At 47.1% G+C, this 51,576-nt stretch overlaps 2 protein-coding genes across 4 annotated transcripts; both read left to right on the top strand.

The window, feature by feature from the left end:
• The first annotated feature begins 21,858 nt into the window (after positions 1–21,858).
• LOC310757127 (serine/threonine-protein kinase pim-3-like) lies at positions 21,859–39,905 on the top strand. Of its 2 annotated transcripts, none has more exons than XM_083602323.1 (6): positions 21,859–22,186; positions 27,363–27,463; positions 30,677–30,727; positions 30,850–31,216; positions 33,532–33,708; positions 36,825–39,905. In XM_083602323.1, exons 1-6 carry the CDS (start codon positions 22,096–22,098, stop codon positions 36,980–36,982), a joined length of 945 nt encoding a protein of 314 aa, XP_083458449.1. In that variant the 5' UTR covers positions 21,859–22,095; the 3' UTR covers positions 36,983–39,905. The 2 variants fall into 2 exon arrangements, with proteins under 2 accessions (XP_083458449.1, XP_083458450.1); XM_083602324.1 differs by lacking the exon at positions 21,859–22,186 and adding an exon at positions 27,093–27,190.
• Positions 39,906–41,024: 1,119 nt separating this feature from the next.
• LOC310757044 (epidermal differentiation-specific protein-like) lies at positions 41,025–50,999 on the top strand. 2 transcript variants are annotated; one of them, XM_083602152.1, is made up of 2 exons: positions 41,025–41,290; positions 49,410–50,999. In XM_083602152.1, exon 2 carries the CDS (start codon positions 49,449–49,451, stop codon positions 50,583–50,585), a length of 1,137 nt encoding a protein of 378 aa, XP_083458278.1. In that variant the 5' UTR covers positions 41,025–41,290; positions 49,410–49,448; the 3' UTR covers positions 50,586–50,999. The 2 variants fall into 2 exon arrangements, with proteins under 2 accessions (XP_083458278.1, XP_083458277.1); XM_083602151.1 differs by having other exon boundaries at positions 41,026–41,290; positions 49,407–50,999.
• Positions 51,000–51,576: the final 577 nt, after the last annotated feature.

Raw genomic sequence — 51,576 nt, forward strand, 5'->3', positions numbered from 1 at the left:
CCCGCTCGAGAGGCACGGGACTTTTGCCGGCCAGCCAGCTCTGTCCTCGGGTACCTCAGGAAGGTTTCGAGAGATGGCTTCGTTTTCTCCCCAGCCTGGCAGAAAACACGAGGCTGGCCAAGGAGAACCTAAAAGCGGCGACTTCCTCTTGCGAGGGGAATGAGGCCCTGAATTCCCCCAGCAAATGCCATTGTTTATCTTAGACTCAGATAAGGTCCCTTCAGTGTTGTTGTTCTGGGTGAGTGAGTCACACACTGCGTTAAGTAAGCCCCGTGCCAGGCTAGAGCCCCCTCTCTATAAATAGTTGACCTTTCCTCCTCTCAAACCCTTCACTGGGCCAAAATCCAGGAAGGAGCGTGCTTCACAGCAAAGGCGCCACTCGGTTGCCCGTCCTCTCATTAGTGAGGAGCTTAATTTGAACCAGAGTTCACCAGGCCCGGCCCCCAACCTTTGTTTTCGGTGCCAGGCAGGGCACAGCTCTTGCCAAATAATATAAAGCAGCGGCGATGCATACCCTCCCAACTTTTCTCCGATAAAAATAGGGACGTCCGATTCCAGCATCATCACAATGATTTTATTATTTACACCCCACACATCTCACTGGGTTGCCCCAGCCACTCTGGGCAGCTTCCAACATGTAGAAAAATGTAATAAAACATTAAACATTAAAAAAACAAACAAACTTCCCTATGCAGGGCTGCCTTTTAAAGGTTGTACAGTGGAACCTCTGAATATGAACGACATCCGTTCCGGAGCCCCGTTCGTATCCTGAAGTAAACACAACATCTGAAGTAAACACTGCGCATGCGCGGGTCGCAATTTGCCGCTTCCACAAGTGGTGAAACCCGTAAGTAACACGTTCTGTTATTTCCGGGTCGCCACGGAGCGCAACCCGAAAGTGCTCAACCTGAAGCAACTTCAACCCGAGGTATGACTGTATAGTTACTTATCTCCTTGGCTTGGCGGGGTCGCATAACTCTATACCCTTCAACGTTTCTCCGATGAAAACGGGGATATCCTCAGGAAAAGCAGGACATTCTGGGATCAAATCAGAAATCGGGACGGCTTCTGTAAATCTGGGACTGTTCCTGGAAAATAGGGTCTGGTGATGGTGGCAGATATTTCTGACAACTGTGCCACACACCATATCCTTGATATTAAAAAAAAAAACATGTCTTGCTCTGTGCTGGTGTTCAGGGCTGTCCTGGAAACTGAACAGAGAAGCAAGATCTGTTGAGGTGTTAATGCTGCGAGCCCCGCCATTCTGCTCAGGTTGTATGCATGTGTAAATAAAAACATTTATCCTAAAGATACAATGGTCTCTGCTTACCTTTATTCCAAGGAAACTGAACCCTGGGCAAGGGCTCGGAACTCCTGGAGACTCTCATCACTCTAAGGCTAGGGTGATGTGTAACAGCAGAGGAATGGTTTGGGGAAATGGTGTACAGGTCTAGGGTAGAGACAAGCTGTCAGTAAGAGCCGTGGAACCGTCTCCCTTGGGAGGTTGTGGACAATCCTTCCTTGGAGGTTTTCAAGCAGAGGTTTGATGGCCATCTGTCATGGATCCTTTAGCTGAGATTTAAGCATTGCAGAGGGTTGAACTAGATGACCCTTGGTTTTATGATTCATGATTTTAGGATTCTAACTCATTTGTGGCACAAAAAATCAAATTTTCTCGCTCTTGAATTGTTCGTGCTCATCCTCAACATGTTGCTTGCAACCTAAACTGATTCCAGATCCTGCCATCCACAAGGGAGGGTGTGGTTATTTTATACACATTTGAAAACCCACCCCTTGGTTATATTATCCACACTTTTTCTTCCCTACATTCTTCCTCACCTGTCATTGGGCAGGTGTGTATACATTGCTGGGACTGCCTATATCTTGACACACTGTGGGATGATGTAGAATTAATATGCAGTGAGCTTTTCGTTTTGGAATGAACACAGTCTTTTGAGAAGCGCTTTTTCAAAAGAAAAAGAAAAATTGCAGGAGGTCTAGATTGTGTGTGCACTATGTAGGAAAAAAACAAAGTACTCAAGTCTCCATTGAGTCTAGAATAAAATGTCATGTGTACACAGCCATACTCTGTGTTCTCTGACTTTATTGCACACCTGCCTCTTCTGCTGTGCTGCTTCTGCTGGTCACGGCCCTTGCCAAAATGTTTGCTGAGCAAAAAACCACCAGCATATGTTTCAGTGGTGCAAACTAGATAAATGTGCACATAATAAGCATGATGCATTTTTTGTGGTTTTGGCACAGCATTCTCAACCTGGAGAGGGCATTTTGTGAGCAGAATGTGGAGTCCTTTCTGGGGCCCTGTCCATGTCCCCACCCGAATCCAGCAGCCCAAGCCAGCCCCCTCAGAGAAAGAGCAGCAAAATCATCGTCAGTTTTTGGCGAAGGCCGGGCAGCCCCTAAGCATAAGTTTGGCCCGCTAGCCACGCAGCCATGCAGAGGCTGGAATGTCTCCAGGCAGATTCTTTCCAATCTGGAGTGCAGAAAAGCAGCTGTCAGCACAGCAGTGTCTGCTCAAGCTGTCGTGTAAACACTGGCAGACTCATCTTTTCCATCAAGTGGCCGACTACCTGTGCACAGCTGCACAGAGGCTAATTTTAGCCTGCTCTTTCCAGCAGCGAGGAATGAGATGAAAGCATCACCAGAACAATCCACACCACCGCCGGCCCTCCCTATTAAACAACAGCCTCCACTCCAGTGAATCCTGGGGCTTGTAAGTGGATCATAGCTGTCAACTAACAGATTTGAAAATAAGGGACCAGCAGCCTCGAAAATAAGGGATCAACAGCCAAAATAAGGGATTTTGCTTAGCTTATACAGAAATCCGGCACTGATGGAGCCATGCTGCTTTTGCTGCGACTGTGTTTTGCAGGGGGTTGGACTAGATGATCCTAAGGGTCTACAACTCCGACCAAAGAAGAGTGCCAGACAAAACTGATGAACGACGTTGAGATGGCAAAGCTTACAGGCAGAATTAGAAACCAGGAAGAGGACCTCTTTAATAAAGAATGGGGAAAGTTTATCATTTAGTTGAAAAGCTATTGTAAAGAGTTACATACATTGGTAGGATTGACAGAAAACTTGTAGTAAAAATTTGAACTATGGATGGACAAATGATTTATAAAAATAGAGTTATGAAAGGGATGCAGAGGCAGAAATCACTACGTTAAGATGCTGCACTGGTTGGAGGGTATGCTAAGCAGCACGTCGGGGCTGCCGTCGTCTTGGCGCGAGGAGTTCCATCAGCCCTTCCCTGCCCGAGAGAGGGAGGGAGAGAGACTCTGGCCCACGCCACCCGCGAGCCTGGCATGAGGCGGTTGCGGCACTGGCGTGGCCGCTGAAGTGCCGCCCTTCTGCGTCCCTCCCCATCCCCTCCTCTTCCTCCTCCCTCAGGCCGCCTCCTCAGCCGCTGCCACCACTGCCGCCTCCGGCTTCCCCTGGCAGCGCAGCGGAAGTCTCGCAGGAGAGGGGTTGCCTGCCCGCCCGCCGCCACCCGTCTCTTCACAACACGCCCCTGAGGGGGAAAAGGGAGAGACGGAGACACGGCAGCTCGTATGCACGCTCTCTCTCGCGGCGGAGGACCCCAAGCCACTGCTTCCCTCCCAAGCCAGCCGAGCATGAAACCCTGGAAATTTAAGGGACATCATCAATAAGGGACAGCAGCAGGACACAGCACTGGGATACGGGAGTTTCCCGCCAAATAAGGGACGGTTGACAGCTATGAAGTGGATGGCCTTCGCCAAGCTGGTGCCCTCCAGCTTATTTTGGACTACAACTTCCATAAACCCAAGCCCTCAAAGGTTGAGGTGGGGCTGATGGGAGTTGTAGGTCAAAACCTCTGCAGGACACCAGGTTAGCAAAGGCTGCTCTAGGGGGCTTGGAACTTAATGGCACTGGCCTACCCTCCAACACTTTGAAGCCCAAATCCAGGATGCCATCTTCCTGCATGCCAAGATCTTCATGTTTTTTATCGCGGCCATTTAAAAAAAAATTTATTTTTATTAAAGATTTTCTTGATTTACAAAAGTGTTTGCAATGTCTCTCTCTCGTATCCCCCCCCCCCATGTAACATTTTTACAAATCAGTTTCATTTGTTGAGACATTAGGGAGAAAAGGGGGAAAGAGGTGGAGGGGGGGGAAAGATGGGTGGGGGTGAAATCGGGTGGCGATGTTTCTATTTTACTTACTATATGTAGGGCTTGGTGTCAGTGTTGCTTGTGCAGGTTCTTTGCTGTTCACTTGTGTTCCTTTGGTGGTGAGAGAGGTTGGGGTTGGCCTAGGGTGTGGGTGTTCATTTGTGGTTGGCTGTGGTGAACTTTGATTTCATGTGTGAGTGGGGTGGGTGGGTGTTTTGGATCAGGTTAGCCATATTGATTTGTATGCTGTTGGTGGATTCTTGTTGTCTTGTTGGGCTCTGTATGTGATAAAGGGGAGCCATACTGGGGTGAAGGTGTCTTCTTCTATTTGTCCCCGTGTCAGTTTCAGTTTATTGGTTAATTTTTCTAGTAGGGCTGTTTCCCATGCTATTTGGTACCATTGGTCCATGCTTACTCCTGATATTGCGGCCATTTTTGTTGCCGTGATCTTGCGCAATTTTGTGCCGTTTCCCCAGCAAAAAACGACCTGTCGTGTGGAAGAGGGAATAAGCTTGTTTTTCTCCTGCACTGGAGGGCAGGACTCAAACAATGGCTTCAAGTTACAAGGAAGGAGATTCTAACTAAAAGTCACAAGGAACTTTCTGACAGGAAGAGCTGTTTGGCAGTGGAACGGTCTCCCTCAGGAGGTTGTGGACTCTCCTTCCTTGGAGGTTTATGAGGAGAGGCTGGGTGGCTATTTGTCTTGGATGCTTTAGCTGAGCTGCCTGCATTCCAGGGGGTTGGACTAGATGACCCTTGGCTCCCTTCCAACGCTACAGTTCTATGATTCTAAATTGAAAGCTTACTCCCTGCAGCCACGTGAAAAGTTGCAGACAATAACCACCACCCACACACCTGTCTTCCAAGAGCGTGCCAAATGCCAAGGCTGAATATTCCCACGCAATACATTTCCTACCAACTGGGGGAATAAGCACATTATTTCCATCAAGCGTTGCTGAATACAGTGGTACCTCGGGTTACAGACGCTTCAGGTTACAGACTCCACTAACCCAGAAATAGTACCTCGGGTTAAGAATTTTACCTCAGGATGAGAACAGAAATTGTGCTGCGGCGGCGTGGCAGCAGCGGGAGGCCCCATTAGCTAAAGTGGTACCTCAGGTTAAGAACAGTTTCAGGTTAAGAACGGACCTCCGGAATGAATTAAGTTCTTAACCTGAGGTACCACTGAATAGCATTTGACCTGAATTTGCAGAAGGAAATGTTTCAGTGCTGCTCAAATGGCCTTTGGACTTGAACGTCTTATAAGGCATTTTAATGAGCCATGGCCAGGCTCCAGGATGGCAAAAGAGAAGCAAAGCCGGGATAGCAGAGGCATCCCAAAAGCTCCTCATCATCCGAATGGGTGGCAACATGTCAGCTCCAGAGATTTAAGCCAGGACACCTTTCTCTCCCAACAGCCAACTCTGGTAATCTTCCTTTCTTCCTAAGAAACATTCTTTCCGACGCGACTTATTTCTCCACAGAAGCTTGCCTGATGGCACATTTTATGTGGCCGTTATTGAATTTGCCCTATTTGTGCCTGTCTAAGCACACTGTGACATCAGCCTGTTGAGCTGTTAGAAATCTAACCGCTCTCCATATGCAGGACTTGAGTCAGAGATAAAACGCAGACCCACAGAATGGGGTGGGGTGTTTTCTTTTGCCCCACTGCCTCATGAGGCAAGAGGGGACTAAAACAGGATTTTTGTTGCTTTTGCTGATCTTCTTGCTCCAAAGCATGACTCTATGTCTAGAAGATCTAGAGGTCAGCAAATAATAATAATAATAAACAACTTTTATTTGTATCCCACCCTCCCCGGCCGAAATCGAACTCAGGGCGCCTAACATCAAATATATAACACTAGTATAAAATCAAACGATAATTGAATTACCTCCTAAAAACAAGTCAGGATCAAATTAAAACCTAATTAGATGGCTTTCCGCAGGGTTTTGACACATGCCATGTGGCTTTCTAAGACCAGAACCAGGTGGGTTTGCTGGAATCCTCCAAACCTTAGCTTTACAAAGAGAAAGATGCACGATTCTAGTCCTCATGATCTGAGGTTATTTACTTAATTTTTTTCAAAGCAATGCATACAGACCAACATAACTAAAACCTGCCATTCGATGTAAAAAATAACTATGCCTGTGTTGTATTCTGGCACAGTGAATTAACTGTGCACTGTCCCCTTAAATATAATCTAACCCAGGAGCGGACTTTGGTAATATGGCACCCTGAGCAAGGACGAGGGGTTTTTTTTGGGGGGGGGAACCCCAAATATTTCTTATTTTCACAATAATTCCTTTTGGTACAGTTGGTTTTTAAATACAGTGGTACCTTGGTTTGCATACGTCTTGGTTTGCTTACGTTTTGGATTACAAACACATCAAACCCGGAAGTGCATGTCCCGGTTTGCAACCTTTTTTTGGATTACAGTGGTACCTCGGGTTAAGTACTTAATTCGTTCCGGAGGTCCGTTCTTAACCTGAAACTGTTCTTAACCTGAAGCACCACTTTAGCTAATGGGGCCTCCTGCTGCTGCCGCGCCACCGGAGCACGATTTCTGTTCTCATCCTGAAGCAAAGTTCTTAACCTGAAGCACTATTTCTGGGTTAGCGGAGTCTGTAACCTGAAGCGTATGTAACCCAAGGTACCACTGTACAACCCATTTTTTTGGATTACAAACAAATTTTTTTGGGAGGCTGCATTGGCGAAAGGACACCTTGGGTTACAACCTGTTTTGGTTTACAAACAGACCTCCGGAACGGATTATGTTTGTAAACCAAGGTACCACTGTTGATCTTTGCAATATCTTCATTATTTTGTGTCCCTTTTGCTCAGCGTCCTGTGTGGGTTAACCACCCTAAATCCAGTGCTGCCTAACTTGGCCTATAGAAAAATGTTAATAAATCCGAATTCAGCTATAAAGATGTAGGTCAGCCTAAGCGAGCTTGGTCCAAAGTTCTTGCCACACTTCCCCCAAAGGCTAAAGCTTTGATGTGACTCCTCAAGAGAGTTCTGTTGCTGCTGAGCTCTGTTCCTCCTTTATATCCGCAGTTGGGCCGATGCACCTGACCTTGGTATTGAATAAACTGAAGCTGAATCCAGACAAGACGGAGGCACTGTTAGTGGGTAGTTCCCTTGGCTGGGTGGGGGGTGGCCTGCTCAGGATGGGATCACAGTCGCTCTGGAGGAGCAGGTGCATTTCTGGACCCACTTCTGCCTCTAGAGCAGGCATAGGCAAACTCGGCCCGCCAGGTGTTTTTGAACTACAACTCCCATCATCCCTGACCACTGGTCCTGCTAGCTAGGGATGATGGGAGTTGTAGTCCCAAAACATCTAGAGGGCCGAGTTTGCCTATGCCTGCTCTAGAGGCTCAGGTAATTTCGGTGGTGGGAAGTGCCTTCCATCAACTTCAGCTGGTGGATCAGTCAAGCCTCTTTCTGGATAGAGACGGCCTTACTTCTGTTGCTCTAGTATGCTCTAGTAACCTCTAGGTTAGATTGCCGCAAAGTGTTATACGTGGTGCTGCCTTTAAAGATGGTTCGGAAACTGCAGCCACTGCAGAATTCAGCAGCAAAAGTAAGACAGTCTGAACATATAACACCAATTCAAAGTAAGTGTGTGTGTGTGTGTGTGTGTGTGTGTGTGTGTTATCAAAGCCTTATGTGACTCAGGATCCCAACATTTTCAAGGACCACCTCTCAAAACGGTAACTGGACTATATGTTCCTCATTTGAGGCCTTTCTCTGTGTGTCCCATCTGAGGGAGGTATAGAAGTTGGTGACATAAGAAAGGGCCTTCTCGGTGGTGGCTCCCTGATTGCTGAAAATATATCTGACACCTTCACTATCTGTTTTTAGGCACCAGGTAAAAACATTATTGAGGGACGCGGGTGGTGCTGTGGGTTAAACCACAGAGCCTAGGACTTGGTGATCAGAAGGTTGGCGGTTCGAATCCCCACGAGGGGGTGAGCTCCCGTTGCTCGGTCCCTGCTCCTGCCAACCTAGCAGTTCGAAAGCACGTCAAAGTGCAAGTAGATAAATAGGTACCGCTCCAGCAGGAAGGTAAACAATGTTTCCATGCGCTGCTCTGGTTCTCCAGAAGCGGCTTAGTCATGCTGGCCACATGACCCGGAAGCTGTACGTCGGCTCCCTCAGCCAATAAAGCGAGATGAGCGCCACAACCCCAGAGTCGGCCATGACTGGACCTAATGGTCAGGGGTCCCATTACCTTTAGAAACATTCTTATTCACCCAGATCTTTGCAGTTTCATTCTCTGCAATCAAAGCTTGAGCTTCGGTTTGCTCTTTTATGCATATTATTGTGAGTGTTTCAGGTTGTTTTTATTCTTGCTTTATATCTATTTTAAATAACGTTGGGGATGTTCTTTAAATAAAAGAAGTGACAGATTGATTGATTGATTGATTGATTGATTGATAGAACAATGTGTCCCGTCCCCCCACCCAAAAATGTTTCATTCTGTACCCTTGGTAGCCAAACTGAACTCACAGGCTGCATAACCAAGAGGGCATTTCTTAACAGATATGGACAAATCAGGATGGAGGTGATCTCTAGCTATGCAGATAGATAAATTAGCTGCAGGGAAGCAGCCAGAGGTTCTCATTCATCTTCTGTCAATGGAAGGAGGCTGACTAAATATAGGGAGAAAAGACACAAATAAAATTTTCCATAGCAGATAAATTAAACTGCAAAAAAAATACTACGTCTTGCATAAAGTAACTGGCAAGTATTTCAGATACAAATGCTCACCCCATAAGTATCACCCTCTCCGTCTGCCTTTCTTAACCGGTTATCATTATCTACATCTGGGGTGCTTTTTTCCAGACAGGGGCCTTCGATCTCAGACAGGTTGTTCAGACCCTATGTGTGCGTTTAGTCTGCTAGCGCCGCACATTCCTGCTTGGTACATTAGCGCAACGCATTCCTGTCTTTTCCGTCATAGATATTCATTACTATTTCATCACTTGCTGTCCACACCAGTGGGTGGAGCTTGATGGTATGTATCCAGGGATGTTTATGGGTGGTTGCTGCTGCTGTGGTCCTTCTGCTCGGTCACTCTTCCCCCAGCCCTCCATGATATCCATTTGTTTGGTTTTTTTGGTTTTTAAAAAATTAATACAGAGGTCTCGTGCAAGAGTAATAAAGAGGCTTTCCAAGAGATGTCTGCAGGATGATTACGACGATGATTACAGTGATTTTAAGTGAGGTGTATGTGCTGTGATTGCAGTCCTCAGGGCAATCTCCCACACATACTTTGCGGAGATCCTAAAAATACAGCTGCTCCTAACAGGTTTTCTGAAATTCAAACATGCCTTCAGTATACAGTGGTACCTCGGGTTACATACACTTCATGTTACATATGCTTCAGGTTACAGACTCTGCTAACCCAGAAATAGTGCTTCAGGTTAAGAACTTTGCTTCAGGATGAGAACAGAAATCAGGCTCCGGCGGCACGGCAGCAGCAGGAGGCCTCATTAGCTGAAGTGGTGCTTCAGGTTAAGAACAGTTTCAGGTTAAGAACGGACCTCCGGAACAAATTAAGTACTTAACCTGAGGTACCACTGTACAGTGGTACCTTGGTTCGCAAACAGCTTAGCTGTCGAACAAATCGGCTCCCAAACGCCGCAAACCCAGAAGTGAGTGTTCTGGTTTCCGAACGTTTTTCGGAAGCTGAACGTCCGACGCGGCTTCCGCTTGAGTGCAGGAAGCTCCTGCAGCCAATCGGAAGCTGCGCCTTGGTTTTCGAATGGTTTTGGAATTCGAACGGACAGCCGGAATGGATTAAGTTTGAGAACCAAGGGACCACTGTACAGCAATTTGTGTACTGTTTAGGCCACTCAAAACAAAATGGCTAGGTTGTGCTTAGATGAGAAGCAAATGGAAATAGGACTGTGGCGACAGAGACGACCCACAGAAACATCCCCAAAAGAGATGGAAGGATATTTTTGGTTAAAAATATGAAAGATGAGAGTAAAAATAAATTACAAGATATGTCTGTATTAAAGATTGAAGGGAAGGTTAAGTATTTAGGTGTATGGTTAACAGCAAATAATATAAATCTGTATAAGGATAATTATTTTAAAACTTGGGAAGATATTAAAAGAAATTTGCAGATTTGGAACAGAATGAATCTTTCACTGTTCGGCAGGGTGTCAACTATAAAAATGAATGTATTACCAAGAATGTTATTTTTGTTTCAATTGATTTCGGTGATCGGCAAAGCAGATTGTTTAAACGTACGGCAAAAATATATTTCTAAGAGTCCACACAATGTTGTTGGCATCAAAATATAAGCCTGGATTTCCCCCCAATTAAAATCCGGATTTACTCTCTACTGGGAAAAAATCAAGCGAGTTTTATTAAAACTCTTACCGGTGACCCATTTGTGATATGTGAATGGCCTGTTTGCCACATTAAATCCCTGTCTGGAGGAAGTTTACTTGTGTCTTGACTATTTGCAGGCTATGATCACTGCAGAGATATGTTTTATGTCCCTGCAGATCTTTTTACATGTAGTGCATACCTGTTGATCACAAACATGGCTTACCTCACCCATGGGTCAAGAGATCCACCGCTCAGTCTTAAACAAAGTGTGAACACAGCTGCTCAAGGCCGGGTGACATTTAATCCTTCGCTGCTCCTGTGGTGCGAAGATGCAAGAGGGAACTATGAAGGTTTCTTGGCCCTAAGAAAAAGGCCAGTCTTCAAAGTTCAGAGGGTGATACAAATTTAATGGGAGAGCACAAAAAAATGGTTATTTGGGGGCAGCCACAAGCGTTTAATGTGGTATGATACAGCTGTATAGTTCTATTGGGACTGCCAATGTATGTGATGACTCTGCATTATGGGAGCATCAATCTGTTTGGAAAATAATATAAACAGAAGACATTGCCTTGTGGAAACATCATCTAGCCCACCTCTCCTTCTGTTTTCCAGAGTTGCCCAGCAAGTATTTGTCTTCAGAATCTGGTGCTCAGGGGTATCTCCTTTTACAACAGTTTCTCAAAGAGAATACACTAAAACAAGTCAGCATTCCTCTGAAGAGCTACTATAACTTTAAGTGCACCTGTTAGGGCACATTGGACAGTTTCGCATTGTACTGAGTTGAATAGGATCCAAAATGCAGCAGTCTGATTGGTCCTAGAACAATAGGATTTAGAATGCAGCAGTCTGATTGGTCCTAGAACAATGCAGCAGTCTGATTGGTCCGCAGGAGCCACCCAATCCAGCTCCAGGTGGAAGTGAATCTGCAACCTGATTGGCCTACAGGAGAATCCCAGAATTAGCCAATCCAGCGGCATAGCATGGGTTGTCAGCACCCGGGGCAAGGCAAGTAATTTGCGCCCCCTAACCCCTAACCTGCCGCCGCTGCCAGCTTCTTCTTGCTGCTGCCTGGGCTGGTCTGGTGTGGTTCTCTCCCGCGCTCAGCGCTGCGCTGGGCGGCCGCTGCACTGTCCCTCCCCCAGATAGTCCCTCGCTCTCTCTCCGCACCGCACGCCTGGCACCCACCCCCTCCACAGTGGGCGGCGACCCGGCGGCTCGGATCGGATTCGCACAGCCAGCACTGCAGTGAGAGAGAGTGAGTTAGCCAGGTAGGGGCAGAGAGCTGCGAGTGCGAGCGCGCCCCCCCCCCAATGTTGCGCCCGGTGCGGCCGGCCCCCCCTGCACCCCCACGCTACGCCACTGAGCCAATCACATGTGGCCCATTGTGTAAATAATGTATATAAAGCAGATATTTGGGGGGAACTTCCATTCCTCCTCACTACTATGAGCTAAATAAAGAGCATGAAATCCACACTCGACTCCGAGTATATTTCAAGCTTCATCAAGCTTCAGTGGGCTTGATGAGGCTTATTCCCGGGTTACCAGACATAGCTGGGCTGAGGAACCTGAAGATCCACCAGATGTTCTTGTCTTCAAGCGCCCATCAACCTCAGCCAACATGGCCAATGGAGCAACATCTGGAGGACCTCAGTTTCCCCAGGCATTGCTGCCACCACGGCAGCAGCACTGGCCGATGTACTCCTTGGAGGACAGATCTGTGGATCTTTCCACCCGAGGCAGTTGCCTCACATTGCCTCATAGGTGGGCCGGCCCTGCTCAGGAAAGGCCCAGCTACAATATCAATCAAGCCTGAAGTCACAGAAAGTGTTGAGAACTGGTTTCTAGTTCTGCATTCCAATTCTCTTTTTAAGGAACCAAGGGTAGAGGTTAAAACAGGGGTAGGGAACCCATAGCCCTAACCCTCCCCCCCCCAATGCTGCTGGAGCGCTGCTCCCATCATCTCTGACCATTGGCCATGCTGGCTGAGGTTGATGGGCATTGGAATCCAGAAACATCTGGTTCCCCACCTTTGAAGAATGCAGTGGTTGTATATAGAGCTGACACCCCACTTGCGTAACTGAAGGGGGCCAGGAGTGAGTGGATTGACACACTCAGTGAGTTAGGTCAGATATAAAGGTTTTACTGTGCTTACGGTTAAGCTGCATATATTGCTGTTCTGCTGTGAGGGGCAGTAGACTGAAATCCATCCTGGATTCCCAAACATGGGTCTCTAGCTTCTTCTCTTTTTTTGGACTGCAGTTCCCATCATCCCTGACCACTGGTCCTTTTAGCTAGGGATGATGGGAGTTGTAGTCCAACAACACCAGGAGACCCAAGTTTGGGAAGCCCTTTTCTAAAGGGTTTGAACACATTTCCCTCCTTAGCGTAGGTTTTCCAGATCACTAGATGCCATTCCCTGACCTGAAAAGCAGGAGGCCAGTTCTATTTCTGGCTTTGCTACCGATATGCCGAGGGATCTTGGAAAGGTCACCTTTAAAATGATCAGAGGAAAAATCATGTGTGAGAGAGACTTTTTTGGCATGAGTAAAAAAAAGTGATAAAAGGGCTAATGCGGATGAGGGTTCTAGTATAAAAGGATGGGGGCTTTAGCTTAAAGGGCGTACAGCTTTGTGGGTTTCTTCTTAGGTTGTGGATTCAAGCCCACACTTGCTTTGTTTTAATGTGGGGAAGGGAAGGATTAACAGAAGGATCAACCCAAAAGGCCAGAGATCGTGACAGATCAGCAGCACAGCATGGAAAGTACAAAACTGTAGGACCAGAAATCTGATTGCCAGGATGGAGTTGTGCACGATACTTACCTATTACTAAGCGACAGTTGTGATGAGGGTTGCTTGGTCAGGATCACCTCAGGCCCTGACATAGGTAAAATGTAAAGGGATCCCTGACCATTAGGTCCAGTTGTGGCCGACTCTGGGGTTGCAGTGCTCATCTCGCTTTATTGGCTGAGGGAGCCGACGTACAGCTTCCGGGTCATGTGGCCAGCATGACTAAGCCACTTCTGGCAAACCAGAGCAGCGCACGGAAACGCCGTTTACCTTCCTACCGGAACGGTACCTATTTATCTACTTGCACTTTGACGTGCTTTCGAACTGCTAGGTTGGCAGGAGCAGGGACCGAGCAACGGGAGCTCACCCTGTCACGGGGATTCAAACTGCCAACCTTCTGATCAGCAAGTCCTAGGCTCTGTAGTTTAACCCATAGCACCACCCGCGTCCCTTCAGACCCTGACATATCAGGGCCCAAACCTGAGATATAGGGGTGGTCCCTGGAGATGTCAAGGGAGGGACGGGTGGAGCCTCTTGGGCTTGCCGATCAGAAGGTCATCAGTTTGAATCCCTGTGACGGGGTGAGCTCCCATTACTCTGTCACAGCTCCTGCCATCCTAGCGGCTCGAAAGCACGCCAGTGCAAGTAGATAAATAGATACCACTGTGGCGGGAAGGTAAACGGCGTTTCCATGCGCTCTGGTTTCCGTCACAGTGTCCCGTTGTGCCAGAAGTGGTTTAGTTCTGCTGGCCACATGACACAGAAAGCTGTCTGTGGACAAACGCTGGCTCCCTTGGCCTGAAAGCAGGATGAGCGCTGCAACCCCATAGTCGCCTTTGACTGGAATTTACTGTCCAGGGGTCCTTTACCTTTAGCACCTGGAGACAGAGCTTAATTGGGAGAGGAGAGCGGAGAAGGCAGGCACACCCACCCACCCCCAGAAAGTGTATGCTATAACTTGTAGCCAGCTCCTGCCAGGCTTAAACTTGCACGCTGCATGCACAGTCTTCTCCTCCTCCTATAAAATTAAAGGCTCTCTTGGAAGATGCAGACTGGCATAAACGTTCTGGTGGACATGAAAAGAGCTCAAAAACAGCTTGCATTGTACAAAAGCCTTGTGCCTACAATGACTTGCACAAATGGGAGCTTTTTTGTGTGGATTTGGGATAGCTTTCCGCACACAATGTTTGTCTGCTAAGCTGGAAGCAGCTTTCTATGAGCGAGAGAGGGGTGCGTTTGGATCCAAGCCAGTGTCATTAAAGGCACCTAATTGGTATTAAATTATCTTGAGTATGCACGGGGCTTAATCTGAGCCCTTCCTGTTCCTTGGAAACCAATTAATTGCCTTGCCAATGTTTAGGTCTGGGAGCATATGGAGTAATGAGAAAATAATGTCTCTGAGGTTAACTAATACCCACATACCTGGGATTAGAGGCAAGGTATTCAGGTAGTAGTGCACAGCACCTGCCTTTTGAGAAAGCAAAAAGTGAGTACTCTGATACGAATCCTGTCTGCATTACGGGAGCCTTTTTAGGGCTCGTCTACAGGATGAAAGTTGGGGTTTTTTGCTTAAATTTTTGCTCATCTATTAACACAGGGAGATGTTTTTCTCCCTCTCCCACCAGAACTAGGGGTAGGGGTGGAGGTTATCGCATGCAGGGTGGGAGATTCACAACAAGCTAAAGGAAGGACGTCTTTGCTCTGCGCCTGGAGAGGCAGTGTTGTGTAGTGGCTAGGGCTTCACATCCCCACTCAGCCAGGAAGCTCACTGACCTTGGGGGCAGTCACATTCTCTCAGCTTTCACCTACCTCACAAGGTTGTTGCAAGGATATGATGTAGGTGGTGGGTGCAGAGCCATATACGCCCCCTTGAGCTCCTTAAAAGAAACGTAATATAGCATACATCCCTCCAAATTTTTTTTGGGGGGGGCCAGCATGTGTGTGTGACGTTACATAGTGGGAGGAGGCCAGACAAGGTCTGTCATAGATGTGGGAAGGCCTGGCAGGGCCCAGCATGGCTCCAGGAGGCCATGCGAGCCCCTGTGTGGCTTTGAGTAGGGGTTTGGCGTGGCAACATGTAGGTCCGGTGGGGCCGCAGAAATGCCTGACAGGGCCTGCTGCAGGCTGTGGGATATTGAGAGGTCGTGGCATCCTCCCTGAATTTTTTTTGAGGGGCTCAGCTCCCCCAGATGACGCCCCTGTAGGATAGATAGATAGATAGATAGATAGATAGATAGATAGATTAGATATAGATAGATGATAGATAGATAGATAGATAGATAGATAGATAGATAGATATAGAGAAAGATGATAGATATAGATAGATAGATGATGATAGATGATAGATAGATATAGATAGATAGATAGATAGATAGATAGATAGATAGATAGATAGATGATAGATAGATAGATATAGAGAAAGATGATATAGATAGATAGATGATGATAGATGATAGATAGATAGATAGATAGATAGATAGATAGATAGATAGATAGATGATAGATAGATGATAGATAGATAGATAATAGATAGATAGATAGATAGATAGATAGATAGATAGATAGATGATAGATAGATAGATGATAGATACTGTAGACAGACAGATAGATAGATAGATGATAGATAGATAGATGATTGATAGATAGATAGATAGATAGATAGATGATAGATGATAGATGATAGATGATAGATGATAGATAGATGATAGATAGATAGATGATAGATACTGTAGACAGACAGATAGATAGATAGATGATAGATAGATAGATAGATAGATAGATAGATAGATGATAGATATAGATATAGACAGTGAAATATACTCAGAGTCCTGTAGTGATTTCATGCTCTTTATTGCAGCTTGTAAAACAGTGATTGAATTGCCCCCCAAACCTCAGGCTTTTATATACATTATGTACACAATGAGTCCTGTCTGACTGGCTGGTTCTGCTTCCCTCCTGGAGCCTAATTGGTCTTTTCCTGCAGGCCAATCAGTTGTTGCATTCTACGATCCTACCAGCCTCATAGGCTGATTAACTTCCTCCTGGAGCCTGATTGGTCTTTTCCTGCAAGCCAATCAGCTATTGCGTTCTAGGATCCTACTTGCCTATTGTTATAGGATCCAAGCTTAGTACATAACGGACAGATAGATAGATAGATAAGGGTCACTTTAAAAAGTGATAATTTGTTTTTTGGGGGGTTTTTTGCCAAAGTTGTTGAGCTTTTATGACAGAATTGCAAAAGAAATAATGAGCTGTTTTAAAGGAAACTCAGCAAAAAACTGAAACTGCTGACATGGATTGCCATACGTCTGAATTTTCCCGGGCATTTTTCCCAATTTCTGCCCGGATGCTGCTTCCGACTGCTGCATTCCAGGAAATTCCGGATGTATGGCAGCCCTAACAGTTAACCAGTTGACTCCAAGCACTGAATGGCCAGCCCCCCTGAACGGAAGCTATCTTAGTTAGCCTCCGTTTCCCCGGGGTCAAAGGGCAAGCATGTCATGAAGGACACATCCCAGCAGAGTCCAGGTTCCCCCTCAGAAATATTTAGGAATTGTTGACTCTGCCGTGTCAGCGAACTCCGTTGACTAAGTTAATGTCACAACAAACTGTCACCGGGCCCTTTGGAAAGGGACAGAGATCAACATGGCTGATAGTGGAACTACAAAACAGAGAGGCTTTGAGAGAGTTCTCTTGTAACCTCCAATTTGGATTACTTGAAGGAGTTATTCGTGGGGCTGCCCTTGGAAGACGAATCGGAAGCTTCAATGAGTTGCCACAATGCCATCTGGACCAGCCAGGGCAGATCATATTGCACCAATCCTTAAAGAATTGCATTGGCTACCTGTCTGCTTCTGAGCCCAATTTAAGGTGCTTCCCTTTCAAACCTAAATGACTTAGGACCTGAATATTTGGAACAATACTTCTTCCAAGTCAGTCTGCTTCTTCTTTAACATTGATTAGGGGATGGGGAGCAGGGGTGCCAACTTGAATAAAATTTTGTGGGGGCCCAGGTAAGTTCGGCCCTGCATCATCGATCACATGACGCAGTGCGCACACCCCATTTGAATGGGAATGCACCTCAAATATATTATTGTTGGGGCCGAAGCCTCCACGGTCCCTAGGAGTTGGCTCCTAAGGTGGGGAGCCAACATTTCTTTCCCACCATTAGAAAAGGCTTGTTTGGTGGCAGCGCAGGATTTAGGGATGGGATAGACATTCAATTCAGTTTGCAATTACAGTGGTACCTCGGGTTACAGATGCTTCAGGTTACAGACTCCGCTAACCCAGAAATAGTATCTCGGGTTAAGAACTTTACCTCAGAATGAGAACAAAAATCGTGCGGCGGGAGCAGGAAGCCCCATTAGCTAAAGTGGTACCTCAGGTTAAGAACAGTTTCAGGTTAAGAACGGACCTCCAGAACGAATTAAGTTCTTAACCCGAGGTACCACTGTAAAGCCGAACCCTTGCTCATTTGCAAGTCCCAAAACCATACGAGAACTGAAACAGGGCTGCATTTCAAAATTTACAATGAAATTCTGCGGGGGTGTAATGTGTACAGCGCAGCATACCATAGCAAAGTACACATGAAAATGCATTTGCTAGTGAATATAACATACAAAAATGCAGTATATTAGGGGAAACTGTTTTCTAAAAATGTGTATATATTAATCAAAATAGCATACAAATGTGAATATCAGAAGAAAATTGTATTAAAATGCACGGCGGCTTTTTAATAAATATATAAATCACAAAGTGAGGTCGAAATGTGGGGAACTTAACATAAGGTTAGAAAAATGAGGAATTGAGAGAAAACACAATTGACAGATTCACCTCTCCCAAGACAGGATAAATCCTTCTCCATGACAATATCCCTTCTAGGGAAGGTTCCAGCACTGTTGCTGATTGCTTTCAGTAGCTGAGCTTCCAAATGAGTAGAAAAAAACTGAGAGGCGAATGCCACACACACACACACACCGCAACCCCATCTAAGGACGCTGGCATCTAGGTGTCTGTATCTGAAAAGAAACTGCCATTTTTGAGACTCAGAAAGATCCAATGAGCTGAATTTGGCCTCTCCAGACTGGCTTGGGTTTTGTTTTGTTTTTCTGGAGATGTATTCTGCAGCAGGTGATTGATGCAATATTATTGATGCAATAACAGTGGTGGAATTATACTGGGTGGTCCACATACCGCTATTACTTGTTCTGTGGTGTTTCCCTGTTACTGCTATTACTTGTTCTGTGGTGTTTCCCTGTTACTGCCATCTGGAGAGAGCCTCTTGCACTAGAGTAGGGTTGCCATACGTCTGGAATTTCCCGGACATAGCCCCTGTAAACAGCATGCAGAGTAAATTGCAAAAATGTACAGGAAAATGTTGATTTTGTAAAAAATAGCTTTAAAAACTCACTTTTTGTGATTTAAAAAAAAAGAGCTCAACAACTATTGTGTCCAGATTTTCACTTTTTGAAATATGGCAAGTCTAACTATTGAGCAAAATAGCAGGAACCACGCACACACAAAAATACTCAGAACATTTCACAGAATCGTAAAATTATAGAGATGGAAGGGACCTTGAGGATCATCTAGTCCAACCCCCTGCAGTGCAGGAATATGAAGCCATTCTATAAAGGGATCAAACCTGCGACCTCAGTGTTTGTGGTACAAAAGGTTACAGGACTTCAGCAGAAAGGTTTGGAACATGCACAGTGCTTGGAATGAGCTAGTTTGGCTGAATTAAGTTCACTGAACTAGTCAAAAAATCTGTAAATTACACCTGAAAGTGGTAATCATAATTGCCAAGTGAGCAAATTATGAATTAAATTCATACTGGTGTAGAAGTTTGAATGACTTCTAGTTCATTTTCACGCTCATGCTCTCTCTCCCCCCCCCACCCCCCAGTTGGGGCTGGACTCTTAGCTTTCGAAAGCAAACCAATTGGACAGCTATAAAGAAAGTTAGAAAGCAAACTGCGGAGGCAATGTTTATAAGGCTTATAAGACAGACATGGAGGTCCTGCTTTTGTTAAGGACTCATAGCCAGTTGCTAAGCAATATAAACTGTGCCTCCATCTATGCTCAACCCGTATCTCTGTAAATTAATGCAAATATAGCAAAATGCCAATCAGCCTCCTGCAACCTCCTTCTGTAGGAAACCAAGCCCAGGTAAGTGCTGAGAACCTGGAACTTCTCAACACTTGGAGAAGAGGGGTAGGCGTAATCGTACAGATATTACAGCCTTCTCTCTAACTACAGTTAGTGCAGTAGGCAAGATCCTGGAAAAAGCAAATTATTGTGGAAAATAATGCAATTTGCTTTATCCAAAGTCAATTGCTGGCCCAGGGGCAGCTGAGTTCTAGTTAAAGAACATCACATGCTGCCATAAGGAAAGAGAATGGACAGTTTGCTCCGGCCCAGCAGCTTGGACACACTGAGAGCCCTTCGCGGTTGCCATGTGATAGTAAGTAGCTCTGGTTATAGCTCAGTAAACAGGGCCTTAGCTGCTGCTTCAGCTCTGCTAGCATGACATCAGGGAGCTGCTTCATAACGCGTAATGATTAACCATATTGTATTAACCGTCTATTATGAGGGCTTGTGGGGTACCTGTACAATTTATAATGTGGTCCTGTGTGTGCGTGTGTGTTTGATTTGTAGTCCAGTCCACTTTGGAAGCTCATGTTGGGAAAGCTAATTATATAAACTATAATTTCCCTCTAATAATATAATATACCGAACTTTATATATGTAATTGTTGTTGTTTTAATTGTTTTAGATGTGCTCATTGTTGCTTTTAAATAAATAATACAAATAAGAAAATTATTATTATTAAACAGAAACATAGAACATAGAATAATGTTAGATACACAATTGTTTTCACTGTTTTTATATAGCCAGCTGTTTTTCATATGTTTCTGTTGTATTGTAAATTGCTTTGAGGTGCCTCATGGGAAGCAATTCATAAATATTGTTGTTGTTGTTAAATAATCAATATAAAAAATGCCTAATGCACAATGAACAGTTTATTCCTACTCATCAGGATCCAGTTATGATAGGAAAGATTTACAATGTCTCTAGCTAGTCTCTAGCTGCTAAATTTGCCTGTTTGCCTGTTGTTATTCTGTCTCTCACAGCTACAATAAACCTACCATTAAAATTATGGACTGGTCATTTCTTCGTCAGAGGGCAAACGGGCAAATTTAGCAAGGGATCAAATACTCCCCCGCCCTTCACTGTAGATGATCAGGCTTTAACTGTGGGGCCGCCACCAATAAGTTCTGTCTGCTGGGTAGCCATGGGCAAGCCATCATGTCACTCCCTTTCCTACTTCACAAACCTGCTGTGATGGCAAACAGCCCAATAAGGTGAACAAAGTGCTTTGCACTCTGATTCACTGCTATCAGCATTTTTAGCTCACTCTTTAGCCGCCGCCCCACCCCAGCAAGGTCAGTGATAACACAAAAGGAAAAGGGATTGGGAGTGAGGAGGAAAAAGAAGGCAGTGCTTCTTGGTTATAGGTTTCTTGTAATGACCAGCCGGAACAGAAGCATACTTATAATTTTCCTAAGGATGACACAGCTAATTGGCAATACTTGCAGTATTAGAACTGAGTCCTAGTACTGGTTAAATATGGTCACTCACCACCCCAATTCCAAAGTGGTGTGAAATTCCAGGGGTCCAGGGTTTGTGTTTCCTTTGGAAATGCGGCACACTGGAGACAGTGGTGTTATTATGATATATGGTTTATTTGCACATACATATACAACCTGAGTCTCTGATGGAGGGGCTTATAGTATTACAAGGTTCTTGCTTCACCCATGGCCAGTCTTGGATGCCAGCAGAAACTAGCCATGGTTTCTTATTTTCACAGTATTATTTTTTTAAATATTTTTAATGAGGTGGTTAAGCTGAGAGAGCAAGACTGGCCCAAGTCCACCCAACGATCTTTGCCTCTGAAAAGGGATTCAAGCCCTGGTCTCCCAGTTCCTAGCCTGACACTCTAACCCAGGGGTAGGCAACCTAAGGCCTGGGGACTGGATGTGGCCCAATTGCCTTCTCAGTCCAGCCCACGGACGGTCCAGGAATCAGCGTGTTTTTACATGAGTAGAAGGTGTCCTTTTATTTAAAATGCATCTCTGGGTTATTTGTGGGGCATAGGAATTCGTTCTTTTTTTTTTCTTTTCAAAGTATAGTCTGGCCCACCACATAGTATGCGGGACGGTGGACCAATCCCCTGCTGAAAAAGTTTGCTGACCCCTGCTCTAACCACTACACCTCGCTGCCTCTCAGGAGTCATTCGTCCGGGATTTTATTTCACGCAACTGATGAAGTCTATCCGGGTCGGCTTAACCCATCATAAAGTTAAGTTTCTTAAGTGCCACAAGGGTCTTATTTTTAACTCGTGTTTGGCGAACTCTGGCAGGCGAGATATTCTTTTGCGCCGTTTCCACGTGCGATCGAGGCTGCTGCTACTTTTTGAAGAATCCGCTTCCACCAGCGCAGACGCCTCTGACAGTGCTTGCAAGCGAAGCGCGCGGCCTGCCCGTCTCACGTTGCTGACAGCCAGAGCGACCAATAGCCTGGCCAAGCCCGCCCAGTAGGGCGGAGCTCGGGAGTGGGAGGAGAATGGGGCGGGGCTGCATCAGAGGGGAGGGGCGTGGCTTGGCCGCGGTGGGCGTGGCTCTCCGCCCGTCTCCAACTCCGAGAGGCTTCCCCGGGGATTCAGGTTGCGGCTCCGGTGTCGTCGGAGCTGCGCTTCTGCTGCAACTTCTTCGCAACTTTCCCCTGGCTTGGCCCGAGTCGCGGCCGCGATGTCCTCGGTGCAGGTGCTTTACCCTCCCAACGTGCACCGCTGCAGCATGCTCAGCTCGGCGGCGTTCCCCAAAGACGAGCCGGCGCAGGGTGAGTTGCTCCGCTGCGGAGGCGCAGTTGGGGGGAGACTGGGGCGGACGCGCGAGGGCTGCGAGAGGGCGCCTCCGAGGTCTGCAAGGACCCGCCGTGGCTTGATAAGAGTCGGGGTCAGAGCGGATCCCTCTGCTTGCAATGGGGTCTGGCTCGTCTTTGCCCTCTGGGGATCCTCACGCTGCGCATCGGGGGGCAACGGGCTTCCTGCTGCCCGGTGTCAAAACTTCTGAGAGCCCACCAAAATACAAAAAGGGGGGATACTTCTTGGCTGCATCACAAGCTTCTATTGGCTTTGCATTATCGGTTTAATGCTCGCAGCTTTGTGCAAACTTAATTTGCTGAGAGTTTTCTACGAGAGGTTCCCTAACTCCTTGCGCTCCTCCGAATGAGCGACAGGGAGAATCGAATGAATAGCCGTCCCGCGGAAGGTGACATCCCCTCTCTGATCGGAGGCTGCAGTGGGTGGCCGGGTCGTTGACACGAGTCTGCGATCGGATTGCTTTTAGTCAGCGCTGGGGATCCGTGGAGCGACGACGCGTCCCCGCGCCAAATGCCTTAAAGCCGCTCGCAGGGCTGTGAAACTCCGCTTCTCCTCCGCTCCTTTCCTTTGATCCGCTTGCTAAGAATGCGAATTAACGATGGAAACCCAATCTTGGGCTAAAAGATCCCCGCATTCCAGGGGGTTGGGATGGATGACCCCGGTGGCCCCTTCCAGCTCCACGGTTCTATGATTCCGTCAGTGTGTCGTACATTTGCAGAAGTTGGAGCGGTTATTTCCTTGGCTTGTAGGAGGGGGCGCGCGGCTCTTGAGAAACTCCGGGAGATTTCCATTCGGTTGCCTGTTGCCAAGTGAGACGAGGGGAGCAGCCGAGTTGCCGCTCAGTGCTGACCTCTGCAGGCGGCGGCTGGTTTTCTGCGTTCCTTTGCTGCTGCGTTTAAATCTTCATATTTTTCCCCCCAACCTGTTGCTCACCGTTGGACTCGCAACTCCCACCGTCCACAAAACCCTTAGCTATACTGGTTAGGACTGGCAGTAGTTGAACAGCATCCAAAACGCAACAGGTTCCCCACCCCTGGCAAACCAGTTTGGCGTGACACTCACTGGGTGACTGTGGACCAGTCACCTTTGCTCCGCCTAACTTACTTTTTACACGACTGATGTTGCTAAGAGGGCAAAATGGGGGCGAGGGAGTAAGCCATGCAAGGTGGCCTTTGAGCATCTCTGCAGGAAATGTGGGAGATAAAGGTGTACACAAATTAAACACCCATTGGTGTCCACTGAGTTGAATGGGGGGGGGGGAGAAGAAACTTGCCTTGTTTTCTGCACATGCCCTTGAAACCATCCCAGTGTGGACTCCTTTCTGTCACAACAGCTGTGAAAAAAAAGAATAAGCAGTCTCCTGGCTGGGTCGGCAGGCTTTGCTGACCAGAAAGAGTGTCACCCTTGAAAATAATTGACCTCTTCTCCTTTGCCGCTCTTTCAACGTATTTCACATAATGGCCTCCTTTATTGTTACAACGACCCTGTAAGATAGGCCAGTAATGTTATCTGCATCGGTGAGTTCGTAGCAGAGGCAAGGTTTAAAGGAGGCCTTTCTCAGCTCTCTGCCTTTTCCATCACTCAGCTGCACATGCAATAACAGGGCCGGCCCAAGACACTTTGCTGCCTGAGGCAAGCGACACGGCACACCTCCACACACACACACACACACACACACAGAGAGAGAGAGAGAGAGAGAGAGAGAGAGAGAGAGAGAGAGAAGCTGGTCAAACTGGACAAGACCATCCCCTTCCCTGAGGCTTGCTTAGGGGGACACTCCCCCTACAAGACTTTCTGCTGCCTGAGAGAGTTATCTCACTCTGCCTAATGGTAGGGCCAGGCCTGTGTAACACCCCCAGCACCTGTACCTATAGTAAATGGCGTTCTCCTTTGTTTTATTGACACAGGGAGATGACTGAAAATCAGAGCTACCTTTAGCGTAACTGAGAGTGGGGTGGGGTGGGGGAAATACGTTGGCATGATCCTTTCCTCCTCTGCTCAATGACTGCTTGCCCATGAGGAAGAAACACACTAGTGTGTCATCGTATTTTGCATCCCTCTGGGCCATTCCCAGTTGTTTATTTTTGGAATGATGCTTTATGACTTTGGCCTCGCAGCTTTATCCCACGTGGCTGTGCTTGTGTTGTCTCCCACAAAGGTACACAAACAACAAAGGTGCCTGTTTCTCTGTCCAGCAGGCGGGAAACGGCATGTTTCCTGGGAATCTGGTGCGGCAAACTCCTGTCCCGTCTAGGCGCCCCCTCCCATCACCAAACCCACAGACTAGCCCTCTCTCGGGGATGTCAAACATCGCCTCTGCCTTGCTGCTGTGCTCTGTGAGGTGGGCAGTCCCGTATCAAAGCGTTTGTGGCTATTCCTCCCTGTCTCCAGGGACATTTCTGGCATTCCAAGGGAGCTTAGATAGATACAACAAGGCTTGGCTTATCGTTTGGAAGCTTATCATTTGGAAGCCCGCCTTTGCGGGAAAGTGAAACTTGCTTTGCTGCGATGGAAAAGGTGATGTGGTCATCTGGTGTGTCGCTGGATGATTTACACTGATTTGGGGGTATCTGCTCGGCTGCAACGTACTCCTCCTCGCTTTATTGAGTCAATGGGGTTGTTGTTGTTAGTCACTTCCGTAGCTGGCTCACGCCCTGCTTTAAAGAGGAAAGGATTTATGGCTGAGAATACGCAACGTGTGCTCGGAATGATCAGTCCCAAGTCCGTGCACTGGTGGCAGATATGCATTGAGGCCGATCCTATAATATTAGTAAAATGCAGCCTTGTGAAAGGAAGATGTGGCGAACCCCTGCTATGCAATGATATATGTAGCTAAATACAAAGCCTGGGTTTCTTTATTATGGCATTGGATGCTGACCGCTGGTGATATGTTTCGGCTAACTTTTGACCTAGGCAGCCAAGAGTGTGTTACACACACGCCAGGCCATTTCCACTTCCATTTTCAGAATCCAAAATGCGGTGTCATAGAAGGGGATGCATTTGCTGGTGCCGTGGGTTTGCAAAACAGCAGTTTTTGTCTTTGTTGACATATGTTCTGAATGGCTGAGCGGCTGGTCTGACTTTGTGGCAGGAAATAACTTTGGGTCAGCTAAGGTAGTTGGGCCCAGACCTTGAGAGAGCGCTGCTGTGCTCCTTATTAGGGAGAACTGTGCAGAACAGGAAAGGTCCCATGAACTGCAACAAGACTGCAATACCCCCAGGGCCGCCTTTCCCAGTCCTTGAGGTGTGAACTGATCCTGTGCTTATCATTTGAGGCTCTTCTTCATGCACCCCCTTTATGAGAGGCCTGGAGGGAGGCAACACGAGACTGGGCCTTTTCTGCGGTGGCTCCCCACTTATAGAATGCTCTCCCCTGGGAGGCTCACTGGATGCCTTCATTACAGGCAAAAACGTTTCTCTATAACCAGGCCTGGGGCTATCAATCCATTGTCTTTTAAACTGTGTGGGTGGGTGGGTTATTGATTTTGTTTACCACTATGGTATTTATAGGGACGAGGGTGGTGCTGTGATCTAAACCACTGAGCCTAGGGCTTGCCGATCAGAAGGTCGGCGGTTCGAATCCCTGCGACAGGGTGAGCTCCCGTTGCTCGGTCCCTGCTCCTGCCAACCTAGCAGTTTGAAAGCATGTCAAAGTGCAAGTAGATAAATAGGTAACACTCCAGTGGGAAGGTAAACGGCATTTCCGTGCGCTGCTCTGGTTTATCCAGAAGTGGCTTAGTCATGCTGGCCACATGACCCAGAAGCTGTACGCTGGCTCCCTTGGCCAGTAAAGCGAGATGAGCGCCGCAACCCCAGAGTGGTTCGCGACTGGACCTAATGGTCAGGGGTCCCTTTACCCTTTACCTTTATGGTATTTATATTTGTGTTTTTATATTGTAAACTGTCTTGTGGTCCTCAAATGAACAGCAGTATAGCAATATAATAAACAAACCTGTACCACCATGGCAAGGAAGGGGGCGCCGGGAGAAACTCTATGCCTTCTGTTGGACACTCAGGGTCTCTGGTCAAGCAAATCTAGTGGGGGGGGGAGCAAATCTGGATTTTAAGACTGCAGGTATTTTTTTTCAGTGGGTGAGTGGGACGCTGGAAGCAATAGGGGCACTTGCTATTTAATTAAAGAGGTGGAAGGCGAGCAGAGTGTCACTCTCGCCCCGTGAATCAGTGGAGGCGGAGGGCGAGGAAAGGTTTCCCCACCCCTTCCTCCTACTTCACAGCCGTTGCTGGTTGCAACTCAGCCCACACTTCGGAAAGACGAAAGAGGGCTGATTGAGCGATGGCTTTTGATGTCCAGGGCAGGAGATCTCCCAAAGCTACCAAGAGCTGGACTCAGACAGCAAAAATGCGGGGTGGGTCCGGGGAGCGCGTCGATGCGGAGCATTTGCTAGCGGACTTTGCAAGCGCCAACTTTAAAATAGTATATCGCACGTGGGTCAACAAGCGGCGGTGGCGAGGAGAAGCGTAAAGGGTCCTCGCGCGGCTCTCCTCGATTGGCTGCCGTTGCCTTTCCAATTCGTTTAAAGGACTCCTGCCTGCTGCGCACCCCGCCTCGTTTTGATTGCCGTGCGCGCTTCTCCCTCGACGGTTTCAAAGCCTCGCCCTGTCGGCGGCCGAATAGAACTCCTCCTTTTACCCCCCCCACCCCACACACGCCTCTTCTGATTGGCTCGGCTTTTTCGCGGCTTCCTCCAGCTCGCCCCGCCATTGGCTAAGTTCGGCGTGGAGTTGGAACGTTCGTAAAAGCGAAGGAATTCCGAGGCGCACGCGGTGGGGGAGGGAGGAGCGGCCACACACATACACACAAACAAGCACACGCGAGGCAATCTTGGCCGGAGAGTGACCGACTGACCAGGCCATGCTCTTGGCTCAAGGCCCCATTTGCCACCAGGGTCCCGAAGGGCCGCCGGCCGCCGATGCCGCCGAAGAGGAGCCTCGCTCCGCGGGTAACAACAAGGAGCACGTGGGGCGGTTTTTGTGAATGGAGCGAGCGGGGTGGTTTTCGCTGCTGTTGTTTGCAAGCAAACCGCAGCCGGTGTGAGTGTCTGGCTGGCTGGGCGGGTCCCGGCACAACTCGCCACGCTGATGCGCTGCTTTCCTTTTCTCCATCCCCCGCAGGGAAGGCGACCTTGGAGACGCGCTACCGCTTGGGAGCGTTGATTGGGAGCGGCGGTTTCGGCACCGTCTACGCGGGGACCCGGCTCAGCGATTCTCTCCCGGTGAGTGACCGATCGGCGTCTTCTCTCTCTCTCTCTCTCTCTCTGTCAGTCGCGCGTGCATGTGTAGATACACTTATTATGTACATTATAGAGACACAAACACACGCGTAAATGTACATAATATCTACACATGCACGCGCAACTCAAATGGCCAAATGCAGTACAAGAAGTCAACCAGCGGCTTTTAGGAGAGATGGAAATAAATGGTATACAGTGGTACCTCGGGTTAAGTACTTAATTCGTTCTGGAGGTCAGTTCTTAACCAGAAGCACCACTTTAGCTAATGGGGCCACTGCGCTGCCACTGCGCAATTTCTGTTCTCATCCTGAAGCAAAGTTCTTAACCCAAGGTACTATTTCTGGGTTAGCGGAGTCTGTAACCTGAAGTGTCTGTAACCTGAAGCGTCTGTAACCCAAGGTACCACTGTATTGGGTAGTGGGGGACACACATAATCAATCAATCAACTGGTCACTTCTTTTACTTAAAGAACATCCCCAACCTTATTTAAAATAGATATAAAGCAAGAATAAAAACAACCTGAAACACTCACAGTAATATGCATAAAAGAGCATTAAAAGTTCTTAACCTGAGGTACTATTTCTGGGTTAGCGGAGTCTGAAACCTGAAGCGTCTGTAACCCGAGGTACCACTGTATTAGGGTTGTGCAATTCTGGGGGCTGGAGTGGAATTAATGATCCGCGCGAGAGAGAAGAAAGAGAAGCCAGCAGCGAACAAAAGGGGAGGGGGAGGCGTGACTCTTGCTCCAATTCGGGGCTGCACCATGCGCGCTGGCTGCTTTGAATCCCAGGTTATCGGCTGGGTTTCCCATTCTCCAACCTGTTCTGTCTCTCAGAGGGTGTGTTACTGTCCTGGATGAGTGATGCGCCTGGACTCCTTGCTATGCTCTGTGCTGCTCGCTAAGCCTTTGGCTCCACTTCAGGCACTTGGAGCACACAGTGGCTCATCAGTCCGGTTTCCTGGTAATAATTATTAAGGAGGGAGAGAGAGAGAGCGCAAGCAACACACGTCCCATGATGAGGAAGGCATCACTGCCATGCAGGCCTATGCTGAGTTCCGAACTTGGAAGTTAATGCAGCGGTAGTAGTTTAATAATATACAGCTGCAGCAAATAATGATGCACACCTGTTTATCTGCTACTGGCTGTGCTGGAGTTACAAAATATATGCATGTTGCATTGGTTGTGTGTGACTTGCAGGTGTGTTAAGTCACTGTTGTTGGTGGGCAAAATCCTGGGTGTACTGAAGGGAGTGGTTGGGAAGGTGTGGAAATTCCCTGGTTCTGTATTTTTTCAAGAACTTCTGGGGGGTGCAGAGTCAAAAGCATTAGGACTGGATACTGAGGCAAGGGGCAGTATGCTATTTTGAAGCCTGAATAAAATAAGCCCTGAGAAGAGGAATTGTGGTGGTTTTCTCTTTAGAAGGGAGTGTAGTTCCATTGTGGGGTTTTAAAGGTATTCTTATTCCCAAAGGGACAAAATGGCTACTACACCAGTGTTTCCCAAATTTGGATCTCTAGCTGTTTTTGGACTACAATTCCCATCAACCCTGACTATTGGTCCTGTTAGCTAGGGATGATGGAAGGTGTAGTCTGAAAGCAGCTGGACACCCAAGTCTGGGAAACATGGATCTACAATTTTATGAGCTCTCAATCAAGTAAATTCAGGTGTTGTTAAGAAAAAATAATTACAAAAACACCAACCCCCCTGCTGTACATTTGCAGCCATAAATAGAAAATCCACTATTTCCAACAAATAGTTCTCTCTATTCCTAAGGGGTGGGGGTAGGGAGGGGCAGTATACTTTTCCAACAAGGAGATGTTAAGACCTTATTTCTTTCTAATAGAGAGCATTGAAACAAGTAATGTGGTACACTCTTTCCTTCAGAATCTTACATTATGAGGGGCATTTCTGTTAGAGCAATCTCAAGCCTAAGATGACATGTGCTGAAATTGAAGAATAATCGGTAGAGCATTTGGGTAAGGCTTGGTAAAGAAATGCAACAACTCCATGAGAAAATACCACATTGTTCAATTTAGACATTTCAGTTTGTTGAAATTCTGGTTTGCATGCCGTTAAAATATTTGTGAGAAACTCTGCATTAGACAGGTACCAAGTAGGCCTTTTTGATAAACTTGCTTATGTATGATCTTGAAGCTTCAGCAACCTGCCATGGGTTGGAATCCTTGCATAGCTTGCGGAAGATGACTTTGTGCAAAGATCCAGTTACAGATAGGTAGCCGTGTTGGTCTGCCATAGTCAAAACAAAAAATTTTTTTTCTTTCCAGTAGCACCTTAAAGACCAACTAAGTTAGTTCTTGGTATGAGCTTTCGTGTGCATGCACACTTCGTCAGATACACTGACGTATGAGCTTTCGTGTGCATGCACACTTCGTCAGATACACTGACGATAATTTTTTTTTTTTTTTTTTTTTTTGTGCAAAGAGTCCACTAGACGGTTGCTGGATCTGGGTTGCAGCAGGGCTGGCTTCAAGTTTAATGGGGTCCTGAGTGAAGCGCCCCCTGGTGGCAGCATGGCCAGCAGCTGTGTCTGGCTGCCATATAAATCATTCCTCTCTGGGGTATCGTGGGGAAATGGCAGCTGAACTTTGCTTCAGGATGAGAACAGAAATCGTGCTCCAGCGGCGCGGCAGCAGCGGGAGGCCCCATTAGCTAAAGTGGTGCTTCAGGTTAAGAACAGTTTCAGGTTAAGAACGGACCTCCGGAACAAATTAAGTACTTAACCCGAGGTACCACTGTAAACAAATCAGAAGGGAGCCCAAGGCAGGTGTTGGTGGCGAACCCCTGGCAGTTGCCCAAGAATGCCTAATAATAATAATAATAATAATAATAATAATAATAATAAATTATTTATACCCTGCCCTTCCCGGTTCAGAAAACCGGGCTCAGGGCAGCTAACAACAAATTTAAGACCCTTAATTGATGCAACAAAAGCAGCATAAAATACAGTATAAAACGTGAATAACAATAAATTCAGAATTCAAAAATCAATTTAGGGGGGAAATCTTGGCACTTCCTCTAGGCTTGCAGCCTGACCCGAGACAAGGTCACAACAGCCATGCTTATCTCCGTGCATTGTGACATGGGGTTCGTGCTAAAGGTGGATGCAAAATAGTGCTGGAAATTCTGTAGCAGGCTTTGCTTCCTAACAGCATTCTCCTTCTCTCCTTTTGCAGGTGGCCATCAAGTATGTTGCCAAAGACAGAGTCTTGCAATTCCAACACATGGTGAGTTGCTGCCCTTTTGCGCCGTTTCTCTTCCCGTTGAGGCCGCCTGACTCGTTGAGCGACGGTGCCAGAGGTTTCTCTCATGCCTGTCTCCCTTTCTCTCTCTTTCCTTCCTTCTCCAGAACGGCACCCTGGTCCCGCTGGAAGTCGTGCTGCTGAAGAAGGTGTCTTCCTCGGGCTGCCGAGGCGTCATCCGCCTCCTGGATTGGTTTGAGCAGTCTGACGCGTACTTCATCGTGATGGAGCGCCCCCTCGTCTCTCAGGACCTGTTTGACGTCATCACTGACAGGGGCCCACTCCCTGAAAGCCTGGCCGCCGGCTACTTCCGGCAAGTGGTGGAGGCCGTGCGCCACTGCCACCTCTGCGGGGTTTTGCACCGAGACATCAAGGATGAGAACATTCTGGTTGACCTCCTGCAAGGAGACCTAAAGCTCATAGACTTTGGCTCGGGGGCGCTGCTTCGGGATGCTCCCTATACAGATTTTGATGGTGAGTGTGCGTGAGACGGAGAGGGAGAATGCCAGAGACCACCACTCAGCGACAGGGCACACACGCTTTGCTTGCAAAACGGTCCTGGGTTCAAGTTCCGACATCTCCAGGGAGGGCCGAAAGATTTGACAGCAGCTACACTGTTGTCGGTATCAGCAAGCTGTTGCCAACCTTTGAGCTTGTGGTTCTTTTATTTTTATTTTTATTCCCTCCCCCCCAAAAAAATGCTTTTTATTGAGATTTAAGAACACCAACAGCAACCAACAAAAACATCAAATCTTATTACATATATCCTACTTTATGCTCCATAGAGCCGTTGACTTCCGTCCTTCCCTTCCGCAAGTTTTCTTATTCCAATCCATAATTCACAGTTTCATTGGTTAAAAATTACACCGTGACATAAGATTTAATTCAATCCTGCCAACGTTTTCATATTTCTACAGTTCTCACTTATATAAACCATAAATTGACTCCATTCTTTTTGGTACTTCGTCTCCTCCTGATTGCGAATTCTGTGTGTCAGTTTTGCCATTTCAGGGTATTCGACCAGCTTTATCTGCCATTCCCTTACAGTCGGAATCTCCTGTAACTTCCACTTTGGGGCTTGTGATTCAAAACATCTGGCGGGCACCAGGTTGACGGCTGCATGGGACTCAGTGCTCCCGATGCCAAAGGTGGCAGGTTTTTGGTTTTGCAGAGAAGCACCCAGGAAGGGAACAAGCTAGGAACACAAATCAATGTTGGCGGGCAGGGAGGTCAACCTCAGCCAAATTTTTTGCAGACTTTGGCCTAAATCTGAACCATAGTTCAGACCTCTGGCAACAGCTGTTTGTCTTTTCCTCCTAGCAGCCTTCTAGGAAGGAGAATGAGGTGAGGGGATGTCAGAAAGAGAGAAGGGAGAGAGAAAAGGGGTGGCAGGAAGCGAAGGGAGAGCAGAAGGGGATAGTCCTGCACACTGCTGGCTTCGTCTGTCTCACAGACGAGATTGCGGCCCTGAGGAATATGGCCGTTGGTGGGATCAAATATTTCCTCCCCACCCCAGTGTCGGAGGAACTGTCTGAAAATGGGCTGCAGTCTCCCTATGAGAAGTACAGGGAGTTGTTATGGGGAGGTTTGAGCAATTCGGTGTCTCCCCGCGTCCGGTTTCCACATAGCAAAGCACATTATAGGCCATTGCCCATGTAAAATCAGAGGCTTTGGGTTGTGCCTTTTGTATTTGACCAGACTGGGTATAGATCTGGGAGTTGTCTTCTGAGCATTTGTAAAGTATGCTAAAGGCCTAAACAGTCTGCTCTGTTCATAGGTTGACCAGCCTTTTTCTTGGTCTCTGATGCCATTGTTGCATCTTTTGGATAAACACAGGTTGCAAAATAAAGTCTTGCGGCAGCTTAATTTTTGGCCTGAAGGTGTACACTCTTATTGCTGTCACATTGGATGAGTTAGTCCTTAATTCAGTGTAGCCATCCTGGTTTACACTCTTCTCTCCCCCCTCCCCCTCAGTGTTTACACGGAGAAGAAATTCCAGTTGGTCAGTGGTAATTGTTAGCTGGTCTGTTTGTATGCGCAGTTGCTCCAGATTGCCTCATCTGTATTGGTGTTCTCTTGTGTGTGCGCACCCTAAGGTCATTGGCCTAGATGCCACTGGCCTGTAAACCTGATTTCACGTTGCAATACCTCAAAATGCAGGTAAAGGTTCGTACGATGGAATGTTGTTCCACACAGATCAATTCTCTCTCGGGGCATTTGTTTATTTATAGAGGATCATTTATAATCTGGAGGGTGTTTCCAACTCAGAGTGGATCTGCTGAAATAAATGAGTCCCTGTCTGTTAATTTCAGTGGGTTTTTATTCTGAGACACGACCCACAATTTCACTTATCCCCTCAAAAATCCCTCTCTTCCCATCTCTCATTCTGCTTGTGTCTTGCCTTTTACATTGCAAACATTTCTTCTTATTAGTGCTTTGTAAGCATAAAAATGCTTTTAAGTAAATAAAACTGCAGATAAAACACCCCATTTTACAGATGGGGAGACTGAGGCTGGAGCAGCAGTACGCCAGTGCCAATTCATCGTGGAAGTCTCATATATGGGGGAACCTGCTGCCCTAAGCTTCTTTGGGAAGAAATTGTGGGATATATATTTAATAAATAACACAAACGTTTCATATCTGGTTCTTTGAATTTAGGCAATGGTGGTGGTCCTGCTCAACATGGGTGAGGAAGGGGCAACCTGGGGGGGGGGATTTTGTAACTCTGTTTCTGGTTCCTTTAGCGCCTCTCCGGGTATGTTTTCACCGGCTCCTTTCCATTCTTACAGGCACCCGGGTATACAGCCCTCCTGAGTGGATAAAATACCACCGGTACCATGGCGTGTCTGCCACTGTGTGGTCCTTGGGCGTGCTGCTCTATGACATGGTGTGTGGGGACATCCCTTTCGAGCGCGACGAAGATATCCTCCTTGGGAAACTCCACTACCACTGCAGGGTATCCTCAGGTACAGACACTACCCTAGACCCAGGCCAGTGGATATTTGCAAGGGTGCAAGAAGAGGCCGTATCTCAGTTTACCTTGAGATAGATGTTAGTCAACAGAATGCCAAAGTTAATTATCCGATCTTTAGCAGGGGTCAGCAAACTGCGGCCCACCGGGTTCGTAAATACGGCCCGTGGACCCTGCTGCCCACTCGGTCAGTCCCCGTGCTGCGGCTGAGTTCCGTGACACTGGCACAGCTTTGGATTGGCTGTAGGAAGCTCCTGCAGCCAATCCAAAGCCGTGGATGCCTCTGGGCGACGCCCCTTCCTTCCCACTGAGACGGCTGTGTGTGGCCAAGAGCTGAGCGGGAGGAAGCGGTGACACCGGGGAGGCTGCCTCCACCACCCAGGCCAGCGGCCTGGGCTCTGCACCCCTGGCTGAGGCAGAGGATAACGCTGCCGAACATGTGGCAGGGGGGGTCCTTTCAGGAGAGGGTGGGTCCAGCCCCCCACAAGGTCTGAGGGACAGTGGACCAGCCCCCTCCTGCAAAAGTTTGCTGACCCCTGATCTTTAGGACAAGTTTTCTTTTTCTTTATTTCTTTTTTTCAGTCAAGATGCTTATTTTTGTTAGACCAGCAATTTCACCCCTGGGTTGCTTAAGGATTCTTAATGTATGCTTCTTGAATTTGGCAACTCCTTTGTACTTAATTTGTCACTGAGCCCTGGAGTGCCACAGTGGTTTGGACTATGGATCGTTGGTAGGCTCATGTGACAGGATACTGCCCTTGGGGGTGGATTGGCCTACCTCGTGAAAGCTGATTGAAGTCTGCTCCATCTGCATAGCACTTCCTGCTTCGTTCAGTTGAAATGAGCGTTGCTGAATTGAATAGACTGTGCTCTACTGTAAATAATATCCTGAATACCCTTGGGGAAAGTAATAATCTTCCGACTCCTATTCTTATCTCTTAAAATAGGACTAATTGTCAGGCATTTTGGGATAAGTTCTTAATGAGGTGCAAGGCACGAAGTGCTTTGCAAGACAGGGATAACATAACTCAATACGGCAGATCATGAGGCTGTTAATCTCAGAGTCATGGGTTTGAGCCCCACTACAACTCCCATCATCCCTAGCTAGCACAACCCAATGGTCAGGGCTGATAGGAATTGTAGTCCAAAACTGCTGGAGACCCAAGTATGGGGAACACTGGACTTAGATGATCCTCGTGGGCCATTCCAACCCTGCAATTCTTTTAGTTTTTAGGGGTTTTTGAATGTTTTATGTAGTTTTTATGTAGCTTTGTGGTAGTTTTATGTAGGTTTTATGTAGTTTTCAATTTCATTGTTCTGCATGGGACAATGACAATAAAGATATCGGATATCGGATATTCAATGATATGAGGAAGGGCTATAGCTCACTGGCAGAAGGCCCCAGGTTAAATCTCCAGCTAGGGTTTTGTGGGAAAGGATCCTTCCTGAAGTTCTGGAAAGCTGCTTGCAGCCAGAGTTAGGCCACGGGCAGTGTTAGAAACTCAGGTATCTAAGCTTAGGCACCAAATGGCTCCTTAAACCAAGGATAACAGTCACCAAAGCAGAATGTCTGGCTGCCATTTTTGGGCATGATGGCTTTCTAAAGTCTTATATTTCAAAGGATGGGAGTGACTGCGATTGATTATCACTTAAACATCTAGCTAGTTCAGATGACAACCTTGAGCTATAGGTTAAGAACTCTGAGAACTTTAAACAAGTAACTTGATCCAGGAACAGTCCACATACATATTGGCCTATTCCTACCTCTTTTTCTTAATGGTGACACGGACCATTCATAACATAAGAACATTCTTCACAGCTGTGTGAGGAGGGCAGTGGGATGGGTTAATTGAAGATGAGCTACAGCAATCAGCTATAACGTTGTTCGCTGCCCCTGCACAGGGAAAGCCTTTTGGTTCCTGAAATTCATTCCAATTGTGCCGATAAAATATAACGGACAGAATTCTACAGGATGTGTTATTAGTGTGTGGAAACAGTCGAGATCCAAGGATCCCCTGGCTTGCACCTCCAGATGGTGGAGATGTCAAGCGCTGTCCTGGGGCCAGGGCACCTTCACTTGGTCGCAAGTGGCCAATAGCCAGGCGCAAAATGTGCCTGGCTAATTGCGAACACTGGCCCCATGGGTTCAAAAACTGGTCCATGAGCTTCATTCAGGTGATTTGCAGTGCGACCACATTCAATGTTCATATTTTTTCAAAATATGTATTGCATAGCTGTCAACTTACAGATTTGAAAATAAGGGACCAGCAGCCAAAATAAGGGACCTGCAGCCTCACCTGTTCCAGGCACTCCAGTCTTCCTATCCTCCTGCAGTCTGGTCAAACTCATGCTGGTAGCTTCGAGAACACTGTCCAACCAACTTTGTAACCAGAGGTTCAACTGAATAGAATCTGAATCACATGCACCACAAGGCCTATGCAGCCTCAACTTAAGATGGCTCCCCGGCCTGGCTTTGCACTGCAAAGTTTGCAGCAGCACGTGCAACAAAATGGCGTCCAGCATTCAAAAACCCCCTCAGCTTGCATTAACTAGCCACACACAAGGCATGCAAGCTCCACCCCCCAGTCGTTCTTAGACTTCTTATTGGTTGAGCAACACAGCCAAGCAACACAGTTGGAGCCTCCCTCCTCCCTGGCCAGCAGGGAGGGAGGGAGAGGAGCTGCTTCCTTTGAAATTTAAGGGACATCATTTAAGGGACATCCATCAATAAGGGACAGCAGCGGGACATGGCACTGGAATAAGGGACTGTCCCTTTAAATAAGGGACACTTGACAGCTCTGATGTATTGCTGCTTTTGTTTCTTACGTTGTATTTGATGCTGTTCCGATACGGTACTACAATATCTAAGAAATGAAAAAGCCATAAATACGCAAAGCACATCACAACTACTACAGCAGGCAGAAAAACCATCAAACGGTGTGCCTAGACCCTCAGCAGTTTCCAAGTGGTCCCTGGTGGTGGTGGAAACAGGTTAGGAACCCCTGGTATAGGGAGAGTTGAGCTTTCCAGAGCAACGCCTTGACTCCGTGCAACTTCCTGTGTGTTCCTATTGGGCGGTGTAATAACCATGGTTCTTTCCTGCTTTGACAGACTGCCGTCACCTGATTGAGTGGTGCCTCTCGCTGGCCCCAGAGAACCGGCCTTCCCTGGAGCAGATCTTGGCCCATCCATGGCTCCTTGCCTTCTTGGAGCAAGGCGGACGCAAAGCCCAGCAGCCCACAGTCCCCAAAGCCGGCACGAGCCTGTGACTCTGGTGGCCTCTGGACAGCAGTACGGGGACGGGCCATCGCAGAAAGGATGGACGTATCTCGGTTTCTCCTGCGACGACAGGCTGACATACTCGTTATTCCTGCTGATAGCTGAGTTCCCGCCCCTGGGTGGACGACCTATGAAATCCCAGGCCTGTGGCAGGGACACCGCCCACCCTGACTAGACAGGGGGTCTGGCGTGCAGCCCCTGACCCCCAAGACAAAAGAGACCAATGAGCTCTGCTCTGTTTACACAAGGACTGTCTCCTGTCTTCACCAGTGAGGGCTGCAGAAGACTGGCAGCGAGTGAACAGTGTTTGAAGCCATCCCTGCTGGCTTCCTCTTGTTACGCCTTTCAGTATTGGGAGTTTGGTGGACCTCTGGACCGACCTTCATGCGCCAGGACTGGATTGGCGTTTTGATGTCACGCCGGGTACGGGGGGTTGTTTCTTCTGGTGGTCAGATGCTTATTTATTTGGCGTGACGTTCCTTTGGTGGGGAGCCCCGGGTCCTTCCTCCTCCTCCTCCTCCTGTTGTTGTTTTTTTGCTAAGCCATCATCTACCTGCTGTGGATTTTCGGGCATAGAAACATTTTCTCTGGCCCAGCTGGGAAGTGACATGGTTATTGTGAACAGCCCCCTGCTTCCATTCCTGTCCAGCCATTCCAAGTCTGAATCCAGTTTCCTCCAGTGCCTTGACTTGATGGGTGTGTGTGTGTATGTGTGTTTTACCTCCTCTTCCTTTCACTTGGGGGAAGTTAAAGGGGTGGCAGGGGGGAAGCGGGCCCCACTTAACCTCATCAATAAGTGAAAACAAGGGAAAAAAATAAATCCATGAGTTGCTGGGTTTCTTCGTCAGAGTTGATCGAAACCCCTGGTGTCAGGACTGTCCCGTACAAATGAGGACCTGTAGTTGTGTTTGCCGCTTCGAAATTGAAAGGCAAGATTTTGGAACTTCGGAAGGCACTGGCGCTAGGTATTTTGTCCCTGCCAGCCAACCAACCACTGACAGCTTGAAGAACTTGCTGTTTCTGTCTCGGCAACTTGACGCTCACAGTGGAAGAGGGGTTAGCCAACTTGGTGCCCACCAGATTTGGAAGTTGCTGTTAAGGCTCCCAACTCCCTTGAGCCCCAACTTGCATGACTGATGGTCGGGGGATAACGGTGGGAACTGCTAGTCTGGTGGGTACCAAGTTGGCTATTCCCGCTGTCTACTTTTCTCACCAGTTCCCATCTGTCAGCTCCTCCTTCCGGGAGATCTTGAAGTTTGGTCTTCTGCTTGTGGCTGCGGCAGAGTGTTGTTTTCTCCGCCCCCCCCCTCGCCCTCCAGTGGCTCTGATCCCAGTCCACCCAAGTGGTAGCCTGTAAACGTGAGGTCTTTATTAGCAGAGAAGCAGGCCCGATGGCGCCACAGATATTTTTCTGAAGCTGAACAAATCCTCATTCAGCCACAGGTTGAGTGTCTCCCCACTTTCGTTTGTGTGCGTGCGTGCTTTGGAATCTGAGAGAACAACAGGAGCCTATAGCATTGACTCTGAATCTTGGAGGTATGTTTCCCTTGGGGGCCCCGGAAATAATTAGGCCAATGCCGCCTTGTCTTTGTAATGGAAGGTTGTTCTTCGAAAGAGTGCTGGCAGGGTCTTGGTCAGCTCCTTGCATTGGCCCCAGAGAGGACCTGGGATATGTATTTTTAAGGATAGCTAGTTGGGCCCAGCCTCTGGCAATTCAAGCCTGAGTGGCGGATCAACGCCCTTCTCTTAGCCCGAGTCTCCTCCGATCACTGTAGAATTTATTTATGCCAAATCACATGAGGAGAGGAAAAGATTAGCGCCAGGGGCCACTAAATCTGACAATGGCGAATTGACTTAGGCCAAATTCACACTGTGCATTTCAAGCACAGTGATATACTTTTAAACATTCATGGCTTTTTCCAGAGAATCCTGTGAGCTGCAGTTTAAGGGGGCTGAGAGCTTGTTAGGAGACCACCCCCCATTCCCCTACAGTTCCCAGTTTCCTATGAAGAGGGATTTAATCGCTGTGAAGGGACTAGTGGTTTCTTAACAACTCTCGGCACCCCTTAAACTGCTGCTCCCATAATTCTTTCAGGGGGAACCCATGGTTGTATCATAGTGCTTTAAACACACGGTGCGAAGTGGCTCTGGATGCTCATCCAGTTATGTCCTCGTTAGCCAGGTATCCACAAATCACGGCCAGCCTTCAGAAGCAAGCCTATTGCGTGCTGGTCACAAACCTGCCCCTCCGCAGTACGAAAGGGACAAGGGTCTTGCATGATGCCACGCCGTGTTCAAGATCCAGGGGCAGCTTCCTTTTCCCAGTTCCTACATTGGAAAGGAGAGCGAGAGCTCAACCCACTATCCTGAAGACCTTTGGGAAGCAGTGAAGAAACTTTTTGCAGGTGTTTCCAGGGCTCAGTGTGGCAACGAGACTATTCCCCCCTCACACACACACACTAAGGACAATGCTTCCCTTGCCATACTCAAGCATACATCCCTCAGGGGCGAGCCAGCAGGTGCCTGTGTAGATCTCTGCAGCCACACCAGAGCGAGACCCCTGGTGAGTTGAGCCAGCCTTGTGATGGTTTCTAATACTGCCTCCCTTAAGGCATACTGACACAAGCAGAGTGCTAGCCAAGGGAGATGGGAGCTGTCAGATTCCAGCCTGGGAAAATGCCAGCATCGCTTTCTGAGCCTGCTACCTCTGGGCAATGTTGCTGAAGAATTATTTATATGCCAGTTCAGGATTTGATTTCCATATCTGTGGATTTTTGTGTGTGTGTGTGTGAATTTTGTTACTGCCTCCCGTGCACATTTGTGCAACCACATAACACAGTGCCTCGCCCATCGTGGGCTCCATCATCTACCAAGCCCCTTTCCGGGATTAAATAAACTTTTTATAAGAAAAAAGAAGCAAATCTTGTCTTTCGTTCTTAAATGCATTTGATCAATCGTGGCGCTCTGCATTTCTGGCAGGGCCGGATTTAGGTTTGATGAGCCCCTAAGCTACTGAAGGTATTAATGGGGCCCTTTACATGTCCAGCTGTCCTTTGTCAATAACAAATTGTCACTGTTTTTTGTGTTGAATATATGCTATATGGTAATTTATGGACCTAATAGATATCTAAAGCCATTTGCACATGCAGAATGTAGGCACCCTATATATAGAAATGAGCAAACCAGTGATATTTTAGGGAGCAGGCTAGCAGGCGGGGCCCATGACTTACATTATAGGAGCCTACACAACACAAAACGCTGTTGCTGTGTGTAGGTTTCATTTTATTTGTTTGTTATATTTTGGAAATGTACATCCAGCTTTTTTTTCCTTTAATTTTTTTTGGGGGGGCCCTTAAGAGAGTGGGGTCCTAAGCTATAGCTTGTTTAACTTATACGTAAATCCAGCGCTGAATTTTCTGGTGCTGCATGTGTATCCGCCGCCACCATATCAAGGCTGTGGGTGTATGAGTTTAATGGTTGCTTTGCAGCCGAGGAGCACCCTTGCATTGAGTTCGAATGAGACCAAGAAATGGAGGTTGGGTTGAGTCGTGGTGGTTGGCTCAAGGTCACCTGGTGGACTTTGTGCCTGAGTGAGGATTTGAACCCAGGTCTCCCAGTCCCTTGCCTGACACACTAAGCACCATGTCACGCTGTAATTCATAGCACGGGAAAGCTTGATCTGCTCTGACCAAACTCTGGGCTAGCAAGTTTGGTCTCTTGCATCCTGGAAGTCTGCGTGAAGCCTTTCCTGCTTCCTTCAAAGTTGCAGTGGTAAACCTTCCCAAGGGTGTGAAGGGAATTAACTGGCGCTGTTGCAACAACACCTGGAAACAGCTGCAGCGATTGACTTGGAGTTGCACAAGCTTTTGAGACTGATTCAACCTGTTCTTCATCATCTGTGGTTGCACACAGGTTGATGAAGAGGAGGGAGTTGTCCCTAGAGCCTTCGCTGGGGTAGCGTCCGGTGGGAGGAAAAGTTGGGACGAGGTCACAAGCCAAGCCTACCGCAATCTGTGGTAGTCGCCCTGCTAAGGAAGTGGCCAAGAGTTTGTGTGACGTGATTGTTGCACGCCCAGGGCGAGGGAGAATCTGGCTCCCCGAGATGTGTGGGATGTGTCTGCTGTTGGCGTGAGGCCGATAAAACCTGTAGTTTTGCTCTTCAAGTCCTGACAAGATCAAAGCCCAGCCTTCAACGCCCCATTTAAAAGGGGTGTGTTTGTAACACGGGGATATAAACACTTCTTGTGCTGGGACGGTCATTTTTTAAGACACAAAGCTGTCGATGCCAGTCGTCTCGGGTAAGCCATGCCACCTACCTGAAATGGGGTTTAGGGGTGGGGAGAGGGTGTCCTGTGAACTTTGTGGTGGGTTGCTAACAGTCTGGCTAATTCAGCCTGGTGATTTTTGAGCAGGGTCGCTTACCGCACAGCAAAGGAACCGAAGAGTCCATCCAAATTTACCCAGCCATTTGCATTTTGTTATTTTTTTCTCAGATTCATGGAGTACAATATTAGAGTAATCTTGATTCAGTCTTTGAGCCATAGGTGTCAACTTTCAGATTTGAAAATAAGGGATCAGCAGCCTCACCTGTCCCGGGGATAGATTATGGGATATCTAACAATCCGGGATAGCAGCGGGAAATGGCGCTGGGATAAGGGAATTTCCTGCAAAAAAAGGGAAGGTTGACAGCTATGCTTTGAGCACAGGGTGAAAAGCTGAGATGCCAAGTTCTGCATGCCCCCTCCCACATTAAGATCGCTGCTGAGATTTGGACCAGCGGCTTCTAGTTCGTAGGTGATGGGCTGAATTGCTGTTCTGTGTCAACCTGCACACTTTTAACATGCGCGGAAATGTTCTCCTTGATGTAGATCGTTCTGGTTTTCAGCTTTCACAGCATTTGGAACACTTGGGCAACGTGTGCCGCAGAAGAGAGGGAGACCAGCACAGGGATATAAGTCCTAAAAACAGGACATACGAGTGGGATCTGCAACAAAATGTTGCAGGGTAGCCTCACCTAACAGGAATGCTCTGTTTGGGGTTCCGCCAGCCGGCTATGCCGTTCTCTAGGGTGGAATGTTTCACCCCACCCACCCCCATTTTCTGTTTTTGTTATCTATAGCTTATTGGGGTTTTCAGCATTGTTTACACTTTTGTACAGTGTGCAAACAGACATTTTACTTTAACCATTACTCCTGAGCAAGCTTGGTCGTCACCCATCCCAATTTAAAATAATAATAATAATGCAAACTTCGTGTTCCTCTGAGCATGCTTATACCACCCTTCTGCTTCTCGGTGGTGCTATTTTAGATACAGTTTTGTCGGCACCCACCCCACCCTGAGTTTGGTATTAGAGGGAGTGATTATGTTTGTGTATCATTTTAGCGAAAGAAGCTTAGGAAACCAGTATCTTGAGCCTTTGTTAAATGCAGGAAATATTTTTTTAAACTTTAAAAAATAATAATAATAATTTTGCTCTTTGCCTGCAGAGAAATTAACCGAACCAACTATAGTTCACTGCCACCTCATTGAGAAGCTCTCTGCAATGTTGTGTAGTTACTTGAAAGTCAAAGGAAGAGGGAGAGAGTGGGGAAAGATTTGGTCCACACACCCCCCCCACAACTATAATTTCAAATAGTATATTGGAAGTAGGGATGGAGGAGAAACTCAACTCAGTTCATATTCAAAGGTGAATCTATCAAATCTGCATTTGAGGTTTGAACTGAAACTTAATAATCCTTTTGAAATTTGCATGTATCTGAATTTTGCAATGCACTCATCCAACCAATGTTTACCTCCCCCCCCCAAAGAAAATATTAGGGGAAGTCCTGCATGAAAATGAATATGTTCATGAAAATTGCTTGCCAGAATGTGTTACATTAGTCAAAGCTACCCCTAAATGTGTGTACTGGGAGAAATTCGATCTAAAACACTGATGGATTTTCAAGAGGGTTATTTTTCTTAATTGCAAACTTGCTGCTGGAATGTGGAAAACTGAATTTGATATTGGAAAAATGAAAAACCAAGAGAACCAGCGCTGTTATTACAACAATTAAAACACAACGATAGAGCATTTGATCCCTGATGGGAGAGGAAGAATTAGGTGCCTGGTGGTGGGAGCACTTGGTAACTTCAGTTTGGTCTTCCTTTCTGCTGTTTTACAAACCCATTGCCTACCTCATGCTTGAATCTGAGCCTCTGGGGCCGGGAACCAAGTGGGAGTTTGGGACATGCTAATCCTGCAGTCATTAGGTTTATTACTTGATGACCTGTTTGAAACGACCATAAGTTGCCTCGCCAGGCTTTCTTGGCGCCCTCGGGTGAGAACCAGCCAAGGCGGGTAGTGCCAAGAAGATGGCTTGGTTTACTCACACACCCAAATTGGCATGTTGGAAACTCAAGCAGGGTGAGGAATCTGCGGCTCATCCAGGGAAGGAGTCAGGTCATTGCTCATGAACTTATCCGGCTCGAAACCTAACACACATTTCCCGAGTCAGTGGAAAGCAGCCAAGAGCATCGGTGCAGTAAATATTGTTTTGGGGCATGTGCTCAGCATGAGGTAGAGTTGGGTTTACCTGTGCAGCCACGTAACCTGCATTTTCTGTGGTTGTGTGAATGAGTCCTAGGAATATTTTGCATCACTTATATTACTTATTTCAAAAAGGCTCTGTTCCACAAAAAAGAAATGCCACAACAAATTTGCTAAAAGGCTATGGATAAATATGATACATTTTTTTGGTGTGGAGTGGCTTGGGGAGGGGGGAAGAACAGCTGTACCTTGGAAGTCGAACAGCTTTCCAGAAGTCCATTCGACTTCCAAAACGTTTGGAAACCAAAGCACGGCTTCTGATTGGCCGCAGGAAGCTCCTGCAGCCAATCAGAAACTGCAGAAGCCCCGTCGGATGTTCGGCTTCCAAAAATAGTTTGCAAACCAGAACAGTCACTTCCGGGTTTGCAGCGTTTGGGAGCCAAAACGTTTGAGAATTAAGCTGTTTGAAAACCAAGGTACGACGGTAGTTCTGTTATAGTCCTCTGAATCAAGGGAGACATGGTTGTCTGAATGCTTCACTATCATAATCATATCCTGATTTCTGCTTCTTGTGACATGCCCATGTTCTCCCACACCAGGCGCTTACATTTTCCAAAACTTAGAAGGGGTGCAATACATTGGGTTTTGCGTTTGCATCTGTTGACCCAAAGCAAGGAGTGGGGGATGGCATTCAGCCTCACTTCTTTCCACCTAGAAATTAACTGGAGTCCTGAGTTCAGGGGGGCTGCGCGGCGAACATGGGTAATGTAATAGGTGAAACTGGCTCTGATACATTGAGCCTTCAATATCTGCGAAGGAGTAGGTTGGTTTCTTCCTTGGAGCCCTAAGCTCATTGGGTTGTAAATCTAAATGGCTTTGTAAACAACATACATTTAAAGCAGTGCCGGCCCCAAAGAATCATGGGAATTATAGTTTGCTAAGGGATGCAGGTGGCGCTGTGGGTTAAACCACAGAGCCTAGGACTTGCCAATCAGAAGGTTGGCCCCCACGACAGGGTGAGCTCCCGTTGCTCGGTCCATGCTCCTGCCCACCTAGCAGTTTGAAACCACGTCAAAGTGCAAGTAGATAAATAGGTACCACTCTGGCAGGAAGGTAAACGGCGTTTCCGTGCGCTGCTCTGGTTCGCCAGAAGCAGCTTAGTCATGCTGGCCACATGACCCGGAAGCTGTACGCCAGCTCCCTCGGCCAATAAAGCGAGATGAGCGCTGCAACCCCAGAGTCGGCCACGACTGGACCTAATGGTCAGGGGTCCCTTTACCTTTAAGGGTGCTGGGAACTGTAGTTCTGCACCAAGAGTAAGCTACAGTTCCCATTATTCCTTTCTGGGAGGGGAGAGACTAAAAGGTGCTTCAGAAGTGTGCTGTGTCTGTAGCCGAAGTGGCAACGCAGAAGATATCCAGACTGTTTCAATCCAAGCATTGCAATACAGGGGGAACGGGTTCACATCTGTCACAAGGCTCAGATCACCTTCCTCTCTGGTGAAATGTATTCGGCTGCATCATTGCTACAGGGTTAACACGGACAGAATCCTTTTAGAAAGTGGGAAGAACAGCCAAGAGTGTGTACCAAGCGCAGCCTTTTGGTCTCCACAAAATGGCCAAGCAGATGTTCCAGGAAACTCTCAAGAAGGTGATAGTGAGCCGTTTGCAACAACTAGTAAGCTTTCCTGATTCCTATGCAGTCCCCTCAAGAGGCAATTTTGAACGATTTGCTAGTCATTACTTGACTAATCTTCCCCTCCCATGCTCAGTAGTCTTAATCATAGGGCTGCCAGACATTACTGGGATTTCAAAGGCGGGATTGACGTCCCCATCTTAGGCAAGTCAATCAAAAAAATTTCTTCTTTTTTTTTTTGGCTCAACAATTTTTGTGGTTTTTTTTAGGGGGGGGAAACAACAACTTTCAGGGTGTTCTGGTCTTTACTTTTTGAAAAAGAGCAACCCTACCTGATCATTAAATATACAGTGGTACCTCAGGTTAAGTACTTAATTTGTTCCAGAGGTCCGTTCTTAACCTGAAACTGTTCTTAACCTGAAGCACCACTTTAGCTAATGGGGCCTCCCGCTGCTGCCGCGCTGCCAGAACATGATTTCTGTTCTCATCCTGAAGCAAAGTTCTTAACCTGAGGTAATATTTCTGGGTTAGCGGAGTCTGTAACCTGAAGCGTATGTAACCTGAAACGTATGTAACCCGAGGTATCACTGTACTACAAAAGTCTCTCCTCAGCTCCCTGCCTGCGCCACAAGCTGCTGCTTCCTTGGCAGCTCAGAAATTCAGATTTTTAAAAAAGCAGCATAGCATAAGAACATAATACAGTGGTACCTCGGGTTACATACGCTTCAGGTTACATCCGCTTCAGGTTACAGACTCCGCTAACCCAGAAATAGTACCTCAGGTTAAGAACTTTGCTTCAGGATGAGAACAGAAATCGTGCTCCAGCGGCGCGGCAGCAGCAGGAGGCCCCATTAGCTAAAGTGGTGCTTCAGGTTAAGAACAGTTTCAGGTTAAGAACGGACCTCCAGAATGAATTAAGTACGTAACCCGAGGTACCACTGGCCTGTCAAGCCCAGCTTCCTGTTCTCACCCTTGTCCACAGGAAACCTGTAAGCAGGTCCTGAGTGCGACAGCACTGTTCTTGCAGACAAGATTGCTGGTTTTCAAAGGTGCATTGCCTCCAAATGTGAACGGAGGACAAAGCCATTGCGGGAGTGAGTACAGAGGTCTGTCCTGAAACTTCCAATGTTTCGTTAGATAACACAAAGCTTCGTTAGATAGCACAGAGTTCTAGCATTAGGAAAGCAGGAGAGAAAACGTGTGTCTCTCCACTTTCTACACACACCTTGATTTGGTCCCAATAATTGTTTTTTTAAGATATTTATTAAAGTTTTACAAAAAGAAGAAAGTTACAGAATAAGAAAGAAAACAAAAAGAAAGAGAGAGAAAAAATACAAAGAGTACAAAAATACCTAAAAAAAAAATACAAAATACAGAAAAAATGAATAAAAAAATAGTTAAAAACAAATCAATCTTTTCATATCTTAAATTTCGTTTACTTATTTCCCCGACCTCCTCACACCTCCCTTTTTTGTATTCCCGTTCACATGGTAAATTCAGCAAATCCTTACCCTCTTTCTTTTATCTTAACTCTATATCTCAACATATTATAACTTTATATTTTCATCCGTTATCAATCCATTTTTACATATTCTTATTAACCCTGTTGCTAAGGCCACTTAATTTCAATCCAACATCATTTTAACATTCATTAATTTTACAATGTTTCTGCAAATAGTCTTTGAATTTCTTCCAATCTTCTTCCACCAACTCTTCTCCCTGTCTCTGATTCTGCCAGTCATTTCCGCCAGTTCCATATAGTCTATCACTTTCATCTGCCATTCTTCCAGAGTGGGTAAATCTTGTGTCTTCCAATACTTTGCGATGAGTATTCTTGCTGCTGCTGTAGCATACATAAAGAAAGTTCTATCCTTCTTTGGCACCAATTGGCCGACCATGCCCAGGAGAAAGACCTCTGGTTTCTTCAAGAAGGTATATTTAAATACCTTTTTCATTTCATTATATATCATCTCCCAGAAAGCCTTTATCCTTGGGCACGTCCACCAAAGGTGAAAGAATGTACCTTCATTTTCTTTACATTTCCAACATTTATTATCGGGCAAATGATAAATTTTTGCAAGCTTGACTGGTGTCATGTACCACCTGTATATCATTTTCATAATATTCTCTCTTAAGGCATTACATGCCGTAAATTTCATACCTGTGGTCCACAACTGTTCCCAGTCAGCCAACATAATGTTATGTCCGACATAATCCTTTAGATTTGGTCCCAATAATTGGACGCAGGGCCCATCCTCGCCAGCTAAATGGAAGGCCCCACTGCTCTTAGCTATGAAACCAGCATTTCTTTAGCATCCAGATTTTAAAAAACGCTTACCAATTATTTCTGTGCGCTGAGCCATCTGATCTGTATTTGTGGGCGAGGAATGGGTGAAACTGACCATTGCAGTTTCTCTCAGTTTCCTGTTTCCTTGAGTTTGTGATTTATTTATTTATTTTTAAGGCGACATGGACATTCGCCAGCATATTAGTATAATTTTCTCCTAATATACATAATTTTGCAATGTTAACAACAACAACAACAACAAATTCTATTTATACCCCGCCCTCCCCGGCCAGACAACAACAACAATAATAAAAATAAATTTTATTTATACCCAGCCCTCCCCAGCCAGAGCTGGGCTCAGGGCGGCTAACACCAGTAAAATTACAGTAAAAACATAATAGGAAAAAAACACCAAGTTAAAATAAAAGTTAAAATGCAATTTAAAATGCAGCCTTATTTTAAAAGTAGCCCATAGATCAAAACCATAAGGGGAGGGAGACGTAAGGGTCAGACTGAGTCCAAACCAAAGGCCAGGTGGAACAGCTCTGTCTTACAGGCCCTGCGGAAAGATGTCAAGTCCCGCAGGGCCCTAGTCTCTTGTGACAGAGCGTTCCACCAAGTCGGGGCCAGTACTGAAAAGGCCCTGGCCCTAGTTGAGATCAATCTAACCACCTTGCGACCTGGGACCTCCAAAATGTTCCCTAATACAATGCATTTTTGCATGTTATCCCACTAATATATGCATTTTAATGCATACTTTAGCATTCACATACTTGCACACGTTCCTCAGCTGAGAGCTGTGTTGCAAAATTCAGAGAAGCGTGAATATTCAAAGGATGAGTGTGTTTTGATTTGTGTATTAGGTAGATTTGCCTTTGTATGAGAACTTAATCAAATTTCTCTCCCATCAATACTATTAGCCTCACTTCAATGATATGTTAATTTGTGTGTCATCTTGGCTGGTCTCTTTTTTTTTAGGCCATGGAAACTGTTTGGATCTGGTATGTTGACAGAAGAAAGTTTGATGCATGTACTGAATGGAGAGGACAGTTTGAAATGTAATCTCAGTTTATGGTACAATGTGGCCTAGATGCTGCTGCACCGTAAAATATCTTAATCCTGTCTGTCTACTGACAACGGAAAAAGACAACGACGGTTGGGTGGGAATGGTGGCAAAGGTAACAACAGATGAGGGCTTTTGCACTTTTGTACATTTCAGTTACAAATGGGTGTACAGTGGTACCTCGGGTTACATATGCTTCAGGTTACATACGCTTCAGGTTACAGACTCCGCTAACCCAGAAATATTACCTCAGGTTAAGAACTTTGCTTCAGGATGAGAATGGAAATCGTGCTCCGGCGGTGCCACGACAGCAGCTGGAGTGGAGGTCCCATTAGCTAAAGTGGTGCTTCAGGTTAAGAACAGTTTCAGGTTAAGAACGGACCTCCGGAACTAATTGAGTACTTAACCCAAGGTACCACTGTATTTTAGTTAGGGGTGAGGACCAAGGCCACATTCATGCCATACATTGAAAGCATTATGATACTACTTTAAACACTTGTGGCTTCCCCCAAAGCATTCTGGGAGCTGTAGTTTGTTAAAGGTACTGAGAGTTGTCAGGAGATCCCTATTCCCCTCACAGAGTAGTTTAGCAGTCCTCTTCTTTTCACAAGGAACTCTGGGAATTGTGAGGGGAATAGGGATCTCCTAACACCTTTAACAAACCACAGCTCCCATAATTCTTTGGGGGAAGCCACTAGGGTTTAAAGTAGTATCATAATACTTTCAATGTATGGCGTGAATGTGGCTCTATTTTCACCAAAAACATAAGATTATTATTTTTAGAAGGATTTGGAGGAAGAGGGAGAAAAGTTGCCCCATGCAGATGCATGCAAAGGTCCTTGTTTCCATGTGCAATTGGTACAATCGAACCAAGAAAGTAAATCTTTCCACTTTCCCTTCTAGCAGTGGAGACTTGGGCAACACCGTTTCTGACTCCCATTTGCCATGGGAGACGCTCCTGCAGAGGTTGCGATGTCTGCCAGACAGCCCAGCGTGAACAAGATAATTGTGTACGACAAGGCCAATTTTCAGGGGCTCAGCAAAGAGTTCACCTGCGACATCCCTGACCTTCACGACCTGGATTTTGGCGATTGCATCTCCTCCCTGAAGGTGATTGGACAGCCTTGGGTCGCCTACAAAGCCTCCAAGTTTGAGGGCGATGGCTTTGCTTTTGAGGAAGGGGATTATGAAGAGATCGACAGGAGCAACAAAATCTCCTCCCTCCGGCTGGTCCACTACGATCTCTCCAACCCCCAGATCACCCTCTACGAACTCCCCAACTATGAGGGACAGAAGAAAGTGGTGAAGGAAGAAACCAACCTCACCTACGGCTACTTCAATGACCGGGTCTCTTCCCACGTGGTGCAGAGCGGCACCTGGCTCCTATATAAGCACCCGAACCGTGGCGGGTGGTACCACATCGCCTGGCCCGGGGAGCGTGTCCACGACTACAAAACAGAGCTTGACTTTGACGACAGCTTGTCCCACTTGCGCCCCCTGCAGGCCGGCCGGCCCATCGTCACCGCCAAGCTCTTGTGGGACCAGAAGAAAGTGGAGGACGAGAAGGACATTCTGATTGACGAGATTGTGGGAACCAACTGCACCGAGTACGAGCAAGCGTTCACCGCCAACACTTGCCGGGAGTACAACGCCACCGTCATCCAGAGCTTCCACTTCAGCAACACCACGTCCCTCAAGCTTGGCTTCTCCTTCCAGGTCACCGTGGGAGGTGCCAACGTCTTGGCGGTGGAGAAAGGGAAGCACGAGTCGACCACCACCAGCGAGAAGGTGGAGGTTATGTTGCCTGCCAAGATCCCTCCTTGCACCCAGCTCACGATCCACGTGGTCAAGAAGGAGACCACCACCTCGGTGCCGGTGGAGCTGACCATCTGCCAGAATGGGAAGGAAAGGAAAGAGCATGCGGAGTACCGGTGTGTGTCTGGACGCACCATCAGCACCAGGTACACCATGAAGCCTGCCTCAGCAGCGCAGGGTGACGCCTTCACCCAACCTTCTCGTGTGGAAACAAGGGAGCATTTCCAGGCTCAGCCTGAACCAGGAACATCTGGGGAGAGATCCTAAACCCCTGCCTGAATGAGCTTTTTTGGTGTTGTCCGAGGACCTCAGTGGGGTGGCCACTCCCATATCATACTCTGTGGGTGAAGGGGAAAGTCTTATTTCAAGGGTGTGGGACCTGTGGCCTCCAGGTGTGGCTAGACTCCCAACCTTCATCCTCCTCAGCTGGCATAACCAGCGGTCAGGGGATGATGGGAGTTGTAGACCTGCAACGTCTGGGTGGCCACAGGTTCTGCGTCTCTGCTAGGCTGTTATCGTTGGGCACGGTGATGGTTTCTGGGTTTGTAGGGTTGGTTTAGAGAAGGGTTGAAGATAGCATTGCATGGGAGTAAGCTATTGTGGTAGTTCAGAGGGCAACTTCCATGTTGAAAAACACATGAGGTTGACTAACAAAATGTAAATAAATGAATAAACGAATAACGACTCAAGTCTTTTCTCAAGGATCTTCCAGCAGACAATAACAAAGCCAAGAATGAGTCTACTGAACTGCCTCTCCACAGTATATTTATGCTTATCTGGCAGGAGATGGTCAGGGAATGGCCCACCTTGGAGGAAGATTAGTTGAGGCGTCTCTTTAATCCTGGGCTTTCCAGTACCAGTCCTAGAATAGCAGCAGTAGAATAGAAGCAAGGCTATCTAGGTCAAAGGTGGCAGGACCAAGAAGAAAGGCCATAGCTCAGGAGACAGAGCCCGTGCTTTGGATGCAGACGGTCCCAGGTTCAATTCCTGGCATTGCCAGACAACAGGGCTGGGCAAGGATTTCGGCTGAAGCTCTGGAGGGCTATTGCCAGTGATTGTAGGGGTAATACTGGGCTAGATGGAGTGATGACTCAGGATAAAGCAATTTCCAATGACTTTACCTACCCAAAGAAATGGACTACTGTGGTACCTTGGTTCTCAAACTTCATCCGTTCTGGAGGTCCGTTCCAAAACCAAAGCCTTCCAAAACCAAGGTGCGCCTTCCCATAGAAAGTAATGCAAAATGGATTAATCCGTT

This window comes from Podarcis filfolensis (assembly GCF_964270895.1).
Source record: "Podarcis filfolensis genome assembly, chromosome: 2".
Lineage (NCBI taxonomy): Eukaryota > Metazoa > Chordata > Lepidosauria > Squamata > Lacertidae > Podarcis > Podarcis filfolensis.

Bases quoted from the DNA above. Each gene is read 5' to 3' on its own strand.
- LOC310757127 (XM_083602323.1), top strand. From the start codon at position 22,096: ATGTCCTCGGTGCAGGTGCTTTACCCTCCCAACGTGCACCGCTGCAGC. The intron at 27,464-30,676 runs GTGAGTGACCGA...CTCCTTTTGCAG, and splicing joins GGCTCAGCGATTCTCTCCCG to GTGGCCATCAAGTATGTTGC. The intron at 30,728-30,849 runs GTGAGTTGCTGC...TTCCTTCTCCAG, and splicing joins TCTTGCAATTCCAACACATG to AACGGCACCCTGGTCCCGCT.
- LOC310757044 (XM_083602152.1), top strand. From the start codon at position 49,449: ATGGGAGACGCTCCTGCAGAGGTTGCGATGTCTGCCAGACAGCCCAGC.